Source organism: Engystomops pustulosus, chromosome 3, assembly GCF_040894005.1.
Source record: "Engystomops pustulosus chromosome 3, aEngPut4.maternal, whole genome shotgun sequence".
NCBI lineage: Eukaryota > Metazoa > Chordata > Amphibia > Anura > Leptodactylidae > Engystomops > Engystomops pustulosus.
Genome location: NC_092413.1, coordinates 174,884,290 through 174,956,378, shown reverse-complemented (window position 1 = coordinate 174,956,378; position 72,089 = coordinate 174,884,290). Strand labels below are relative to the sequence as shown.

At 42.2% G+C, this 72,089-nt stretch overlaps 1 protein-coding gene across 2 annotated transcripts; it reads right to left on the bottom strand.

Annotated features, from left to right (window-relative positions):
- Nucleotides 1-24,917: 24,917 nt before the first annotated feature.
- On the bottom strand, nucleotides 24,918-62,948 carry U2SURP (U2 snRNP associated SURP domain containing). 2 transcript variants are annotated; one of them, XM_072143074.1, is made up of 26 exons: nucleotides 62,792-62,948; nucleotides 51,861-51,962; nucleotides 51,471-51,585; nucleotides 51,121-51,251; nucleotides 50,296-50,363; nucleotides 49,489-49,583; nucleotides 48,748-48,783; nucleotides 48,583-48,665; nucleotides 47,617-47,782; nucleotides 46,909-47,120; nucleotides 44,753-44,796; nucleotides 37,820-37,924; nucleotides 37,628-37,694; nucleotides 36,398-36,561; nucleotides 35,772-35,934; nucleotides 34,970-35,049; nucleotides 34,033-34,120; nucleotides 33,275-33,394; nucleotides 33,028-33,184; nucleotides 32,844-32,936; nucleotides 32,378-32,444; nucleotides 31,117-31,276; nucleotides 29,926-30,036; nucleotides 29,094-29,200; nucleotides 27,119-27,286; nucleotides 24,918-27,032 (listed from the first exon to the last, which is right to left on the bottom strand). In XM_072143074.1, the coding sequence occupies exons 1-26, from the start codon at nucleotides 62,834-62,836 to the stop codon at nucleotides 26,894-26,896; spliced, it is 2,886 nt and encodes a 961-aa protein (XP_071999175.1). In that variant the 5' UTR covers nucleotides 62,837-62,948; the 3' UTR covers nucleotides 24,918-26,893. The 2 variants fall into 2 exon arrangements, with proteins under 2 accessions (XP_071999175.1, XP_071999176.1); XM_072143075.1 differs by lacking the exons at nucleotides 44,753-44,796; nucleotides 47,617-47,782; nucleotides 48,583-48,665; ... (5 more) ...; nucleotides 51,861-51,962; nucleotides 62,792-62,948 and having other exon boundaries at nucleotides 46,909-47,115.
- Between the last annotated feature and the right edge of the window lie 9,141 nt (nucleotides 62,949-72,089).

Below are 72,089 nucleotides of genomic sequence, written 5' to 3'. Positions count from 1 at the left end.
AGAGACAGGGGCTTGGATTGGCGAAAGCTCGCCTGGCAGCGGAGCGCCAGTTCCATCCCAAGATCCAACTAACATAGTTTTAACTGCAGCACCTTTAATCTACTACTAGTTCACTGCCTCCATACATGGTCCCCTTATCAAACGAGCTGTGTCAGGCAGAATTTTGGGTTGTTTTCATGGCTTCCACATCAAACTTGTTAACTTTGTCGCCACCCTGCTGTGTAATCCACAAAATATACTGGCAAACTTTTATCATTTACCAATATTATTTCAGCGCTTCTTGCGCATCTGTTTACATTCCCCTCACCCGCCATATCCTAAACTTATAAGAACGCTACTACACTTGATCTTATACAAAAGGTTCTCAGAAGTGCTGTTTGGGGAGTAGCCTAGAGACAGGGGCTTGGATTGGCGAAAGTTCGCCTGGCAGCGGAGCGCCAGCTCCATCCCAAGATCCAACTAACATAGTTTTAACTGCAGCACCTTTAATCTACTACCAGTTCACTGCCTCCATACATGGTCCCCTTATCAAACGAGCTGTGTCAGGCAGAATTTTGGGTTGTTTTCATGGCTTCCTCATCAAACTTGTTAACTTTGTCGCCACCCTGCTGTGTAATCCACAAAATATACTGGCAAACTTTTATCATTTACCGATATTATTTGAGCGCTTCTTGCTCACCTCCTTTGGTTCCTCTCTGCCACCCATTGGTTTTAAGCCTGAGTCCATTTGGGGTATGTTGCCAAGACACTCTCTAGCCTGCCGCTGCTGCCGCTGCCTCTGCATAGTCCCCTATAGTGTCAGGGTCAATTATTGGATGTTTTAGATGCTATCTAGCCTCATTCGGTCACTCTGTCATTGCCATGCTGTTGCCCATAGTTTTGGCATAATGGTGCGATTAAGCAGCCTCAGAGGCATTCATGCATGCTGCCCCTGCTGTTTCCTGTCCATTTCCGTGGTGTTTCCATCCTTTTCTGAGGTTCCCAGGTGTTTGGCCAAGCTTCCCTGTGCAGATCCTTGGTCCCCTTGAAAAATGCTCGAGTCTCCCATTGACTTCAATGGGGCTCGTTATTCGAGACGAGCACTCGAGCATCGGGAAAAGTTCGTCTCGAATAACGAGTACCCGAGCATTTTAGTGCTTGCTCATCTCTAATGCTTATATCTGCGGCAGTGCATTTCATCTGAAAGTTACTGCAGTTTTAACCTTATTAATATATTGTGATGGTAGAAATAGGGAACACTAGGCAACTGTTATATGGATCATTAGCTCATCTAACAGGATTATGGTATCACAGGTCCTCACCAGAACAATGTATCAATTGTCTAGAAACTTCTAATGAGCTTTTTTTACCTCCCTGAAGCATTACAATGATTAAATTCCTGTGCTCATCCCCCACTGACACATGGCACCGGCTCTGTGATATGAAATAATCTGAGCTTTTCTGTAATCCCTTGATTTCTATTAAATATCTTATGTAATATGAATGTGCAGAGGATAAGAATTCATGAGAATATGATCAGTGGAAAATATTCATACAATCATCATGCATATACAATATATGCACGGTGGCTCAGTGATTAGCATTACAGTCTTGCAGCGCTGGGGTCCTGGGTTCGTGTACCAGGGTCAACATCTGCAAAGAGTTTGTATGTTCTCTCAGTGTTTGTGTGGGTTTTCCTCCCACACTCCAAAACATACTGGTAGGTTGATTTGATTAATTAACCCCTTTCTGCACCTTGACGTGATACTACGTCATAGGATGCGGGTCATGCCCGCACCTTGACGTAGTATCACGTCATGGCGATCACCAGGGCTCAGAAGCTGAGCCCATGCGATCGCCGTGGGAACTGGGTTCCCACAGTAACATCCCGGCTGTTTAACCCTATAGACGCTGCGGTCATTGTGACCGCAGCGTCTATGGTGAATCTCCGCGACGATCGGCACCCTCCGTGCATGGCAACCCTGAGGCCCGATAAGGCCCAGAATGCATAGGCTGACAATGTGATATACTGCAATACATTAGTATGATCAAATGATCACTTGTTCATGTCCCACCCTGGAACAAAATAAAACAGTAAAAAAAAAGTGCAATTAAAAAAATATATTAAAAAAGAATATAAGTCCCATGCAATAATGCAATAAAACATAAAAAAGTTAAACTCCTAAAAAAAACACAGTATATAGGGCATCACAACGTCCGTTACAACCCGTACAATAAAATAAAATTGTCACTGAACCCGTACGGTGAACGGCGTTAAAAAAAAACACAAAAAAAAGTGCAAAAATTATGACATTTTCACATATGACCGCAGAAAAAGCACATAAAAAGTAATTAAAAAGTAACATTTACCCCGACATGGTACCAAGAAAAAGTACAGCTTGTCCCGCAAAGAATAAGCTCCGAACCAGCTCTGTAAACAAAAAATATAAATGTTCTGCCCATTGTTACATGGCGATACAAAAACAAGCAAATTTCTCACAAAATGAGTTCTATATTCTGAAAAACAAGTTAACCATAAAGAAGCCATATAAATTGGGTATCGCTGCAATCGTGGTGACCCACAGAATAAAGATAACACATTATTTTTATGGTATGGTGAACGTCCGGCGAAAAAAATGTTAATAAAATCTGATTATTAGCTATTGAGCCCCCCGTAAATGATGTACATGAAAAAATAATCTCCCATGTGTCCAAATTAACATTTTATAGCCTGTACAATGTGACATTGCAGATCTGCTCTGAATGGCGCTGCTTCCCTTCTATGCCCGGCTGTGCGCCCGTGCAGCAGTCACCACCACATACTCGGGAGAAATTGGGTATGAAACTTTGTGGAGTTTTTTGTCATTAAATACGGTTTAATTTTTGGCAAAAATTAATACATTGTCTAAAAAAAAATTACAGCTTGCTCCATTTTGTTTTAACCCCTGTGAAGCATCTAAAGGGTTAACACACTTTTTAAAGTTGATTTTTTTACACATTGAGGGGTGTAGTTTCTAAAATTACATGATTTATGGGGTTTTACTGCTATTTAGGCCTCTCAAAGTCAGTTAAAGCCGAGAAGGAGCCTCTAAATAAGGGTTTTGGCGATTTTCATAAAAATGAGAAAAATTGCTCCCAAAATTCTGAACATCGTAACTACCTAGAAAAGAGAGAGGATGCATAAAACACTATGCTGATATAAAGCAGAACATTTTGAACTTTGAAAATGAATAATTTTAAGACACAAAAGATATCATCAAAATGTTTCTATTACTTTGAAGTACAATGTGTGATGGTAAAACAGTCTCAAAATCCCCTGGATATATTAAAGCGTCACAAAGTTATAACCTCCGATAATGACACAGGGCAAATTTTAACCCCTTACTGACATGTGACATATTAGTACGTGACTTGCCGGGTCCCGGTGCATATTATTACGTCACTTGCCGGGTCCGGGTGCATGGAGAGGGCTCGCGGGACGAGCCCTCTCCATAGCCGGTAATTCTTTGCTGCATATTGCAGCAAAGGCTTATCGGTAACACCCGCGATCGGTGCCGGCAAAGGTGTCTCCCTGCTGATCGCCGCCGGCAAAGCTGCATGGGTGCCTCCATCTTTCTGAGGATCGTCGCTCCCCGTGACGTCATCGGGGAGCGGCAATCCATCGCCATGGTAGCTTCGGGTTAACCTGAAGACCCAAAGCTACTTCGGGTTAACCCATTCATTACAATGTGCTATCAGCACATTGTAATGTTTGAGTAGTAAAATACACATATACTGCCATACTGTATATGATAGGATCGTACAGACACCCTAGGGTTAAAGTACCCTAAGGAGTCTGAAAAATAGTAAAAAAAAAAAATTATAATAAAAAAACCTAAAAATTCAAATCACCCTCCTTTCCCTAGAACTGATATAAATATACACTCACCGGCTACACCATGCTAGTAACGGGTTGGACCCCCTTTTGCCTTCAGAACTGCCTCAATTCTTCGTGGCATAGATACAACAAGGTGCTGGAAGCATTCCTCAGAGATTTTGGTCCATATTGACATGATGGCATCACACAGTTGCCGCAGATTTGTCGGCTGCACATCCATGATGTGAATCTCCCGTTCCACCACATCCCAAAGATGCTCTATTGCAGTGATGGCGAACATTTCAGAGACCGAATGCCCAAACTACAACCAAAATCCACTTATTTACCGTGAAGTGCCAACACGGCATTTTAAGCAGTAACTTATTGCTACGTGTTCTTCCACATCTTTCAATTGTATCGGCCGCCTAATGCCACTAATACAGTTGAAAGAAAAAGGGCAAATAGCTTCTCTCCAGGGTCTCTCTGTACATGAAGAATGGTGGGTCTAGCAGGAGGACCTCCAAAGACAATGCAGTTCTGTCAACACCTTCTCATTTTTCCTGCAGTTCCAAACAGCCAATGAAGTGTCGCTTATAAAAAGCACTGAGAGCAGCATCTCTTAAGTTGCTTGAGACTGCAGAAAGATTTGGTGAACTCTGTCCTGCAGTGATGGCCTGAGTGCCCACAGAAAGGGCTCCGAGTGCCACCTCTGGCACCCGTGCCATAGGTTCTCCACCACTGCTCTATTGGATTGAGATCTGGTGACTGTGGAGGCCATTTGAGTACAGTGAACTCATTGTCATGTTCAAGAAACCAGTCTGAGATGATTCCAGCTTTATGACATGGCGCATTATCCTGCTGAAAGTAGCCATCAGATGTTGGGTACATTGTGGTCATAAAGGCATGGACATGGTCAGCAACAATACTCAGGTAGGCTGTGGCGTTGCAACAATGCTCAATTGGTACCAAGGGGCCCAAAGAGTGCCAAGAAAATATTCCCCACACCATGACACCACCACCACCAGCCTGAACCGTTGATACAAGGCAGGATGGATCCATGCTTTCATGTTGTTGACACCAAATTCTGACCCTACCATCCGAATGTCGCAGCAGAAATCGAGACTCATCAGACCAGGCAACATTTTTCCAATCTTCTACTGTCCAATTTCGATGAGCTTGTGCAAATTGTAGCCTCAGTTTCCTGTTCTTAGCTGAAAGGAGTGGCACCCGGTGTGGTCTTCTGCTGCTGTAGCCCATCTGCCTCAAAGTTCGACGTACTGTGCGTTCAGAGATGCTCTTCTGCCTACCTTGGTTGTAACGGGTGGCGATTTGAGTCATTGTTGCCTTTCTATCAGCTCGAACCAGTCTGCCCATTCTCCTCTGGCATCAACAAGGCATTTCCGCCCACAGAACTGCCGCTCACTGGATGTTTTTTCTTTTTCGGACCATTCTCTGTAAACCCTAGAGATGGTTGTGTGTGAAAATCCCAGTAGATCAGCAGTTTCTGAAATACTCAGACCAGCCCATCTGGCACCAACAACCATGCCACGTTCAAAGGCACTCAAATCACCTTTCTTCCCCATACTGATGCTCAGTTTGAACTGCAGGAGATTGTCTTGACCATGTCTACATGCCTAAATGCATGTAGATTGGCCATGTGCCATGTGATTGGCTGATTAGAAATTAAGTGTTAACGAGCAGTTGGACAGGTGTACCTAATAAAGTGGCCAGTGAGCGTATATACTCATGTAGTAAATTTCTTGTAACGAAAGTTTCAATGTGTAACACTTACTTTATCTAAAAAATAGGGAACCTGTCAGCAGAAATGAACCTAATAAACCACTACCAGTATGTTGTCAAGCAATCTTCCTACTCATGTTTTTTCCATGGCCTGGTGTGGTGGCATCCATCATCCAGACAATCTTTGAAGCAAGAAATAAAATGGTTGTATAAAGTCACAGAGGTGGAGAATTTGACATATACGTTGAGCTCTTCCCACCTCAGAATAACCCCTATGCTGTGATTGGCATTATGCACTAGACTTCAGGAGACCCTGCTACGTTCCTGAATGCAGAATAAACAGAACCTGGGAACGGAGTCTAAGTGCCACCCGGTTTTCACCAGAGTCCACCGTAAATACTGAGTGTATATGGTGTGTGTATATACTGTATGGTTGTGTATATTATGTTTGTCTTTATATGGTAGTGTATGTACTGTATGTGTGTATTTGGTGTATATGCGTGTATATATTGATGTGTATATACTGTGGGTGTGTATAAGAATTATATACACTGTATGTGTGTATACAATATGTATCTATTCTATGTATAAGTATCTATATCTGCATACATATTTCTGCATATATCTACAGGGAGAAGAAAATAGATTGGGCTCTGAAATTTTATGTACCTGGCATTTTTTACCGTTAAAGAAAATCTACCACTGGCCCCAGGTAGTTATCAAACTTATATCCCAATGGTATGATCCTGAAACAAGATCTTATCTTCAGTAACGCAAAAAAACACAAATTCATAGGAAATCAATTTACAAAATTAAGTAAATTGTGCTTGGGTGCTCCTGTGAGCATCATCCAAGCTGCTTGGCGCTCCAATGGCTTATAATTATTCATGCTTCTGCTGCTGCTTGTTCCTTCCTCCTCCCTGACGTCTCCGGGTCTTCGGCAGAAGTATGGAAGTAAGAGGAACTACTCAGCGCTCGTCTTATAATTATAGTCCTGGAGCAGGTGGGAACAAGCGCCATCATTAATAATTATAAGCTTTTGGAGCGCCAAGGAGCTTTGATGATGCTCACAGAAGCCCAATTTACATATTTTTATAAAACTATTTTCTCTAGATTTTCTGATTTTTAGCATTACTGAAGATAAGATCCTGTATCAGGATCAAACCATCGACAAGTAAACTAACCTTTTGCCAGTGGTAGATTTACTTTAACGTCTGGAAAAGGGTAAAGCTTAGGCTTCAGGCTATATATTTAGATTTAGGAGACAGTTCACGCTTGGCATGGACTTGTGGCAGACAGGTGTTAACCACACCAATTTTTTTCCCATTCAGAAATGTATGAAAGAAATTTGCTGCTTGTGAATACGCTCTTATCCTTCAGGTTGACGAGAGCTTACATGGGAAATTATCGTCACAAACAATATTGCATGTGCCGTCACCTGGAAATGGAAAATGCCAAGGGCGACAAAGTGTCCTGAAAGACAATTTCTTAATCCCTGCTGATGTAAGGATCATGTAGCAGATCTATGCTTTACTGACGTCTCAGAACAGAGGAGTAATTGGAATCTTTCCCATCCACTGACCCATAATGCCACCTGCTGATTCTCTCGTGCATTACTTCTCACACTGCTGCCTGTGAACAGCACACATGTCCACATGTCCTATACAAACACACATATAGTATACATACACATCAGGTGTAAATACAATACACTCATAAGGGGATGAATCATTGCATTTACATCAGTTTTCTGTTTACAAAAGTTCTCAAAATTGTTGCATCTGCCACTTTGCTGCAAATTTGTGACTTACTGTCAACACGCTCCACTTGAGAGAACTTATTCTAGATCTATGAAGTATTAACATCCATTCCAGTACTTCAATTGTAAAGGACATTCTATATAATATATATATATATTGGTCGCACTCCTCTGAGGGTGGTGGGTGCCTGGGATAGGGTTCCTACCCCCAATAGTATCAAAAAGTAAATCCTGGCACAAAGATATCTTGTGTGCTTTATTACATGTGGCTTACAAAGTGTAACATTTCGACCTATGTAGGTCTTTGTTAAACACCAATTGCCGCTGGTGGGAGTAACTTGAAAGAAAAGGCAGTGTTATAGAGCGTATTGGATCAGCACAGCCGGGCTCTTGAGTGACACTCTGTGAGTCAATTTAGAGATCTACAGTGAATTTTGGCAGCTAATGACGAGCATGAGGGGATATAGATGCTCTATGACTTCCCCAGATACAGCTTTAGAAACATGAGCATCTGTTGATAAGGAGGGAAGGATGAACTTCAATCAGGATTTCATCGGTTTAATATACAGTAGGAAGCTTCATCTACATCTGAGGTCAATTCATATAATGGTCCTGTACTCTGCTACTTTTATCGACACCTTAGACTGATTGAATAGTGACTACACTGAACTACAGTTGTGCCTTGACTGGAAATGGTGGGCTCAGGACCACCACTCAAGAGGTCCGTGGGCCCTAAAGTGGGGCTATATAGAAGTGATAAATCTCCAAAGTAGGACACCCTCTGGCCTGGCTCATATGGCCATTTGTTACCAGATCATCGCCCCCATAGACCTATGGCTTCTGTCATAGCGCGGGGACCACACAGTGTATCACTGCACCGTAACAGAGTCAGTTAGCCACGCCTAAAGTATAGGACTTGTCCTACCCCTGCTGGGTGTGCCTGGTGAAAACTAAACCCAATAGTTCGAATTTGCCTTGAATGTGCAACACCCCTGCCGATGCATAGGCAAAGGAGTAGTTGCCAATAAGCCGCTTTGTCTGTGTGTCCCCAGCAGGTGAACCTGTACAACTCACTTCAGGAGCATATAGCTAGATAGAGGCAATTAGCAGCGGTAGATACTGCCTGGATAGGCAAGGGTTAATTGTATTTGCTATTGTTATCCAATGATGTTCCAATCTGTAAACTGGAGTGTGAATGGAGAGTGAGACCACATGACCAGGGAGTAACAAACCACTGGACAGGAAATGACAATCTCTCTTAGTGCTGAGCTCTCTCCTCATGAGCAGCTCCTTCCAGCAAGCTCTCTTACCAGAGAGACCTCAGAGCACAAGCTCTTTCTACAGGCCTCCTAGGCCTCAGCTCACCTTATACAACACTGAGTGACCAGAGACAGTGTGAGATGCACCTTCAGTGTCTCACACAGAAGACCCAGGACTAAGCTGCAGCTTCCAGCATTGGACACAGCTACCTCCCAACCTGTATCTGCAACCAGGCTGGTGACCTAACTCCTGAGTTTCCTTCTCCAAGATCACTCCCAGTAATCCGCCATCTATACGGAATCGTTTGGCACGTTGCCTGCTGTTGGTTCTAATAAAGAACTGTTAGTTATTTTTGCTATGGCTGTCACCATCAAGGGCGCCCCCATCTATATTCCAGGGACTCATACTTCAGACTCTAAGGGGTTGCCCCAGGGAGAACCAGTACATCAGCCTCTCCCTCATCTACATTTTCTTGTACACACCACCTACTGGAGACCAACCAGCTGTGGGACAGCCCTCCGGTCCTTATACCAAGCACCGTGACATTAGCGTGCCTAGGCCGCAACCGCCAGCCACTCCGGTATTCTGGTGGGCTTTTATAACCCCCCTTCTTGGCCCAGTATACATTAAAAGGGCACCTGTCAGCAAAAACTGACCTGAACAGCTTCCAGATCATGATTCTTTCATGGCCCAGTATGGTGGAATTATTGAGAAAATATACTTTGAAGTGAGATTTAAATTAGTTGTATAAATTCAAGTAGGCAGAGATTTTAACACTGAAGTCAAGCTCTCTCTTTATCAGAAAGTTCCCTTCACTGTAATTGATGGTCCTGCATCCAGAGTTATCACTAACCAGATCTTTTGAAGTCTGATGCATAATGTCCATTACAGAGGAGGAGGCGCTTAGAGCTTCCAACCTTGACTTCACTGTTAAACTCCCCTCCTCCTTGACTTCATATAACCGATTTACAGCTTGCTTCAAAGATGATTTTTTGGATGATGCCACCATACAGGACCATGAAAGAAACAATAACTAGAAGGTGTTATGTTACCTGACAATATACTGGTAGTGGTTTATAAGGCCAATTTCTGATGACAGGTTCCCTTTAAGCATGTGTGATACAATTTGGGATCAGTATCTTGATTTCTTTGGGTTGAAATACCCTTCCCGAGGCCTACACCACACACTCATCAAGTTTTAAAATGTTTAATAAACAAATTTATAAAATATTTAGAAATATTATAAACTGTAAGTGTGCTGAGGAAAACACTTTTCTTAAAAAAAAGTATGAAGTATTAAATAAAATAATAATTAAAAACACTGGGAAGAGATTGGCTACTTGGAGGCTGCTTGTCTATTGGCTACTGGCTTCATGACTAGCTAGCTGTGGTTGAGTAACTATTGGCTAATGTGGGCTGTGTAACTATTGGCTACTGGGGGCTCTGTAACTATTGGCTAATGGAAGATGTATAGCTATTGGCTACTGGGGGCTGCGTGATAATTGGTTACTGGGGGCTAAATTATTGCTTAACTAACAGAACGGACAGTAATGGAAATGCACTTACACTCTGCCAGCTAGAGGTCGTACTAACATTTTTCCAGAAGAGCGGCCCTCACCCCCTTCTCCTCTCCCCGGCGCCAATGCTTTAGTGTGAATTTAGCCTTAGTCTGATTTTTTTTATAATTGCTTACTGTTTATTTAAGACAATTGTGCATTGCTGTTATCGCTTGCTGCCGCGCCATTGTTCTGGTTTACTCACTACATTTTAATTAGAAAAAAGGCAGATTTATTTTTTTGTTCCATTCCTGAAAATTCCCTTTAACACTAACACAGGTTTTTATCTGGAATATCACATATAAAGCTCTCTATATAGCAAAGCTTCCATTTCTCTGCCCTCTAAGTGCTAATAACTACATGTCCTCTAATCAAGAGCTTGCTACACTTTCCTTTTTAATGCTTCTATTTCATGGATAATTATATTACTATTAATAATAATGGTATTAAAGTAGCTCTAATGATAGTAGCGATAATTTACTGAATATAGCAGTAGACCACAAGGGAGGAGGGAAAGGAGACACATGATTTCCCAGCAGGCTTCATGTAGGACAATCCAGTTTCTATATGCAGGTATCCACACGCCTAATAGCCTCGGAAGGAGCACTAGAACATTCTTATATTTAGGACATACAGTGGGTGGGGAAAGTATTCAGACTCCTTAAAATTGTTCACTCTTTGTTTCATTGCAGCCAATTGGTAAGATGAAAACATATCTTTTTTTGTTCAGTAATGTGCGCTCCACACCGCCATCTTAACAGAAGAAAAACAGAAATGTAGATAGTTTTGCTAATTTATTAAACTGAAATATCACATGGTCATAAGTATTCAGACCCTTTGCTCAGTATTGAGTAGAAGCACTTTTTGAGCTAGTACAGTCATGAGTCTTCTTGGGAATGAGGAAACAAGTTTGTCACACCTGGATTTGGGGATCCTCTGCCTCTTCCTTGCAGATCCTCTCCAGTTCCCTCAGGTTGGATGGTGAAGGTTGGTGGAAGCAATTTTTTCTCCATAGATCCTCAATTGGGTTTAGGCCAGTCAGGAATGGTCACAGAATTCTGAAGCCCCCGTTTTGTCATTTTTGCTGTGTGCTTAGGGTCATTGTCTTGTTGGAAGGTGAACCTTTTGCCCAATCTGAGGTCCAGAGCACTATGGAAGAGGTTTTCATCCAGGATCTCTCTGTACTTGGCTGCATTCATCTTTCCTTCAATTGGCAGGTGATAAGTAGTAAGAACAAAATTCCACCTCACCTCCAGCCTTTTTAAGCATATACGGAACCGGCAAGGTTATATTTTATAATAATGTATAATATGTTACAATAAGAAAGTGTGTTTTTTGTACAATGGAAAACATTTTATTATTGTGTATCTTTCTGTCCAACCACAGTCTTGTGTGCGGACTTCCTGCACGTTGATCCACACCCATTTACACACAGGTGGATCAATTTACTAGTGCATAACGATGCAGGCACGACTTGGTTTGGACAGACCATGACTAAGGACAGTTATACTGTTTGAAACGCGTTGGTGGACAGGAATTACACTGTGGATATAAAGATTGAATTGAATAAACTTTGAACACGTTTTGGAATCTGGCTGGACCATCGGATCATTTTTCAGGTGATAAGTAGTGCCTGGTTTTCTCCACACATACTGCTTAGAAATAACACCAAAAAGTACAATCTTCGTCTCATCAGACCAGAGAATCTTATTTCTCATACTCTGGGAGTCCTTCATGTGTTTTTCACACACCATATGCAGCTTTCATATGTCTTGAACTGAGGAGAGGCTTCAGTTGACACACTGCGACTGGTGGAGGGCCCCTTAAGTCTCTTGGGCCCGGTTGCCACCACACCTTCTGCATCCCCTCAAGTTGTGCCTTTGTGGATACATCCCCTGAATGTCTATGGACTAACCCCCTCTAAAGCATCATACAATGAGCCTGTTGTGGAACATCTAATACTTCTAGATCCATTCTGAGGTGTCCTTTTTTTCTGCTTTAAATTTCCAATCAAAATGTAACCATCCAGATGAGGTTTTAATGTTTTTAAATGCCCACTCCTCTGTAGGGATGAGGAAGGGAGGGCATTATGTAATATCTTTTGTTGCACACTTTCCTGTTCTTGAGTAGTGTTATCAGTTTACATGTAGATAAATGTTCAGGTTTTTCCCCTTTGTCTGTCCTTACAACGTCAATGATCATGAAGAAACTAAATATAGAGCTTCGGCAGAGGTGGGTTGCATTTTATGTTGAGAATAACATAGCTGCAAGGGATTTAGAGTCCACAGGACGCATCATTAATTCTGTTCCTGTGAAACGTGACTCTGCTTTGTACAATGGGATCGTTCCTGTGCAGATCGTTCCCATGTGATGCTGGCAAAACATGATTTTGTTTGCTACAATTACTGGAGTTTGTGTAGTACTCGGCAGATTAGATTCAATTACTAGTCAGCTGGAATTCTTAAATGTACTTCTTCACTGTCAAATCTTCCTACATAACAATAAGCCGTCCATTTACCTAGCACTTCGTTTTACTATTTCAACTTATTTGTGTTTTCTGAATATGAAATTGTGCAGAGATGGGTATAAGAAGATCTAGTAAGAAAATCTCTTTGTTACGGGGTATTATGGTATTCTTAAAATTACCATACAAAAATCACAATTTATGGTGTATCAATGAGGAATTGTGACCCCCCTCCTCCCCTTACACCACCTCCTACTGGATGAGAGGGGCACAGAGAGGGCCAGGCTGGTGCAAGGGGAACATCAAGTGCCGGTGCATCATATGCCAACTCTTGTTATATTCCCTCCATGGTATTATAATTGGACTACGTGTTCATAACTGCGCTCTCATAATACCTTGTTTCATGCAGATTATCACTTTAGCTCGTAACTTGTCGATTATATCAGCACAAATTATGCGCATGTTGTATTTTCTCAGTGCACAGTATCTTTTATAAAATGATTCACCCATAACTGGACTATGTATTTATGAAGCCTCCTGATCACTCTTTGACACATACACAAAAATTAAAATACAATGCAAAACATTTCAAGATTGACCACTTGACCAGTGACCAGCCTGTTATGGGCCTTTAAGGGAACCTGTCATCACAGGGCTCCTTTTCAATGGTGACAGCTTACAATACAAAATACTTAGCAAACATGTTTTTAAATATTCCATACACTACTTGGTCATAGAAATATTGTATCTTACCTGGCTCCCTGCCAGCTTGTGCACCGAAGTCCCGCACTATTCAAAAGGGTAACGTCCACCTGCTAGTTTGAATCTACCCCCCTAATTATTATTCCCCTCAAACTCCCTCCCATATCCTCCCTCTATTCCCCCTCCCATTTGTGTAGTATGCTCACCGCATAAGTAAGCCATGGTTCGTTGCGCACTGCGCATGTGTCTCTTTGCTATGCTATCATACTAGGCAGTGCAGAGGCGCGCAAACTGCGTAATGAGTCTGTGAACCTCCAAAAGTGAAGGGAGGCATGCGCAGTGAGTGGTAAGTGGGATTATAAGACTTGCCGCGCAAGCACAAGGTTTTCATGTACATTGAACCTACATCACAAGTGGGAGGGGGAATAGAGCAATCATATGGAAGGGGGATTGGGGAATAATAATGAGTGGGTGGAGCGAGGATTCAAACTAGAAGGCGGATGCTACCCCTTTGAAAAGCTCAAATCCCAGGACTTCATTGCACGAGCTGGCAGAGAGCTAAGTAAAATATGATATTTCTATAACTAAGTAGTGCATGGAATATTTTAAAACATGTTTGCTAAGTATTGTAAGCTGTCACCATTGAAAAAGATTCCTCTGGTGACAGGCTCCCTTTAAAGGGGTTATGCACATTCCCTTGTTCCCCAGTTTGCACATGCACTCTCTGTACAGCTTCTTGGTGCAGGCTATGGCTCTTTGATGAATGTGCTGTATGCTTACTGGTGCCTGAAAGCCTGCATGTTCACACATTTGCTCCCCCATTCTGCCTCCACTATTCATTGTACTAAACAAGGATGCATTGTATTTGAACATGCACTGCCCGTCAGTGGCTCCACAGTGGGGGTCATTTACTAAGGGCCCGATTCGCGTTTTCCCGACGTGTTACCCGAATATTTCCGATTTGCACCGATTTCCCCTGAATTGCCCCGGGATTTTGGCGCACGTGATCGGATTGTGGCGCATCGGCGCTGGCATGCACGTAACGGAAATCGGGGGTCGTGGCCGAATGAAAACCCAATTGATTCAGAAAAACCGCCGCATTTAAAACAAAAAAATCTGTCGCGGAGCTTGCACTTAGCTTCACTCAGCCCGAGCCGGTGAAGTCCAGCGCGTTCCGATGCTTTTCATGGCGGACGGTGGAGGAACTACCTTAATAAATCCCGGCCGGACCCGAACGCGCAGAGAACGCGCCGCTGGATCGCGAATGGACCGGGTAAGTAAATCTGCCCCAGTATATTCTGTTCTGTATGCTGTGGATCACCATTAGACATAGACAGGTGCTGATACCTCAATCCATTTAGATCCTGTGGTCACTTTTGACAGTGAATGTCTATAGGTATAATGCACAGATGGGCCGTCTCATCACAGGCAGGAGGAAAGTGCAGGAGCTCCTGCAATGCTGTCGTTTGGGACATTTTGACTGCCGATTCAGGTCCCTAAGCCGAATTTGCTCAGCATTTACAATGGACAACCACCCGTTCAAGAACACTTGGTGATTTTGTTATTAAAATCGGAGGCACTTTTGATGCAGGGTGTAATTTTTGCTGCCCTCAGGACTAGAGCTGCTGTTCCATGGGGGGCTACCGGTTTAGTATCATTAGGAAATATCGCCAATTTAATGCTCTGGAATACAATATTGTCCTTGAAAGAGACTGTAGATCTTTCATACAATAGTTTATATTCACACCACAATGCAATGTTTCCTCTCAGTAATGCAGGATAGGCTCCCTATGGAGAAACATGCATTGAGTATAAACTGCTGCCTTCATTGTTTTATATTGTACACGCTGTGCAAATTTATAGATTTTTTTTCTGAACAGAAACTTAATTCATTTTAACCTTGGATAAGTCTCTGGGGATGATTATTTTGCTTAGAATTTAAAACAGTGATTTATATTTATCAGCATTGTGGCTTTAATAAAATGAGTTTGAGCCATTCAGATAAACAAGACTGGCAAATGTGGGTCAAGGTAATAATAATTCTTTATATAGCGCCTACAGATTACGCAGCGCTGCACAGAGCTTGCCAAACCAGTGCCTGTCCCCAATGGGGCTCACAATTTAATTAACCCACTGGTATGTTTTGGAGAGTGGGAGGAAACCGGAGGACCCAGACAGAGTGAACATACAAACTCTTTGAAGGTGTAATGAATAAAAAAGCAAAATCCCACACAGCAAGCTGGCAATTAAATATTACTAGTCCTACTCACAAAACCAAACACAATAAACTGGCCCACAAAAAATAGAACACAAAGGCACCCGGTGTCTCACTGCACCATGACACAACGGGGCAGCCACCGTGTAAAATATATGGAGGCTCAGCTTTCTATGGAGAGGGGAGGGGTGAGGAGGAGGCAGCAGTTTGACTTTCTATAGAGAGGAATTGGGGAAGGAGGAGGCAGCTCGGCCTACTCATCCCAGGTGAGCACAAGGTTGTGTGCATGAAACCTGAGGTTCGCCCCTGTACCAGATCCTGTAGCACGAGGCCGGGTGGAGATGGGGGTGGGGTGAGAGCGATCCTCAGCACTTCCCTTTCCGTTGAAAGCCAGGCAGCAGTGACTCACTGTGTGCTCACTGCACCGTGACCGGGTGCCACAGACCTCTACGGGGGCCGTGATATGGATGCAAATTGTGCTGCCATATCGTGGGCCCCCACTCGGTCGTGTGCATAAGTTATTTTAACAGACAATCCTTTTATTTATGGCGCATACACACACGTAAAGAGGTTACTAATAGCCAGATGCATATTTCTCTTGGAAACAGTGAGCTAAAATATTTTTACCATAAATGAATTATCAATGGGGATTTACTGAAGAGCTTCTAACTTATGTTTAAGTTGTTTGTATCAGTCAGGCCATGTATGGAGTGTGAACCCACATGTGGAGGGATGGGTTCCCACTTTCATAGTTCTGCTTGGTTTTGTCTTTTTTTTTTTGTCTTGAAATACATGTTATAGTTTTCAGTCATCTAAAATCTGTTAGTTTTTGTGATCTATTCCAAGTAGGCTTGGTATATTTATGAAGAAGGTTGATTCCCTATTAAGATAAGGGCTGTTTCAGACGACCGTGGTTGGATATTGTGAGGAAATATGATGCAAGGGAATCCCTTGTCCCCACAAAACTGTAATCATGATTGTTCCATGGGGCAGAAGGGACTCCTTGGATCATGCGCCACTATGAGGCTTGAAGACTCACATAAAGGTCACCAGTTTAGCCCTAAACATAATGGATTTTCAGTAACAAAGTTCTGTAACAGGTCTTCATGTGCGAATATACTCTTAAAGGAAACCTACCATGAGGAATCTACCATCAGAAGTAGATGTGCCTGCCTCTGTAATTTGATAATCCTGGAACATAACTAGTTAAAAACCTTATTTTAGTAATATGTAAATTAACTACACAGGCTACTGGGGCGTGTACTAGCCTGGCCGGGCACTGGGAGCTAAGGCTGGTACACCCCCAGTAGCCTCTGCAGTTACTTTACATATTACTAAAATAATTTTAACAAATTCGGTTCACGGATTATTACATTAGAGATTAGGGCTGAGGCAGGAGGAATCTCCCATCACATCTACCTCTGATAGTAGATTCCTCATGATAGGCTTCCTTTAAGAGTTCCAGCTGCTGGCAGCTCTCCAGAGATGTAACCTGACATCATGATGCCCCAAGCAGAAGGCATTCAGTGAGCACTGTGCTCCCATGGGTGAAGCTGCCTTGGCATAGAGAGAGGTCAGACAAGTTCACACTGACAGGAAGATGACAGTAATATAACATTTCTTAACACAGTCACTATGAAGTTGCTGGACTACAGTAATAGAAGGCCATACTAGCAATTGTAGACTAATACTAGGGTAAGGATTTCTGTTCTCATTATGGTCCCTTAGCACTTTATTCTGTTACATATCATCCCTTTCTAGATTATTTTGACCGTCTTGTTATAGGCAGAGAGAAGCTGTTACCCAATATAACAAAGCATCACCAGTCAGCAATTTGCTCATTAGTAGGGAAATAACAGCATCACTCCTATTCATCAGAACTATACACTCACAGGCCACTTTATTAGGTACACCATGCTAGTAACGGGTTGGACACCCTTTTGCCTTAAGAACTGCCTCAAATCTTCGTGGCATAGATTCAACAAGGTGCTGGAAGCATTCCTCAGAGATTTTGGTCCATATTGACATGATGGCATCACACAGTTGTCGCAGATTTGTCGGCTGCACATCCATGATGTGAATCTCCCGTTCCACCACATCCCAAAGATGCTCTATTGGATTGAGATCTGGTGACTGTGGAGGCCATTTGAGTACAGTGAACTCATTGTCATGTTCAAGAAACCATTCTGAGATGATTCCAGCTTTATGACATGGTGCATTATCCTGCTGAAAGTAGCCATCAGATGTACATTGTGGTCATAAAGGGATGGACATGGTCAGCAACAATACTCAGGTAGGCTGTGGCGTTGCAACGATGCTCAATTGGTACCAAGGGGCCCAAAGAGTGCCAAGAAAATATTCCCCACACCATGACACCACCACCACCAGCCTGAACCATTGATACAAGGCAGGATGGATCCATGCTTTCATGTTGTTGACGCCAAATTCTGACCCTACCATCCGAATGTCGCAGCAGAAATCGAGACTCATCAGACCAGGCAACGTTTTTCCAATCTTCTACTGTCCAATTTCGATGAGCTTGTGCAAATTGTAGCCTCAGTTTCCTGTTCTTAGCTAAAAGGAGTGGCACCCGGTGTGGTCTTCTGCTGCTGTAGCCTATCTGCCTCAAAGTTCGACATACTGTGTGTTCAGAGATGCTCTTCTGCCTACCTTGGTTGTAACGGGTGGCGATTTGAGTCACTGTTGCCTTTCTATCAGCTCAAACCAGTCTGCCCATTCTCCTCTGACCTCTGGCATCAACAAGGCATTTCCACCCACAGAACTGCTGCTCACTGGATGTTTTTTCTTTTTCAGACCATTCTCTGTAAACCCTAGAGATGGTTGTGCGTGAAAATCCCAGTAGATCAGCAGTTTCTGAAATACTCAGACCAGCCCTTCTGGCACCAACAACCATGCCACGTTCAAAGGCCTCAAATCACCTTTCTTCCCCATACTGATGCTCAGTTTGAACTGCAGGAGATTGTCTTGACCATGTCTACATGCCTAAATGCACTGAGTTGCCGCCATGTGATTGGCTGATTAGAAATTAAGTGTTAACGAGCAGTTGGACAGGTGTACCTAATAAAGTGACCGGTGAGTGTAGATGCTCTGCAATATAAACCTGCCTGTATGGAATATAATTGTAAACTTGTCACCTTTGTAAAAACTTCAAATAAATCTTTTATTAACAGAATATGATCTGCAGTAGATGCAAATTGTAATTTAACCATTAAACTAAGTTAATTTATTCATCTGTCCTTGTATTCTAGTCCCCCCATTACCCTAATAATCCTGGTTGCTCTCCTCTGCACCCGTTCCAGCTCTACTATATCCTTTTTATACACTGGTGCCCAAAACTGTTCACAATATTTCATGTGTGGTCTGACCAGTGATTTGTACAAGGACAAAATGATGTCCTTATCATGAGAATCTATTCCTCTCTTGATACATCTCATAATTGTATTTGCTTTAACAGCAGGCGCCTGGCTCTGGTCACTAAAACCGGTAATTACTCACCGGTAATTGTGTTTCCTTGAACCACGACATCACCCAACCAGAGAGAGGGATCCGACAGGAAATCCAGACCTTAAAATGTGCGGTACGCCCCATCTCCTTCAGTGGATTACAGAGACTGCATGGGACTTAATGTTTTGATTATTTCTGACCACCGTATCATTCAGCATATCTTTCAATGAGAGTATCTCACACCTCTGTGACACACACATAACACTAACACCCAAGTGTGAATCTGAAAAGAATTTTACAAGGGAGGGAATAACCAGGGTGCTGTCGTGGTTCAAGGAAACACAATTACCGGTGAGTAATTACCGTTTTCCCCCTCTCACCACGACAGCACCCAACCAGAGAGAATAACATAGACGAAAAAATTTAGGGAGGGATTACCGAAGAAAGAACTCTTCACCCAAAAGAAAGCTCCTGTGCACCTGCTACGTTCAGCCTGTAGTGCCTATAGAGTGTGAGGAGAGGACCAAGTGGCAGCCTGACAAATTTGATTAACCGATACCTCTCTGAATTCTGCCCATGAAGAAGAGACTGCTCTGGTAGAATGGGCTTTTAGACCCTCTGGTCCTGCTGCTAAATAAGCAGAGCTAATAGCTTGCCTGATCCATCTGGCTATAACTATAGCTGAGGCCTTTTGCCCCCTATTCTTGCCTCCAAAAAGAACAAAAAGACTATCATATTTTTTCCAATCTCTAGTCCTCTCGAAATAAACTTCAATGGCCCTTTTAACATCTAACTTGTTAAATTCTCTTTCCCTATCCGTAGAAGGGTTACTACAGAAGGATGGGAGCCTGATCTCCTGGGATCTATGGAACCTAGAGACTACCTTTGGTATAAAGGCCGGGTCTGTTGTCAGAACCACCCTGTCCTCTAGTAACTTAAGGAAAGGTGCTCTACAGGACAGAGACGAGATTTCTCCCACCCTACGGGCTGAAGTGATTGATACCAAAAACACTACTTTAATAGTCAACCACTTTAGTGGACAAGCCTCTAGGGGCTCAAAGGGGTCTTTTATCAGATAATTTAAGACCAGAGTGAGGTCCCAAGGGGGCACAGTACATCTCCTATGGGGTCATACGAGATGCTGCCTTTATGAACCGTGATATCCAGGGATGAGAGGCTAAGGGAGACTCAAACAGAGAGCTAAGGGCAGAAATCTGCACTTTAAGTGTGGCTGGTTTAAGGCCCTTATTTAATCCTGCTTGCAGAAAGTCTAGTATCTTAGCTATATTTGGATGAGCTAAGTCTATCTTCTCTGGACTACAGAAATCTGAGAATACTCTCCAGACCCTAAAATAAATTTTTGAGGTGACTAATTTCCTACTCTTTTGCCGGGTTGTAATTACCTTGTCCGAGAGGCCTTTCTCTCTCAAGATGTGCCTCTCAAATTCCAGGGCGTCAGATGGAGGTTCGCAATCTGCGGGTGGAATACTGGGCCCTGGGAGAGGAGATTGTGATTCTCTGGGAGGATCCAAGGGTCTGATATCGATAGTTCCCTCAGTATTGAGAACTATCTCAATCCCTCCTGGGCCAGAAGGGCGCTATAAGAATAAATCTGGCCTGATCTTGCCTTATCTTCTTTAGAACTCTCGGGAGGACAGACAGAGGTGGAAATGCATACGAGAGGCTGAAGTTCCATTTTATTGAGCATCCAGACTCAACGGTTGATCTCTCAGGTCTAGGGAGCAGAAAAGCTTGACCTGTCTGTTCCTTCTTGTTGCGAATAGATCTATCTTTGGTTGACCCCAGAGTCTGTTATCTTGGAGAACACTTTCCGATTCAGGGACCATTCCCCCTGTCGTAAGAGATGACGGCTCAGGAAGTCTGCCTCCAGATTGTCCCTGCCCCTTATGTGTATTGCCGATATTGATTTTAGATTGGCCTCTGCTAGCCCGAAGATCTGATTTGAGAGGCTCATTAAGGATCCGCTTCTGGTACCTCCCTGGCGATTCACAAATGCCACCGCCGTGACATTGTCTGAAGCAATCTTCAGGTCTGTCCCCCGAATCACTGGTAAAGCTTGTCTGATCGCCTGTAGGATGGCTTCTAATTCTCTGTGATTTGAGAACATCCTTCTGGACTCTTCATTCCATGACCCCTGGAATAGGAGGTCCTTTACCTGGGCTCCCCAACCCGAGGAACTCACATCCGTGATCATAGATAGGGGATTCTCCTCTCTCCAAGGTTTGCCTGTCTGGAGGTTCTCTTCTCTTAACCACCATCCCAGGGAATCCAGGATCTGCTGGGGAAGCGTAATCCTGTGGTCCAGAGAGGACTGGTCCCCCTTCCAGTTCCCCAACATGAAAAGTTGTAAGGGTCCTGCATGATACATCGCCCAAGGTACCGCTGGAATTGCTGCTGTGAAGAGACCCAGAGTCCTCATAATCTCCCTTATGGTAGGGGATGGCTGTCTGTACAACTTCTCCACTGAGGTTACTATCTTCACCACTTTGTCCTGTGGAAGGAAAGATCTCTGCTGAATGGAATCCAGTCTGATGCCTAAAAATATTTTTGATCTGGCAGGAGTGAGGGAGGATTTTTTCAGATTCACCATCCAACCTAGGCGATGTAGAATCTTCAGTACCACCTTTATCTGGATCTCTAACTTTTCTGCCGAACCTGCAATCAGCAGGAAGTCGTCGAGATATGGCACGAAAGTGCCCTGATGTTTCCGTATGTCGGCTCCTACTTCTGATATCAGTTTTGGTGAACACTCTCAGAGCTATAGCCACTCCAAAGGGTAGTGCTCTGAACTGGAGGTGCTCTATCTTGCCATTCACTACCACCGCCACTCTCAGGAACCTCTGACTGTCTGGGTGAATAGGGACGTGGTAATATGCATCCGCTAGGTCTATGGAAGCCATACAACAATCCTGAAAAAGTAGGTTTATGGTTGACTTTATGGACTCCATCTTGAACTTGTCCACCCGCAGGTAGCAATTCAGTGGTTTTATATTTATGATGGTACGGAGGGAGCCATCCGGCTTCTTTAGAAGAATCCTGAACAGAATCCTGTCCCCTGATCTTGAAGTGGTACTTGCCTGAGTACCTATTTTCCAGAGCCTGTTTTGCTGCTCTTCGGGGCACTGATGTTATCCTGAAACGCTGTGGGTGAGGGGATAGAAAAGGTAACTTTAGACCATCTTGTATGATCCCCATGATCCATTCGCTCCCTGTAATCTTCCTCCACTCCTCCTTGAACAGGGAGAGTGTTCCCCCCACTGGACCCCTGGCGTCATTGCTGACCGGGGCGTTTACTGGAATCCTGAGGTCGGGAGAACATGAAGCCCCTAGATTTTCTAGAGGATCGCCATCCCTCCTTTTTGTCTCCGGATCTCTGGGGACATCTAAACCGCCTTGAGGGGCGAAAAAATTTCCTTTCCTGAGGTCTTGTACTAGGAAAACCCCTTTTTCTGTCTGCTGCCTTCTCCAAGATGTTATCTAGAGCAGATCCAAATAAGAACTCCCCCTCACAAGGGATACTACATAAATGGCTCTTTGATGGAAGGTCACCTGCCCAATTTTTCAGCCACAAGGCCCTTCTGGCTGAATTGGATAAAGCCGCTGATCTTGCTGACAACCGTAGGGCATCCACCGAGGCATCTGCTAAGAATGCTGAGGCCTTCTGCGCAGTGGTAACCTCTGAAATAAGATGTGACCTAGAAGCATCGGTCTTAATTTTCTCCTCCAGCTGGGAAAGCCAAACAAATAAAGATCTAGAGACGCACGTGGCAGCGATATTAGGTTTAAATGCGCCCGCTGCAGCCTCCTAGGAGCGCCTTAGAAAGCTATCTGCCTTCTTATCCATGGGATCCTTAAGCACACCTGAATCCTCCACTGGAAGAGCGCTCTTCCTAGAGACTTTTAAAACGGCAACATCTACCTTTGGTGCCTTGTCTCAGATCTCCGTCTCATTTTCTGGAAAGGGATATTTCCTCTTCATTGCCCTAGGGACAAAAACTTTTTTGTCTGCCTTTTGCCATTCCGCCTGGATAAGGGAGGAAATATTCTCATGGATAGGAAAAACCGCTTTCTTCCTTTCTCCTAGACCCTGGAACATGACGTCCATTACTGAGCGTTCCTCCTTTTCTTCCTCCAATTCCATGGTCGCTCTTACTAACTTAATAAGATGATCAATATCTTCAATAGGGAACAGGGGTCTGCCTGACCTGTCCTCCTCCTCCTCCTCTGATGACTGTTCCGGACTAGGGCCAGAATCTTCAAAATGCCTGGAAGTGCCTGGGGAATTCTCTGACCCGAGGGATCTTCTCATTTCCTGCACAGAACTACGCACCTCCTGCTGGATTAGCATGCGCATGGACTCAAACAAGGCTTACTGATCCTGTGCTAACAGGCGCTGAACACATTGATCACACGATTTTTAGACTTTACAGTGGCTTTCCCCTTATGCGATTCTTCCCTCGTAGTGGTGTCCACCGATTCTCTACCACCTTCATTAGAACTCATCTTATCTGGTGGAGAGGGTACAACTGTTTTTTCAACAACTGGAGTGGCTCCTGTGGCTGGCTGTGAGTGTTAGAACAGGACTCCTGTGTGGGATCTCCTTTTCAAATCTCCCACTCATGACGTCACTCCCACGTGGGACGCTGATCGGCGCGCCACTTCTGGTCCCTGCCGGAAGTGGAGTCGGCGCCATTTTCTTGAAGACCGCTGCGGGGATGAGTCGAAACCTGCGCTCAGCCGCCTCCACTCCTGCGCACGCCCCCAACTCCAGGATCGGAGACGCGCCGGAGTCCGTCTGCCACTCACAGTCTGCGCTGCACTTTGCAGCCTTCACCATACACGCCCCGCCGAGTGTCCACCCTCCGGTAAGCCTCAGCGGGGGATTTTGTGCAGCCACCTGGGGGTACCTGGGACTCCCATTCCCCCCTTTCACCGCGATTCCTGAGCCTCACCGAGACTCACTGGATCCCCTGTCAGGGACAGGAAACCACTGAAGGAGATGGGGCGTACCGCACATTTTAAGGTCTGGATTTCCTGTCCCTGGAGGCAGATCCCTCTCTCTGGTTGGGTGCTGTCGTGGTGAGGGGGAAATAAAGTTAACCACCAAATCTTTTACAGCTGCAGGTTTACCCAAAATTGTACCTTTGTCTCCATGGCCCAAGTGCATAACTTAACATTTATCTACATTAAACCTCATCAACCATTTCTCTGCCCACTCCTCCAGCTTCAACAAATCCCTCTGTAATGCTATACTATTGGCCTCAGTATTTATTACTTTACAAATTAGTATCACCTGTAAATATTGAAACTTGAATGTGTAAACCCACTATAAGGTCATTAATAAAAATATTAAAAAGTGGCCCCAATACTGACCCCTGTGGCACTCCACTGGTAACAACCCCATCTGAGAATGTGCCATTAATGACAACCCTCTGTTTTCTATCACTAAGCCAATTACTTACCCAAATTTTCCCCTATAGCCAGCAATCTAATTTTTGTACCAACCTTTTATGTGGCACGGTGTCGGCCGTTCAGGCTCCAGCTGAAAGTTAAGCGATAAGGGATGTGCATCAGAAAGCGTTAGAATATGTGGTGTGTATTGTCAGCGCTACATGTTTTAACTGTGAAGTATTGAAAAAGTGAGAATATAATTGAGGGGTAAAGTGATTGACAATAGAGGGAGCAGTCAATACAGGCAAAACTAATGTAAAGTCAACATTTACCACAACGTATACCATTCACTGAAATTGTATGTAAAACTACATTACCGAGATATGTATATACACTGGAGATGAAATTAGAGAAAAATGTATGATCACTTGATTTTTTTCAGAAATAATGTCATCTACATTGATCAACATTTGATGGATTTTTTGTAAGGTATACCCCATGCTACAGTGTTTTACAAAATTACATATTCAACCTTTATTTTACAAAAAAAATGTGATGAAAATTAGAGAACAGCAATAACTGTAGCACAGAGAAAGATTGTAATGAGAGTTTCTGAAGGATACACCAGTCACCAATCAGTAGGAAGTGCACAGGCCTTTGCTGCGAGTCACTTCATCACATCTGTGGCAACGGGACATCACATTGTAGTGATTCGGATCCACTCTTCTTCAACAGTTCTGACACTGTTATGCATTCCTTTGCCACAACTTTGGATTTCCCATAGGTTTTCTATTGTGTTTAGATCAGGACTCATGGCTGACCATTTTACAGTTTCAATGTTTTCGGTTTCACCTGTTTTGCTGTATGACAGAGAGCATTGTCCTGCATGAAAATTGTTGGTGGCTAGAGAGATGAACATAAGGAAGAAACCACATGTTGAAGGAGGTTCTGATACACACTTTTATGAGAGGTCCAACTCCTGCTGCAGAAAACATTCCCCAAATCATGTCACTTCCTCCATCACCTTCACTTTACACACTTTAGGTAGTCTTTCCCCAGTTTATTAACAAATATAGGGCGGGGCATCACTTTAAACACGTATTACGCCCACTATTCCGATGCAGCAACTCATTTCTTATGGACATCAGCAAGGGATAGCGGTATAGGACATATCACTGTACCTTATACTTAGCATATTTGATATGTTCTGAAGTACCTTATATAGGGGAAAGATTGGGTTTTCAGCTTTTTGAAATCAGCAACATTATTTTCTTTTTTTTAAATACCCACTTGTATTTTCTTTATACTTTATTTAGCTGAAAATTGGATGACTGAATCCGTTTTCTGGGATCGGTTACGGTTTTAAAATATACATATAATTTCAAGTGCAGACAAGTAGCTGCATGCAGAAGAAAATTATTGGATAGGTTACACCGTCTGTTATGTCAATGGCACTGATACATTAAAAGTATTCCATTTAGTAGAGCCATGTGATTGATCAAAATCAGACACCATACAGCTCATTTTCACTGTCGCGTTCATCTGCCCTTAGGCAGCATTAAAGTGAATGTGATTTGGACGATGCTGCTTTTTTTTTTCTACACTAGAAACGTTACTTTTCTTGCGCGCGCTTGCATGCGTTTTTTTTACATTGATGGCTATGGGAGAGTCAAATGTATTTAATGAACATCAAATGTGCAGCTTTCATGCAGAGTTCCCTCAGCCTAAAGGGATGGGGGGAAAACGTGGACAATCTGCATAAAAAAAATGCAACACTAGGTAGACAAATCCACATGAAAAACGCACATCAAAATGCACACCGGATGCAGATTTTCATGTGGATTTTCCAAACGACAATTCCAGTGTCTGGTACCCAAGGATCGCTGTGTTGTTAATCTATACACGAGGCAGAGTGTTACTGTCAAGAGTTGGGCACCGTTGTCTGTGGGTGCGCCATTTATCACATTTATCAGAGCAAAAACAAAAATAAGTTCAGATTTTATTTATTTTAAACCTAACGCAAATTTGAAAGCTACAAAACAAGAGGGCAGGGGAGGGGGGGCAATGAATTATAGTTTGATCACAACATACTAAAACGGAGATTACGAGAAGATAAAAAAAAAATAAAATAAAAAAAGGAGAGAAATCTACTACTGCCAGCAGATCATGTACACGGGTGTGTGAATCCTAGCACAAGAGGAAATACATAGCCACAGTCAACAGGATTTTTTTTACAATATAAAACAGTGACAATTCTACAGATGCAATTGCTCATAAGTATACACATGCATTCACAAAAAAAATGTAGGAATGCTGCCTTACAGGACTTATTTTTATCGCCTTTTTCTTTTTCAATTTTTTTTTTTAATTTCCTTTTTTCTTAATAGGACTTCTCAGGCACAGAGAAAAAAATCAATTTCATTAAATGACATCTTCATAAAAAAAGAAGAAAAAAAACAAAACAAAAAGCAAGATTGATGTTCTGTCAGTGTTTGCTTTTCTTTGACTTTTTGTGCGATCTGTGAGGGGATCTGGACTGCGACCTGGACTTTTTCACAGACTTTTTTGGGGACCGGGACCTTGATCTTCTAGATCTTTTAGGTGTTCGAGAGCCTGAAGGTGACCTGAAATATAAAATGATAAGTGTTCACACACAACCAGGACCTGCACAGTGAAGCTCAGCCCCATTATAAAGTGATAAAATTATTACCTTTTGCCCTTCTTGGTGACGTCTCTGGGGGAGTCCTTATGAGAGGATCTGGATCGAGAACTATCCTTGTGCGACCTTTCAGACCGTTCAGATTTTGGTGAAGGAGATTTGCCTCGTTTACTGCTGCTGCTACGTGATGGACTGGGAGATCCACTGTGACGCCTTTTCCTAGGTGGTGGAAATGAAAGCAATTTCTTAGTAAGTGAACATGTTATATTATGGTTTTATTTACAATGCACAAAAAATTGGTAGTTGCCCATCATGTCTCAGTATTTGCCTCATTGCACTTTTAAGGTCCTTTACAGAAGACCATTCAGTAACTGTTAGGCTCCCTGCACACAACCTCAGCAGTGGACATGTACTATAAGCCCGGAGGACAGGGGGGAGAGTGAGCGCAGCTCTGTAAATCACAGCAGGTAAAGGACCTGCTCTATTTTTGTGGAGTGACCAGACAACTCGGAGACTGTGCGGTGAGACACAATGGGGCACATTAAGTTACCTGTCAGACGATAATGCAATGCGCCGCGATTCACTAAGATCACCCGCCTGATATCATGAATATGTCGCTTCCCCACTCAGGTCCGACAGAGTTCACCATCATTTAAGTGGTGCGTGTAAGTGCTAGGGCGTGCAGCAAATTTTAAAGTTAAATTCTGCGCTCAGTCCGATTCAGTCGGACCGTCTGACAGCACTCCCCCAATTTGTGTCGCATGGAAGCCAGCGCAGCAGTGCCAAATATGGATCAACCTGCACCAAAATCCCAGCGCAGACACCTGTTAAATAACTGTCCAAGCCATGAAATCCCTGAAAAAGGGGAACAGTCCGACAAAAGTCAGCAGTCTGACCCTTAGTAATTGAGCTCCATTGTGCTCAACACACGGTGACCGTGCACAATGCACAACTATGGTGGCTTGGAGCTGGCTGCCATCTCATTGCTAGCTTACAGCCCGCTCTCCCAGACGTGTGAATGAAGTCTAAAGCTATAGAGTTTATCATAAATTAACTTTATTAATAGAGGACCAATAGTAGTGATCTGTCACCAGAACATTATTTCCCATTGAGGATTTACTTTTCTGATTAAGGCAGTTCAACAAAGAAATAGAAGGAGTCATACATAGGGCAATGAAAGAAGCAGATGCTGCACTCCAGGGATTCTGGTAAGGGGAACCTGGAAGTCTTTTGATCGTGTACTGTGTGATCAATGGCGCCAGTGATCATAGAAATGACTTCCCAAGCCACAAACACAGGCAGGAACAGGACTTTCCCTAAAATTTGTGACCCAGGTAGCCAGCTCATACATGGGGCAGTGAAAACTGAGTGTGTGAGCCTATAGAAACACAGAATTAATAGATAGCACATGGAAAAATTCTATGTTCATGTGCAGAGAGTCCAAGGGTCTATGAATGCATGTCAGCTTGCCATGCATACAAATTAATGCCAACCCTGGTGGCTTTAGACGGGTCCCACCAGCCCATCACTAATGGGAGGGAAGACATGCCTAATTCAGTGATTGGCTAAGTAGCCTGCCTTTCGTTGTTGGGAAGGGGCCGGAAATAGAATGCAGTAGGTAATAATAAATCCACAAGTGGAGCGGCAGAGAAAAGGTAAGTCATCATTTTACTGCAACAGGATACAACACAATATAGAGCAACAATTCATAATAGGATTACTTTAAGCTTATTATGACATTTGCTCTATACTATGATCTTTATAAAATGGATGAAATATTGGAATGAGTTTATGTGAATATGCTGAAGCTTGCTGGTCAAATCTTTGTTACTGATCACACTTGCCTACTGAAATCGTAGTTCAGCTAAACTGTGCAGTACAAGGTGAGCTGGTGGATTCTTATTGTACTGCCACATTGTCTCATATTTCATAATCTTTTCTTTAAAAAAATGTTCACACACACATTGTTATTTTACTAGCCTTATTGTATACAGCTTCCATGTAAGCCAAGTATAACTTTACTCACCTCTCTTTTCTGGTTGGTGTATTCTCATCTTTCTTCTCTTTTGACCGGTAATCAAACTTCTCTTTGTCTTTCTTATCTCTCTCCCTTTCCATTTCCTTTTCTCGCTCCTGTGAAGAGATTGCAGCTGATTTCACTCTCCTAACAGTTACTGCCACCTTGTGGTATACTGAGGAAATGATCATTTTTGTCATATTTCATTGCTGCATCCACCACTGTAGAGAGCATCAGGGAAAATAGATAAAGCTGCGCTGGAACAGCAGCCAGGACTCCACCTATACAAGTTTATAATTGTATAGTCCTTCCTAATATTGTCTGCCAGGCGTTCTGCTCTAGTGAATAAAAGCTGAGAACTAATCATCTGTGCCCATTTACATGACAATAGTCTTATCTGGAGGAATCAATTTGTCAGAGCAGCTTCCAGTTTCACATAGGCAATCAGTGAGATGATCACTTTTGTAAGCTGAATGACATGAGACCCCAAAGCCCGGTGAATACTTGATAAGCCAGAGACTACAGGTATTATTACAGACACCCTACACCAGCGCTGTGTCTTCCCCATTACATTAATAGTCAATATGATGCTCTAATGAACTCGGGGAGAATGTCCAAGTGAATTTGAGTAGAACGGAAGAGTCCCAAAGGAACCAAATACGTGGCAGGATACAAAACTAGGGGTCACAAGGCTCCTGGAAACAATAGGACACTTCCAGCCACGTGAATACACACAGTATATCCCTCAACCTCCTCCATACTATGCTGTGAAAAAGCAATACCTGGAGGGGAATTGATGCAAGTTATATGGACACAAAAGCAGAATAAAATACATGCATACCCTCTGGAGAAGCTTGTCTCTGTAATGTTCAACTTGTTCCTGGATATTTTGTCCTGACTTCTTTGGTCTCTTACCAGACTCAATTTCATCCTGGAACTTCATTACCTTCAGCTAAAAAAAACAAAAAGTTAATTTAAAAAAAAGTTATTAAATAGGATTAAACCTTAACTTTAAATGGATTACTATGTTCCATTAAAGGGGTTGCACACATTCAGCAAACATATTTGAATATAAATGTTGTACAATTCCTCATATTTTTCTATATCTCTGATTGCTGTCATTCTATAGGAAGATTTATTATTTACTTACATTGGATGGAAACCTGTCCCTGTTCATGTGATGTCACACAGGTGCAAGAGCAGTTAGTATAACAGGGTAATCAGAGCTGTGTGTTATAACGGGGCATGTACCTGTGTGACATCACATGACCTAGAACCGGTATTTATCCACAGGAAGAAAAAAAAAAGTAAGCTTCCTATAGCAGGGCAGCAAGCAGAGGTCTAGATATCCATGGGGAAGTGACACAGAAAGTATATTGGATAATTGTATAACTTCACATTTTACAATCAAATTTATTTGCTGAAAGTGGACAACTCCCAGCTTTACTGAATCGCAGCAGTTGAAAATAGTCTGATCTTTCATTTAATATATCTTTCTATCCGTCAAAAGATTAAAAATTAGATATATAAACCTGGTCCACAGAGCCAGCAGCAGGCTACTTCCCATTGCAGCTCTGCTCCCATACAAGTGTATAGGCCATTAGTATGAAAATAGACTTGGTGGTGGGAGTGGAAACACTTTTTACTTTATATTAAAGGGATTGACATTAGACATGGTGCCTTTCAGAAAATATGGCCAGCTCTATAGTGAACCATCAAAGTTTCTATGTGTCAATCTTTATGTTATGGCTTACTGGCGTAGCGAGCATTAAATCAGGTTGACTACAGATACAAAACATTATTGGCTTCTAGAAAACTATGGATTTGCAGAAACCTATAACCCATGATCCCACCAAACGTAGCTCTACGTTTCAAAAATGACTAATGTGCTCCAGGGACACAGTCATTTCTTTTTATAAAGGTTGATTGAAACAACACAGTAAGTCGGCTGTATTGTTTCAACTGGAACACCCGTCAAGAAGTCAATAAATAACAGCCCCCATTGCAGTGTGCAGAGCTTTTTCTCACGGACCTCAATTTCTCGCAGTTTGGCACGCTTCTCTTCACTCATTTCAGAGTATTTCATGGATCTGGAATCTGACATGTCGTCTCGAATAGGGTTGTGATAGTAGTGTTGGTCCTCTGACTTAGAACTTTGGGTGTCATCTTCATCGTCCGTTTCCTCCTCTTGACTGCAAAAAAAATGTAAAATAAAATGAAGCATGTTCAAAGCAGTGAAGAACTGCATACAATATGTTTTGACATATAGATTATAACAAAATATTCTGTCATGGGCGAATGCAAATAATATATATACACAGGTGGTCCCTGATTTACAGACCAACCCCTCTGGTGAAAGGTCTCTGGAAACTTTACTTTAGTCCAGGGCTGCAATGATCAGCTGCAAGGTGTCTGTAATGAAGTATGATGATCCTTGTTCCCGTGACAGCATAAAACATAGTCATAGGGACAAAGATATTTTGTCTGAAGCTACAATTATAAAGTATAACGATTTTGACTTGCATACAAATTCAACTTTCAGATCCTATATTGTATGTAATATCGGGTATCAGCGTGACTCTAGAGCGCCACCTATTCATGTCCCAAGTCAGTCACTCCAGGATTGCCATCCTCCACTACAAGGCTCCCTTACCTGCTGCAGTGTGCAGGGAGCCGGGTAAAAACACGGAGCAGAGTCTACTTAGGAAAGGAGTTCTCTAGAAGTGCACTCAGCTCTGCCAGCACCCTGCAGAGCTATCAGAGTGCCTTCTGCAGCAGAGGACAGCAGGAGGTCTAATGAAGGACCCCAGACCTATCCACATCATTTGCCCATCAGTAATACTGATTCTATACACTGTACCTACAAGTAACCACAAGTACAGTGTATCACATGTGGGACAGGACCCTTTAAATGAAAGGCCCGATATCTATTGGGCGACACACAAGCGAAAAATTAATATTCATCTCATTACTAAATCCTAATATCTTAATCTAAAGGATAAGGCAGATTTAATAATTTCTTATTTCAAAAGGGTTCCCAACATCTGTAAAGATCAGCAGAATATTTACAAAAAAGCTAAATGCGTATATTGTAATAAGATACTTTACTCAAGAGATAACACAAGATTAAACATAACACAAGATTAAACAAATTTAACAATAAATTTTAATTGAATGACATATTTTTCCAATCTACATATTTGCTTTATTTGTAAATATTGTGCAACTCCTAATTGCTCATTACAACAAGATGTGCAGTAGGTAAAGTGCCCACATTTTGTGTATAGCCTTACTTTTGATTTTCTTCTTCATCAGATGCCTCATGCTGATCAAAAGCCTCCCATTTCGATGTTGTTACAGCTAAAACAAATCACAGCAAATTAGTTCATTCAACAGCCTGATTTTTCAGATATAATCTTAAAAATGTAGTTAAATATCACACTGGTATGTTGAGACATTAATAATCACTTAGTAAATTGAACACCCTACTATAAATCACAGGAGGTCCAACATTTTTTTCCCCTTGGCAATGGAGTTTTGGCATTGCATAAGAACTTCAGAATATTTGCATAAATATTAGGTTGCAGTTTTCTGCACAGTATCTTCCATCTTCATTCTTTGAAAGATCCCAGACTTTGAAGTTCAATTGATCAGCAAAATAAGGCAGAAGTATGTAATAACTCGCTATATCGTAGTGGGTAAAGTTCTCTAAACACAATTGCTATTTCTACCAATATATTGCCACAACCATTCACTCACCTTGAGACTCCAGCTCTGCTTCATCCACAGCTTCCCATTTAGATGGTGCAACTTTGAAAATTGGCTCATTTTTCTTTTCATCATTTATATCCACTTTATTGTAAAAGACAACACAATCTAATGTCAGCAAGTACCATGTGAGCAAAGTGATATTACTGTACAATCAAGTTAATAAATCCCTTACGTGGGACACCATCCAAGTCATCATCAAGAGCCTTTAATGGTACACCGTCCAAATCATCAAGGACAGCACCATCAATGGGAATTCCATCAACATCCTCCAAAGGAGCTCCATCCAGTTCTTCTTCTATAGGGGCACCGTCTAAGTCATCAACTACTTCCTATCACCACAAAATATACAAGAGAATGCTGTGAGCATCTTGGGGAAAAAGAAATGTTAAGGTTTCCTCTGTGAATAAGACTGCACTTACCTCGGGTTCCTTTTCTTCAATATTCACAAGACCAAGGAAAATGTTTTGGAGTTTGATCAAATAGGGCTCAGGATAAATGGCCCAGTCTTCCCAGGCACGGAAACACGCCATAACTCGTTGCTGCGTGAAGAAAAAATAAATAGGATTTTTAAAGCATATTTATTGTCCTGTATTTGAAACTGGAAATACAGGAATCAATGTGAAGTATGAAACTGCAACACATCCCCCCCCCCCTTTTTTGGCCTGAACAAACAACCAGCACTTGACAAGAGCTATTCCCAGCATGAGCGTTAATGCCATGCTCTACCATAAGCAACTTCAGAGTTGGCAGGAATAAGGTGCATTTAGTACGGTGCAGCAGATGTTTATTTCCCGTCAAGACACTGCCACTCCCAACCCCATCCTGCTTGAATTAGAGAGTGTAGGCTACAAATCCTAAAGCTTCACCAAGTCTGTTTTTATAATAACAATCTAGCCATTGAGGAGGGTCTGAGTGGTCAGTCCTCTGCTAATAGGAAGACATTTGGGAAAACTCATTATATTGGCTGGACTACCAAAAATGTACTGTGTGCACCAGGTGATAAAATTTTGGCACAGAAATATTCATAACTTTCCTCAAAAACCTAAACTTGTTCTGATTGTTTTCAGACATTTCTATAAATATAGAACTCTCTATAGACTGATATTATAGACATTAGGTATAGCGATACCTTGAAATGGAAATTACACATCCTCTGTACATATAAATGTTGACTTACCTTAAAGTTCTCTGACTGTAGGTGACCTTGAATGGCCCTGTAAGCAGCGTTCAAATCAGCAAAAATTTGGCACAATTTAGCTTCAAAACTGAAAAGAATAATTGAAATACTTTTTGCTCCATTCCATATGTAACAGTTTTCATAATTGCATTTATATCATTACATAATTTACCAACTTAAATATATTAAAGCAGTTTCACAATTTTCTCTTACCCCGGCCTTAGCAGGCCATTATAGTGATCTCAGAGGCTCCCGGCTGTCATAGGAGCTGAGGGCACTGTAAATATCTATAGACGCTGGTGATTGTTCATTCAGCATTTTTTAAAATTATTTTATCCCTTTTAAAGAAGGGCTGGCGAATTTTACAAGCACTGCCACGCCCTTATTACCCTTCCATCCTCAAAGGAATGAGGGTTTGGGTCACAAGCTATTATTATTTCATATGACAAGGTTATTGCTCTGTAACAGCTTATTTTTATTTGCATATGTTCCCCATAATCCGTAAAGCGCTGTGGAACATGATGGTACTTAATACATAAAGATTTTCATTATTATTGGCACACCATGATAACAATACAACCCAAAAGCCACTAGCATTTGAGCGACTCACAAAAAACCTTAAGGACTATCCACATATATGATGTATTCCACACGCCCCTGCACCACGACCATCAGTGGTGATAGGATCTTATAGATGCAGAGTAGCTCATATGCAGTTTCATATGGACATTCACCAAACCCTCCTTTAGTGATAAATCAAATTGTGTGTGTCTTGACCTCTGTGGCGGAGGCCCCACCGTACACCTGAGACCGACTCGCCAAACTCGATAGAACGCCGGTTAAGAACCACTGTTCTTAGCAATACATTTATTTTTATAGACTCAAGTATATATTACTATATATGTATGCAGCTAACATGCACAAAACAAATACTTACTATTTTCTATAGTATGATGCATTAGCTACTTTAGCTGAAGAGTTATACAAGACATCCGACACAAGGTAGAGCCTGGCAATCTGTAAAGAAATACACAGCAGCATGATAGTTTTACAATTTCTTGTTGTATAGAATGATTGCGAAGTAGTTAATAATGTTAGACTAAAACTAAGTTTACACATCAGGATTAACTCTGACACCTCATCCTCCCAATGGGAACAAATCTGCTTCTAGACTATGATCCAAGTAATCTAAATGTTGACCATTTGTAGATCTTGACATCTGATACAGAAAAAAATAATCAAGATTCGGGGTCTCGTAGATGTCGCAATCAAGTCAGATTTTTGCTGAAGAAGTGGAATGGGGTAAACAAATCTCATACATTTGCACGGGTCATAGAACAGTAAAATTATAGATTTTCTTTAAACACACACACACACACTTGCCCGTCCTCCTTTTCATCCTGATCCCAGTGCTGGTTGTCTTTAATCTTGACATGCCAAAAAGCAGTCCGATGTCCAGCACTCCGGGCTGCTAATTATGCACGCCCTCGGCACTCTCCCATGTTGGAGCGAGGGGGTGATGTCACACGGGGGCGTGAATAATTAGCAGCCTGCAGCGATTAACATGCCCCCACGCTCCAGGATTCTTTCTAGAAGTCTTTTTTTTTTTTTTTTTTTTTAAATGATCCCATCCTATCAAGAATAAAGCGCCAGGATAGGGATGAAGAGGAGGACAGGTTTGTTTACCTTAATGGAAGGATAACAAATAACGTTTACAGAGTATAAGAGACAACCTATACCTTTTTTGGGAGCGGTGTTTTGAGTATTGACAGCGATTCTGCAACGCAATCTACAATTTCTTCAGCCGCTTCTGCATGGTTAAGACAGAAAACCATTGCATCACCAATGTCGTTCTTCCGAGGCGTCAACCCACGTAACACTTCTTCTAACTTATCCCTTTGTCTAAGGAAAAAAAAAAAGCTGTTTAGGAAAAGGTAAAATAGAAACAAAAACTAATGTGGTGAACCAGCACAGTGAGGCGAGCAATACAGGCGAGAAAGAAAAGGCATTTAACCCTGTAATGGCTCAACTACTTAGAGAGAGGAAAATAAATTCTGTAAAAAAAACACCAGGCAACTGATCTGACTGACGGCGTCACCCGGCACTATTGAGGCAACATATTCCCGGTCCCCACACATACACCGAGTTGCCTGATATACTGAATCCCTAGTGGCTGAAGAGTGGCCCTTTTTTAATTGATTGAAATAAAAATTCAATATTTTAAGTGTTCTTTCTCTCAGGCAGGGAAACTGACACTTGAACACAAATCTCTCTTATCTATATTTTGTTTTGAATTATTTAAATCTTTAGACAACCCCTTTAAGAGTAGCCATCTCCTACTTAGCCTCTCCATATGCATACATACTCTTCCTTGAGGGATCCTTTTTTGATGGTCTCTTCAACAAACGTTTCCGTCTCCTGTTCCTCGGTCATGCCATGCAAGTATGGATTTAACGGTGGAGGCCTCCAGAAAGAGCCATTCTTAAACATTCGGAAGTCTTCAGTCTTCCATTTTGTAGGAGAGTCTCCCTACGTTAAGAGAAGCATGACAGATACTTACAAAAAGTAGTGGTTTTAGAAAAAAGGGGGTAACATTTTCACAAACATTTACCCCTACCAAACAACTCACACTTATAAAGGGCTCTGTGTAAACATCCCATACATAACTTTCTTGTCCATTAACCAAGTTGGCTCATTTTTGGTTAAATAAAAAAAAAAACAATTATTTTCTTTGTGATATGCAAATTACAATAAGTGCACTGTGGGAGTCTGTGGCTGGCCATTACACTGTGGCTTCACTGCAGTAATTCTGCTACACATTCCCCTTCTAGGAGTCCCCTGGGTCACATGAACTCAACACATGCAAACTAGTGATTTTGTCCGGCATGTAATTAAAAAGATTTTCCCACAAAACACGGGAGCGTGGGTCTGATGGGGTCTGAGGCGACTCACTCGGCAATCTTCATTAGCTCCATAGAGATGAGCGGACAGACAGACAAGCATGTCCATGCTGCTCCGCTCATCTCTGGGAGTGACTAGGGGTCCGACAGAGGTACCTTGGACCCCATCTGTCCTTCCGTTCTTGTAATTTGTGGGGGTCTCATCACCGCGACCCCAAATAATCGGCAAGTAAGGCCCTATGTTGTGGATAGGACCTAATCTGTTTCGTGGGAAAATCCCTCTAAGGCCTCAAATTCACACCAAGGTATTTTTGGGCTGTGTGTTAGACACCATTTCACTGGTTAGCACACGGCCCAATGCACTACATTGAGTTTGAAATCCTTTTCAGTCATCAGCATGTGAGTGGACGCACACAAATGACACTCTGGCTTAAAAGATCAGACCAGGGGTCCATTGTGACCTGGTATTGCACATGTGCGCAGGTAGCATAATGCAAAGGGAGAAGGGACAGACTAAAGCCGAGATAGACAGAGAGGCTTTGGGCAAGAAGGGAAACCAGAGCCTTGTGCACCCCAGAAATGCCCATAGTGCACATATGTTATTTGCATATTACTAAAGAGCCTGCCTCAGGGAGAATCGTATTACTAAATATTGAAAATGATCTTCCTGTCACGATTTGGTGTGGGATACTTGCCTGCAATATTGAGTAAAGCTTCCATCTGTAATACACATGCGCCGGTGTCTGGTTTTCAAAAAGGAACCTGTACAAGACATGTTTCGATAGTAAAGATCATAAATAGTAAGTAAAGCTGAAGACACTTTTTCTTCCAGTATTATTATTATTATTATTGGATTGTACCAATACAGCTGGATAATCCAACAATACCTGAACATTGGATTGTTGATTTCTCTGTTCATAATCATGGCTTCAAACATTGGACCCTCACGCACCACAAACTCGATCATGCGATGGATCAGAGCGAGTAAATTCCTACAACGACAGCAGAGTTAAAGAAAAATGTATTCACACCCCACTTACTAGGTTTGCTCCACCTAAGGCCTATACTGGCAACTAGTGTCTCTGCAATGTGTTATCATACTGCATGGAAATGACAACTGAGTGAGTGTGTCCACTGTTAAAGGGGCTGTGAAGATAAGCTAGGCTTGGCAGGTCCCGCAGAAGCATGGGAAAACAAGCTAACCAGTTAGACCTTATTCACACGACCGACATTTGTTACGTGCTCTACAGCATCCATGAAAAAATAGAACATGCTCTATTTTTGCAAGGTTTGGGCACTTGAGTCTGTCTTTAAAACCCAATTTTCGGAGGGACGATAAGGGATTGAAGTCTGAGAAACGTCATGACCGTCGTGTGAATATGGTCTTAGACTACATGGCTGTCTAACAAGGATATCACTACAGCAACCACATGCATGCTGAAAAGGATTTCCACCTAAAACTAATTAATATGGTATGTCAATGTTCGATTTGGGTAGAAATCCATTTTTTAAATAATTTCCTTCTTATTAAGAAAAAAAGGCTACTTCAGTGAAAAGTCGGAGGAAGGTGGATACTAAGTGGAAATTGCAATACTAGCAGAAAATACCTGCATGGTTTTATTGGGAACTACGATTGTATATCCAGGTGATTTCTGTGCTGTCAGAGCATCTTATTACAAAGTCCTGTGCATGTCTCCTTTAAGGTTATAACTGCAAACGTGGTGGAATTTATGCAATGATAGAGGGCAGAGGGCAAAGCTCACCCTGGATTCTGCACCCAGGAAATAGTTTTTTATGCAGTATGTAGATCGATAAGGCCTCATGCACAAAAACAAGATGCTACAACTTGGGTGCAGGAGAGAGGCGAGGTGAGCGCTCCTCTGCATAGAAAGACCGGTGTGCGGCACCGTAATACGGCAGAATATAAGACGTGTCTTATATTTTTACATGCACAGTCACGGTGCGGTGAGACAGTGTGCGCACACCGGACGGCGACCGGGTGCCATAGAAGTCTATGGGGACTGATCACCCTTGTAAAGAATGGCTGGACCATTATACGACCGTTTGTGTCACCCCCTCATCCTCATAGTCTGTAAGCTCTTGTGAGCAGGGCTCTCACTCCTATTGTTCCATATGACTGTTTGTTCTTTGTAATGTAATATAGTTGTATATGTCCCCCTATGATTTGTAAAGCGCTACGGAATTTGATGGCGCTATATAAAGATTATTATTATTTATCAGGCCGAAAATTGTGCAGCCCCTGATGACAGTATGCAATAGGCCTATAAATTCTCCAGAATGTCCCAATGACATTGCTGCCGGGCATCCAATGTGTCAGGTAAGATCGTCCAGGGTTAGTAAAAGCTGATCCAACAGCACAGAAAACTTTTTCATAGTAAATCACTCTATTTTAAAAACAAATTGTCTGAAGTGAACTTGTTGCCCTATTTCTGTGCATTATATAAGAAGCGGAGGTCTGCGATTTATAGGTTTTTATGATTTATAAACCTTGGAGAGTACGGATCGCCCAGTCCACACACAATGACGGCCACCCTGTACAAGTCACAGAAGTCTAGCAGTCGTCATGAGTGGCCAGGGAATTCTGGACTATCACGGTATCTAATAGGAGTGCTAATAATAAAAACCCATAAAATCGGAATATAAAAGGGGTTGTACCAACTATTTAAGTTATCTCCTACAGGATAGAGGGTAACAAGTTAAATCGGTGAGGGACTCAGCAGCTTCATCAAGATGTTAAACCCCCCAGCATTACAGAGGACAGGGTCCCATGGTCACTAATGGATGAAGCAGCAGGACATGCTCCAGTCATTGGTATGGCAGTGTACACTGCTAGAGGGACAGGGAATGTTAGAGGTCATGCTCGTCCTGCCACTCCACCTATTAGTGAGAATAGGACCCCTGTTCTTCAGATTGCTGGTGGTCCCCATCAGTCAGACCCACACTGATCAACTTGTCCACAGTTCTGTGTATAGAGCATAACATATAGTTGGTACAACGGCTTTATCTTCTCTCTCCTGACAAGGATAAAACACTCATAAAAAGGAGACCCTTAACTTTTATATAAATTAAAGCCAAAATGAAGGGAAAAAAAATAAATAAACTGAACCACAAATCCTCTGTCACAAGCAATATACTTTGATATGTGCTTATAAACACAATTTTCATAGTCATATTTCAGGTCCACATTTAATTGCAATTACTACATTTCCTTTTTTACCCCTATGATCTGAGTTGGAAAACAGAGGAGAAAAAGAAATCCTAATTCTTTCAACAGGGAGTCTCCCCCATTTTTGGCACAATATCATTCTAAAAAAAGAAAACGACCCCTCCCCCGTAAAATATGGACATGAAATATGAATATACTGTTGTGTATTAAAAATGTACAGTGATTTTCTCATTAAGGTCACCCCTATCCACAGGACACATCCACTGATCACCGAGAGTCCAACTCCTGGGTCCCAATAATCTTAAGAACAGAGGTCCAAAAAGTACCCAATGTAACTGAAGCAGCGGTGTGTATGTGCAGCCAATGCTCCATTCATTTCTATCAAACTGAATGGGGCAGCTGACCCAAGTTTCCAACAGAAGTAAATGGAGATGTGCTCCCACATGGGCACCATTGTTGCATTTACATAGGCACTTGCAGACCCCTGTTCTCAGTGGGGGTCCCAGTAATTAGACCTTGGGTGATCACACACTTATTCCCCATCTTGTGAATAGGGAGTTGGTGTCATTTGCAGCCGAAATAAAATCACCATCACTTTCCCAATAACATTTGGATGCTGATTTTACATATTGTTCTTTATAACAAAAAAGTCAAATCGGAAAGAAGGGTATCACAAGGAAGCTATAAAAAATGTATAAAGTAAAAAAGTGGGAAGGCCATCAAAAAAACACTAGCTATGTGGCACATTGGTGCACTATAATCTGCAACATTTCCAGAAAAGCACCAATACATTAAAAAAAAAAAAAAAAAAAAAACTTTATAGGTTAAAACTAGGGGCTTATATTCCTTTATCGATAACAAAAGGCCTCTCGCTTTTAGAGTGGGGAACATACAATTCATATGGTCCTTAAAATGTTAAAAGAGACACTACATTTTGGCCAATAGTAAGGAGCTTCAATTATGACAACAACCACATTTATTGGAGTCGATCGTACCAATGTCTGGTCAAAATACTTTCCCAATCCTTCCCTTGATGTTTTCCTGGTCCCCCGCTGCCGCAGACCGTTCAGCTGTGGTGTTGCTCACCAAGGCCAATGTCAAAGTCTTTGGGAATTTGAGTCTGATTCATTCACTTTAAGTGTGGTTGCTTTTAGGTCTTGAAGAAAAGACTGTACTTCACTGAGCAACAGAATACTGACCGACCTACACAAGTACTGGGACACAATCACTTAAGTCTCTTAGGGAGGGGGGTGGGGAGTCTTCTGAAAGACGAAGGCCACCAAGCAGAAAATATGGAGGAAATTCAAATTTTTCCCCGGAATGGTGGATGAAGAGACAGTCTTCTGGAAAGGCTCCACTGTATCAGGCATACTCTTTGTATGTAGCTTATCAGAAGGGTAAAGGAAATTCACTACATTCATTTATAGGAATTAAAAAATCAAGCTTAAACATTTTCTACTGTGAAAAGTATTTTTAGACACTGTTCAGAACAAACCTCAGAAAGGAGCCTAGTGACTTCCATGAATAAGCAGTAGACACGAGGTAAGGAGGGCAGTGATCCTTGTTACCCAACCTCTATCCTGTGATTTTCTAGGAGGGTCAGTGGCCACTGTGAATATGGCAAGGTTTCAGAGAATTCACAAAGCCACAAAAAGTTATTTAAGGCACCACTAACACACTGACAAATAAGGGGGAAATCATTAAGACTTGAGTTTAAAATACCAGTCTTAAAATTCCCACCACTGGTGCTCAAGTGCCTCCACTAAGAGGTTCAAGCCTCTAAATAAATACGGACTGAGATTAGTAAACCCGGTGACCTGGGCATTCAATTCTCTGCCTGCCCACCCTCCCCGCCCAAACTGACAAGCTGGGAGGGGGATATTTATGTGCCTTCTCCGCCAGAAAACAGGGGGAGAATAATTAATGAATCTCCCCCTAAGTGTCCTGTCCGTACTCACTAAGTTGCTTGCGTGCGGCAGCTCCATTCAATAGTATGGGAGCATCAGGTATTGTCAATAATAGCGCTCAAATATCTCAGGAAGTCTCAGATGGTAAATGGGAATGCTGAAAGTAGCTGTGCTCTGCAATTCCAAAAACTCACAAACTATTGCATAGAGCAGCCTCTGCAGCTTCACCAATTTACAAAAATGGGAACCCTGTTCTATGGGTTCAGTCCCAGCATCAAGTGCTCCACTGATTAGAGTGTTATCCCCTATCCTGAGAAGAACTTGAAAACTAGGTAACACTGAAGCAGGAGACCACACATCTGAGCTGTTCTTGGTAAGAGGGCCTGCTAGAGAGGTTGGGGGCTTGGCTTGAATGACATCTATCACCAGGTCAAGAATTGTAAATAAGACAGACAGACATTCTGGTGTGTGCCCTCTCTGGAAGGATCTGCGGTTCTTTTAGCTTAAAGCTTTAAAAGTTATGCAAATGAGCCTGATGGGCTCCATTAACTGCTATGGAGCCTGGAGCCCCTCAGACTCATTTGCATAATTTTAAAAGCTTTTTTCTCCCTTAAAAAAAGGGGCATAAGAAGCTAAAAGAAGAGCAGTACCTGCCAGAGGGGGCCCACACCTGTATGTCGGCGTGCTTGTTATACACTTGATCTGGTGATAGATGTCCTTTAATTAAAACTCCAAGTTTCCTTATTGCAGTCTCCTTCTGCATTTGGACTACATAATCAGCAAATTACATACATATTCTCTGCGAATGTTTGATATGGATCATGCAGACAATGCTTGCACACTGACAGCAGGGGAAAACATACCATGTTACATTAAACATTCATTTTTAGATTAGGGTGTTCCTCCAACATACATTAAAGGGTTCTCTGATAATAAAGGAAAACAACCACTGGAAAAAAGGGTACAAATACAAAGTTATAACTGGCAGCATGAAGTGCGGGGACAAGATGTCCCGCGCTGCAAATTATGCATGCCCCCAGCACCTCCCTCTCCCATGCTCCCAGCGAAGTGAATTAAGGCCCCAGTGCCAGACATCTTGTCCCTGTGCTCCCAATTAGATGTTTGTTTTCAAGGGGATCCTGGCGGGTCAAGACTACCGGAGGATATCGCCTGGATCCAGATTAAGAGGAGCGGAGGTGAGTATTTGTAGCTTTTTTTTTTATTATTTTAATTGGTTGATTTCTTAAAAGAAATGTCCATTAATTGCATAAAAATAGAAGGGAAAAAAAAAAAAAACAACAACACTCAACGCTTCAATAGAACTCCTAGTTTCCAGCAGCATAGGCAGCAGTCTGTGGTGTGGCAGAGATGGCATCATGAACACTGCATAGGCAGCTAAGCCACACATTGGCCTTGTGTACACGATGTCATCACTTCAGACCAATGTTTTTAAAAACATTTGTTTATTTTTTTTTATGCAAATGCTACGCCTATTAAATCTGAATTATTTATAACACAATTCTTTAAAACACAGTGACAGCAATTTCATATGGAAGGAACATAACATACAGCCGCTGACAAATAATAAAGGGAATATCAGAATTCTGATAAGTATGCTTTAACAGAGAAACGTTTCATTAAAATGTAACTAAACTTAATACATTTATAAATGAATAGTAGAGGTATAATAGTAAACTTTGTAAGGGATTTTAGCAACAAAAAAAAAAAAAAAATACATCCATGCGTCCTAATTTATTTATCTGCCTTTCTTCCTTATTGAAGCAGTTTGTGTAAGGCCCCTTTCACAATGCCATTGCGGGGACGTATATCCAGTTGGTTATACATTCCCAAAGACTACTATGGCCTCTGGCTGCAGTACGGTACTGTGCATGGGGAAAAAGATGTAACATGCTCCCTCTTTTCCCAAAAGTAATGCCAGGCACCATTCCTCGATATGGAGGGGAGGGGTGAGCAGCTCTCATCCCTCTTCCTGCACACAGCTATATGCTCACCCGGGCTACAGGCGGCCAAGCATACAGCAGTGTTAAGGAGGTCTGAATAAGCTTTTCCTCCTGCATCCACTGTCAGCTGAGAGATAAAGGAGCCTGATAAAGTGTCTAATGACTTAACGATTCATCTTTCTGTGGAGATGAGATTGAGGAAAATATTCTCTATCTATAGAAATCTTTAGGCTCCTTCCCTTATCCATCTGCTGTCTATGGAATAGTAGATGCACTGCACACTGCAGGAGAAAAGGGGAGCAGAAAAAAAAAAAAATCAAAGAAGATGCTAGAAGTACAAATAAAAAATTAAATGATTAAATTATTCTAGTTTAGAATTTTATACCTGCTTAAAGCACAAGTCAACTTTAATTTCACAAGGCTGTGTTTACACTAAGATACTGGCTTCCATTACCTCCGAAGTCAACAAGGGGCTGTGTGACTGATCTTTTAGTGGCTTTGGTTTATAAGAGGTCAGTCACATGACAGATCTTGATGAGTCCATCTGGCTTCTGGTGTTTTTGACAACAGGAATAGTGCTGCTTACCGTGCAATACTTGTTGCCAAAAATAACATTTGTGAAGAGACATACATAGTGCACATAAATAACTTGTAACTTCTATTGCTCAGTGAAGTCCAGTCCCCCCCATCAAGACAGACAACCATTTCTTGTTCTGGGGGATATTTTCTAAGTCATATGAGTAATAATAAAGAAAAAAAATGTACCTTTCTGTTGGGATAACCACTTTGACTATGGCTTGCGACAGAGTCTGTATATGAAGTCACATCAGATAATAAACATAGAATATGTGAGTATTGTTAACAAATAACAAGCAAAAATATACATATTCATTTAAAACACTAAATAACTAGTACAATTTTTTGCAGGCACCAAGCACCTTAGATACAGCGCCAGTGCCTATGAAGTGGAAGATGGCAGGAATGCCCTGACATAACATTAAAGCAGTACTACACTGGAAATCACAAGGGAAAGTGGGTGATACATACTGAGCAATAGCCTATAAACTATGACAGGGTTACTAAATACATCATATTCCTCGTCTATCTCTAGACCCTAAACAATAAATAAAAGGAAAAAGCTACATACAGAGCTTGGTTAAATTATACTAATTTGGTTAACAAAACAGAAAATTCACCAAATCAATAAATGGGTCAGGTAAAATACATTAAGAGCTCATTCCCACAACAGGGTGGGGGAGTCAGTGCGACCAATTAGTGGTGGCACACGAGTGCAGTAAATGCAATACTTAACGGCTCAGAGTCCACAGCCTGCAATGAACTGTGTGACTGATCAATTAAAAAGCATAGAAATTTCTAGAAAGGGCCGTTTCTCATGGATCAGCAATAGTTAAAAGGACATCAACAACCAAGATGAAGGACTGTAAACCAAGCACACTTACATGCTACTGTGGGCCCCTCTGGCAGGATTCACCCCTCTTTAAAGAGGTTTTGCCACAAGTTCAAATTAGGGCCCAACTTACTGATCGGTGGGGGTCTCAGTGAAGAGACCCCCACAGATCACGAAAACGTGATGAATGATGGATGAATGATGGAGCGGTACGGTCATGCGCAGTAGTCTGCTCCATTACTCTCATGGAGTGACGAGGGGTCTGACTGAGGTATGTTGGACCTCATCGGACCCCTCGTTTTCATTTTTCATGATCTCTGGGGTCTCGTCACTGAGACCACCACCAATCAGCAAGTAGCCTAAGGGGCTCCTGGCTACATAGATGTCAACGGAGCCTGCAGCCCCTCAGGTTCACTTCTATAAATTGAAGAACTTTTTTTTTTGTAAAAACCATGGCATAACAAGCTAAAAGAAGAGTTGATTCTGCCAGAGGAGTCACACAGCAGCATGTTAGTGTACTAGGTTTACAATCCTCCACCCTGGTGTTAGATGTTCTTTACAGAGAACCCAAAAACATAGATACCAGTCCAATTAAAAAAAAAAAAAATTAAAAATTGGCTCAAAAATTGGCCTCTATGCTAAAAGTTTTCATGAACTCTATACATCTAAAATTACATTTTAAAAAATAGCTTAAAAAAAAAATTAAGTCTTCTGTCTATCAGAAGTGTCCACATCTCCTATGCAGACTGCAGACCTATGTCTCTCCATGGTAACAGACAACAAAGAAACCCTTTCTAGTCGCATCCTGCAGTAATTCACTTCCTTCCATAGGTCCAAACCTATGGCATAAATTTGGCAGAAGGAAGTGTTGTTGCAGGACCAGACTACACAGGACCAATTGTGGTCTCTAACCAGAGAAATGCATAATTCTGCATAGTGGCTGCAATCACAAAATTGAATATATTTAACAAAGACTATTTGCAAATGATTGTGGAACAAACTGATGAAAGTTTCTCTTATTTTAGAGTTACTACTCTCCCCCTAATAGTAAAAGGATGCAGTAATTCCAAGCAGCTGAACCCCTAGAAATGGCCCAGAAAAAGGTTTACATAAAATTATACGAGAACCCGTAAAGAACAGAATTATTTTAACCAAGCCCTGTATGTGTCTGAATACTAAACAAAGACTCCAGAAACAAACTATTACATCCCAGGATTCAAAATACTTTCTAGGGCGAATTAAGCTATTTCCCAAACAAGCTATGAAACAACATTCTCCAGCCTACAAATACTCAATATATGTATTCTCACATTATAAGAGGAGCTACATATGTAAAAGCAAGGGGGAACGACTACTGTAGAAGAAGTACTAACCTGTATGAACTATAGGTCGACACACGTGTGTGTATATAGTTGGTACAGCTGAGCAGAAGGACTATATGATATTATTCTAAGTGTGTAATCTATGGAAATTACTCCTGTGATTGTGAGGCAAACTCTCTTAAGCCAATTACCTTCTCAAAATCCTCCTTATTTTTCGGTGGTGGTAACAAAGGTGCATTAGGATTCTTGAGACGTTCTCTGGGCTGGGCATTAAACGGCAGACCAGATGGAGGGGGTGGAAGGGTGTGCTCCATCATAGACGGTGGGATGTATATCGGGTGGGGAGGGATAGGCACTGCTTTTCCCCACCCGAGCTTCATTTCAAAGGACATGACCATTTTACCTGATGTGAACAGAAGAGGAAAAAAAAAAAAAAAAAAAAGACGAGTTATTTAACATTTGGTTTATGGCAGTAGACAAAAAATTTCAGGGTATTTATAGGACCGGTTAGAGCTGAGATACAAGGTAAAGAGGATAAACCAAACATTATGAAAAGGTGGTACCAACCAGGCTACCTAAGCCTGGTTATACGATTTAAATACAAAGCAGTACCATACTATGTTAGAAAGCAGAAAATATTTATTTTTCTCACAATGTATGCAATTCTTCAGACATATAATAAATATATTATATAAACACTGCAAATAAAACTATTTCAGGGCCGTCCCCATGCACCCTTTAAGGCACTTTCTACAGAGAAGAGGTTTCCATTAGCCAGTGGACCTTCACCTAGAACAGATAAGCCACAGCATGTAGCCTGTGGCAGCCCAATTACCAAAAATCTAAAAGCTCTCTTTTTTTAAAAATTCACATAAATTAGGTTTAAATATTTTTATTACCGTTCAGATTTTTCAGTGCTCTTTCTGCATCACGTCTGTTCATGAAGGCGACAAACCCACAATTCCTTTCTCGTGCCCGCTCCTCGTCTGTTCGAGGCCACATAATTTTAACACTAGCCAATGGGCCAAACCTCCCAAATTCCTGGCAGAGCATTTCTTCATTCATCTGTACAAATCAATACATTTCATATAAATATAGAGGCACCCAGAACATAAACAGACACAAAACAATGGATCTGCAGTACATTGTGTTCAGCTGTGATGACAGCAATAAAAATATGCTACAAACACAGCCAGGAATGGGACCTGCTGCGTTTTCATCAATAGAGCAAAATGAAAGTATATTCAGGCACACATTTATCATTGTTAAGAGTAAAAATAATAACTTTTCAACAAATTCCACATAAAACCACTAGCAGAGTGTGTGTGTATGTAGAATAACATTTCAGTCCTATTCTATATGTTCTTTGCAGGTGTGTGTAATTTTTGGTTGTTTTTAAGCTGCTGTCACTTGGATACTGCTCACTGCACCACCTCCTCAAAATCAGGAACAAAGGAAGAGCAGAACACAAGTATTTGGTGAGAGAAGATATTTTAAAACTTTTCTTACAGGTAACTTGTGCTACTGACTACTGAAAAGTTACTCGAAACTCAAGCGGCAATTCAAATGACAAAGATCTTACATTAGTCTTGAGACCCATAACCCAAGTAAAATAAGTAGGAGGACATAGCTTGTCCATGAAATCACGTCAGTCTTGGCTAGCACAGTACTGGTTCCCACAAAGGATAGCCCTCTATTTGTTGACGCCTTTAGTAATGAGTGCTGTTTTTGCAGAAGCAAGACCTCCTTACTGCTTTGCATGTCAGGACGCACATGGCTGTCAAATTGCCGAAAAGGGGTCTAAACACATACCTTTAAGTATTAAGTGTTAATACCAAAATACAATAAAATATAATCGGCACTACCTGAGGGTTGATGTTTCCTAGATATAAATTAGTTGTGCTAGGATCTCCAACATCATGCGATCCAGGGGCATAGTCATCAAGAGCTGGGCAAGACAGAAAAAGAGTGTTAATATACAGAAGTATGTAGGACGTGGCAACTTGTAGGTAATATACTAAAATGGGTACCACCAGAGGCTCTACTTCTTCTTGATTGAGGATCCACTGTGGGAGGGGGAGAAGCACACAAAAATTACACAAAATTCAGAATCATGAATATTTAAGAGAAGCATTCCAGAATAGTTGGCACAAACACTGTCCATCAAATTTAAGACAGACACTCTTATGACAGAAAGGGGATGACAGGGAAGTGGATATTCATAGTTGCCCTGACCACATTTTCTGCTTTAGAATAATTCAACAAATAGGAGGTGAAAAGATAAACTAGACAGTCTTACACTTTGCCAGATTTTCTTTCTAGCTTTAGACATTTTGATAAATATGCTGCAGTATACGATGGTCCAGCCAAACTTTGTACGCTTGTACTTTTGGACCACTTTAGTTCCTCTGTTCAATATTTGGTCAATTAAGAAAGACGACATGCATTTTCCTGTCATTGCCCTGTATACACATATCATAATGTTACAGAGAAAGGGGAAGAAAATGTGTGTGTGTCTCTGTTCAATAATCTAGACAAAAGTATATTCAATGTTTGATGTATTAGTAACCATTGGTCAACCCTTTTAACACCACACTAAAATGAATAGGTGGAAATTAAGACAGAGGTCTTTTCCACATTATTGAGAGAAACATTTATTGAGCAATGGAAAGCATTTATCTTGCCACTGCATTGTTGCATAAAATATATCTTCTCTAGTCAATTTGGTCCAATTAGCACTTAGAAAAAGGAAGAAAACAAATATTTCTTACGTGGTCGCCTCGGTCCTTCACCATCTGTTTGTGGAGGTTCAAATCGGCTTGTTCTACCTTTTGTTTTATGTCGTTCATCCCGCTCTTCCTGAATTCTAAAAAAAAGTAAGCAAGTGGAAAAATAAGAAACCATTAACCTTATTCGGACCCTACAGGGATTTTCCAATAGAGATTTTTTTTGTTTAATACAGTCTTTATAGTTTTTTAAATCTCATGATCAGTGTAACAACTGTAAAAGGTGTGGGCGCTGCTTTTCAGCTGACAGAAAGGTAGTCATTGCAACATATGATATCACAAAAAAGGCCAGGACTCCGTGTCCACTAGGCTGCTCAGTCGGATCTCACCAGCACCCAGGTCCATTTCCACTGACCTATATTAAAATGTTACTCCCATCTGGGAATTCACCTGTAATTTAATCTGCATACATACATTTCTTCAATTAGTTATTTGAAAATATTTATCTGTGTGAAGATAATTTCCAACATTTCCATTGCACCAATTCACAAATAGTTTTTGCATGTGAAATGGTCGGGATTTCCTGCATGTCCTGCGGTAATGGGCAATGATTCCCGGTGGCAAGACAGGGCTCAAAAGCTTGTGGCCACTGCTGCCAGATAATTGAATTAAATATAAATGCCCGGTTGAGTACAGCCCTTTAACTTGTATAACAGTTATGGAAACAGCACTTTAACCAATGAGAGCTCAGATGGGAGTAACTAATAATATGAATGGGTTTTATTCTTTATTGCTTTGGTCAAGGAATTGATCATAAATAGTAAGCTACACCTAACAACATTATTTACTTACTGCTTAAGTTCTTCTTTGAATAGTTCCAAATTACTTTTCTTTTTCTCTTTCTCTCCTTTCTTTAAAGGCTATGAAAAAGAAAATTATTAAACCGTTACATCCCAAGCCCATGACATTTCGAGTACATTCAGGAATGTTGAAGCACGTCAGATTTCTTAGCAAAACTAATGAGAGGAAATATAGAGCCATTACCCTGTTACAGCATTCAAAGTATATGACATTTGTTTTCATATTTCAATAGATCAGAGTTTTCAGACTTCATAATGAACAAAATGTAGAGGGTCTGAACACTCAAAGTAATACTTTTGTATTGCGATTTATTATACTTCCTATTACAACCTACCTCTGGAAGCAATAGGGCATCACCCTTTCCATTAGACAATCTTATTTAAGAGGTGGCACAGGGCTGCTCTAAATGCAATGCTTTTTAATGAAACGATGTACACGGTTGGTCAAATTAGAATTTTAAAGAATCATTAATATATAATGTACAGGTCGTCCCCGACTTAACACCGGAGTTAGACTTCTCTGCCCACTGTGACCTCTGGTGAAGCTCTGTGAATGCTGATAATTTACTGTACTTTAGTCCCAAGCAATGGTCAACTCTAAGGTGTGTGCAATAAAGCTCTATTGTCAGTATTTGTTCTTGTGACACATCAATATTTTAAAAATCTAAAAGGGAAAAAAAAAATTGCCTGGACTTTCCTACAAATTCAACTTGTGGACAAAATTAACTGAACCTATGTGGCACATATTTTGTATTTGTTATATTTCAATGGACCCATTTTCTCATTCACGTTAATAAACTTAAAACTTGTCACTTACTGGTTTCTTAGGTTCCAGGAGTAAAATTGGAGGGGGTGGTCGTTCAATTGGTGCTTGCTGTGGTTTGGGCTCAGAAAATCTTGAGGATGGCTTATATAATTTGCCTTTCTTCTCATCCGATTCATGTTCATCTGCAATAAAATATAAAAAATACATTTAAGAAGTAACTGTTTACCACTGTAAACAAAGACAATACATGCAGATTGATAGATTTAGAAAGTGTTATCGCTTGATAACATTCAGTATCCAGAATTGTTTAATGGAAAAAACTTGCTTTTCTACATCTTAAGAACAATAGTGCTGATATTATTAGACGGGACACAAATGTTGGTCTCAGGAGAAGCACATACCTCTTGTGGGATTGACAATACCCCCTCTGACAAATGTTTTCACTTTGCTGGCATCGCCACCTTCAAACGCAGCAAGGAATTCCTCATAGATCTCTGCAGCAGCTTTTTCATCTTCCTGTGTAATAGAATGTGACAGGTCTGTACCTAATATTCACACTTAATATTCTGCCAATATAACGTATGTGCTGTGCCAGAAAACAGCTCAACATTTACTATTTTTAGACTTGAATATGGTCCGTTTACATTTTTTAACCAAAAATCCATCCAATCAGTTTCTGCTTTTCTGATAAAACATTTTATGTGGACAAGTAGTTAATAATCCATAGTATAAAGCTGCAACCTGTCAACAAACTTTCAGGACTATCTAGTAAATCCGGGCCGGTGTCTCACCTTCTTCTTGAGTTCCTCTTGCTCCTTTTTACTTAGTGTTCTCTTAGCAGCGCTCATCTTCCCGATGCTGAACGCTTTAAGCTTACTATCCAAGAGAGGTTGCTGCAAGTGAAAAACAGAACAACTTTATTAACCAACACACTGGAAGCAAATATTCGGAATGAAACAAATGGTTCTATATTAAACTACGAGTAAATAACAACCGCGCAGACAATCTGCTGTCAAAGACTATTGAGATAGTCAAAGGCCTTAACCATCTCATGGCTTCAGGTAACATTCACTTTTTAAAAATCACACAGTTTCTATGATAGGAGACAAGTTTCAACCATTTTCTACAATTTGTACTAAAAGACACACAATAGGCTTATTATTTTCCGTAACTCAGCTGAAAGATTCTCTATACAGAAAGAGACGACAAACCTCTATGTGTAATGGGGTTTCTTGAGATAAAGCTGCAGGACCATGAAAATGGCTCCTCTATGTATTCCCTTTGAGGACATATGGATGTCAAAGAGTAGATCGGGACATATGGATGTCAAAGAGTAGATCGGGACATATGGATGTCAAAGAGTAGATCGGGACATATGGATGTCAAGAAGGACGGGGGTCCCACGCTCAGGTGCACAAGAAGGACGGGGGTCCCACGCTCAGGTTTGCACTAGAAGCTAGAACTTTTAGCCTCTCTTTAGGTACGTCTCCTGTATTGGCCACTCAGAAGAAACTTTACTGTAACCAGGTTCCTGTTTCTCACTGCTTTATTGCCTTGGTCGGTTTTACCAAAGAGACTTTCTATCTTCTTAAGTGCAAGAATAAGCCAACTGGATTATTGGTGACATATAAATGAGCATTAGTGGATAAGATTGCACCTCAAACCAATATCTACAACTTGGTTTCTGATATCTGTCTAGTTCTGAAGCAAAACGTACCTAGTTTCTTACAGAAATGTGAAATGACTGAAGAGACACCCCCGTAGGTCACCTATCCCCAAGAATGCAATTCCTGTAATGGAGGATTTGTATTGCGAATAAGAATAAAATCACAAGTCTTGGGTTCACTTCCCACTCAAGTACTAAACATGCAGCATAATGTGCACGTAGTGAAGAAAGATCTGCAGGAGATCAGTATGCAGGGTACTCGAGCGGCACGTCTACCCTCTCTGAATGTCTTTGTACTTAGCGGCTAAGTGGTAAAAATGTAAAAACAGAAACCCCCTGAGCAGAATTATGTTTCTTTTCTCAAGCGAGCCTGAGAAATTAACCATTTCTGAAAGTGACATCTAAAGAACATGAATTGGAGAAAATCCAGAATTCCACTGAAATTCCAGACAAACAATCCCATAGAGGCCAAGACTAAGAACTTGTAATGGTCAAAACACATAACCCTCCTACAAGGCATTATAAACTGTGCTGCCTAAAGAGTGTGATGTACCATAGATTCCCTTATTTATACATTTGTATAGATATTTTTCAGACTATTATGCACAATTTATTTGAGACAAAAAACAATTCTTGCAAACCTTCCTACAGTAAATATTAACATTATCCATGCCTTGATCACAGGCTAATACTAAGGCACTTTCGGGATGATTATTACCATTAGGCAAAGTGTCAGGGGTTTCCATCACACTCTTTATCTTGGGAGATTGTGAATGAAGCAAAAATACGAAAGTAATATGAAATATGACCACAATTTCTTTTGTTCCCCATAGACGTCAATGGACCTTCTGTTAGACTTTCATTGTCCATAGCCGACATGGATGGACCCAGCTCACCCACTGAACAGGTCAGATCACCTCACTCCAGAAGGCTGAAAGCCAATGAAGAAAAAAGTGCACTATCCAACTGTTATTGTTCACAAACGTGCAAAAACGTGAACCCCCTTAGGGAGCGTTCACAAGTCACGTTTCACGGATGCATTTAAAAACGCATTGCAACAGCTGAAGAGAGTTTTATCTAAACAGCTGTTAACACTTGCGTTTACAAAACACTAATGTTAACGAATGCGTTAAGACATGTGTTAACAACCGCATGGGTTAACACTGTGTTCCACTAGGCAATCGCCAAATAGTGGGATATATTGAATGGTTCCACCCCCACCTCAAAAAGCAGGAGGAGTAGTATTAAGTAAACATTAGGCGTAGTTAGTGATTGGCTGTTACCGATGTTTAAGGCGTTTAACTGGGGACCACTGAGTGTACGCACAGGGGAGGAAAGCAGTGCTTTCCATCTGACCCCCATTGCCTCCAGTGGCCCCCAGTCAAGCAGCTGAACGGAAAAATGTGGCTTAAGAAAAAGGAAGTGTCTGTCTGCCAGAATATGTCTATGCTTAAGCTCAATGTATCCGCCTGGAGCATTCCTGGTGTATAACCTGAACACATACATAAGGAGGCAGAACATTAGTAGAATATTAACTCTTTTCGGACAGCCTGCTCACATTAGACATCAACGAGCGCAGATCCAGAGTCTGCAGTGGCGTCTTAAGACAATTTTCTTCAAATCCTGTGCTAGTCGTGGGAGCAAGACTAGGTCTCCAAGTGTCAGTCCGGAGACCCTAGGGCAGTGATGGCGAACCTTTTAGAGGTCGAGTGCCCAAACTGCAACCCAAAACCTGCATGTTTTTTGCAAAGTGCCAAAACAGCAATTCAAGCAGCAACTCTGTTGTACCACAGCTTTCAATGGGCCTGAGGACACCAATATCTTAGTCAGAAGGAGAGGAAATTTGGGTTGTCACTGGAGCTTCCCTTGACAGCCCCCTAAACAAGAAGATTTAGGGGGTGACACAGAAGGGGCTCTATTGATAACCGGGCCCTGTCCAACCACCTCTCTTCCTGCAGTCTCAGGTAGACCGGGATGCTCCATATTAAAATAATGCTAAACATGGCAAGTTCTGAGACTGCAGGAGTATCGCTGTCTGGCAAACTCTGCCATGGTGCAACAGCCCGAGTGCCCACTGAGAGGGCTCTGAGTGCCACCTTTGACACCTGTGCCATAGGTTCGCCTCCACTGCCCTAGGGAAAACCAGGAATGGTTTATTACCGCTTCTGTTTTCTCCGTTCCTCACTGCATAGCACTGAAGCAGCAAGATGCAGAAAGGAGCAGAGCCAACGTGACTGGTCTAAAAGGGGTTAATCAGTACAGCTCTGTTCAACAGCAGTTCGTTTCCCCCTGTAACTAGGGTTCTTAAGAAGAAAAAAAAAAAAAAATGAAAATGCTCCCCCAGGGTCTTTTATGACCTCCCGGGGAACATATAAAGTAAGAACACACAACAAATATTAATAAATATTCATAAAAACACATTCAAATGTCCCAAAATAATAATAAAAATTCTCCCGCTACACTGCAAAAAACATCACCATAGTCGCCCCGTTTGTCGAAGACTATTAATATTACATATCAAAATGATCAAAACAAACCAGGGAATTCATTAATAATGTTCATTTTGAATTAATTTGAAAATGAAAAAAAATATATATACTATACATTACCAAAAAAAAAAAATTATTCCCTACTTTTAACTCCAAATAAAACTAAACATGAAAAAAAAATTAAAACTTTTATTAAAGTTAAAACGGGTTAAAACATCTTTATTTTGTATCATAGTATGTGTAACATGTACAGCCACGGCTCTACTGATAAGGGCAATATAAAATATATTGAATCATTTTTATATTGAATAATTCATAATTGTGTGTGATATTTTGTCATAAACCTAATCTGTCCTGCAAAAAAAACAAGCCCCTTTACAAAGGCAGAAGAATCTGCAAGTTAGTTAACCGTTTGAGCTTCAATGCAAGTTTAAAAAAAAAAAAAAAAAAAAAAACTGTAGCTTCTAGGTCATCTAGAAAAGTCTGATGGCAGATGCACTCAAGAGGGACGGGACGGGACTGGGGGGGGGGGGGATTTATTGGACACCCCTTTACTCAAAATTCATCTTTCTGTAACCAATACAGTATGCAATGTAAGTCGATAGAAGAGTCACTTTCAGATACCTGCTAAACATAGAACAACCATCAGGCAGAGTGTTATATAATAGTCAGATCTGCAGCCCAACAACAACAAGAAAACTCCCAGAGATATGATAGGACTGTAAGAAGAAACATCTCCAAAGCAGACAGAAATAGCTCTGCATGTAGAGCAGGAGTCTCAAACTCGCGGCCCGCGGGACAACATTTTGCGGCCCCCACCTAGAAAAGCACCGCCCGCCGTGTATTCACGGCGGCGGTCGGGTCGCGCTGCATGGAGAGGGCTCACGGGCTGAGCCCTCTCTATAGCCGGTAAGTCTTTGCTGCATATTGCAGCAAAGGCTTACCGGTAACACCCGCGATCGGTGCCAGCACCGATCGCGGGTGCTTTCACAGCGATGGCTGCCGGCAATGCTGCCGGCAGCCTCAAAAAGATAGCGGCCGCCATCTTACCTGGGATCGCCGCTCCCCTTGACGTCATCGGGGGGGCGGCGATCTGTCTCCATGGTAGCCTCGGGTCTTCCGAAGACCCGAGGCTATTTCGTTTTAACCCCTTCATTACAATGTGCTGATAGCACATTGTAATGAATGAGGAGGAAAATCCCCATATACTGCCATACTGTAGTATGGCAGTATATGATAGGATCGATCAGACAACCTAGGGTTAAAGTACCCTAGGGAGTCTGAAAAATAGTATAAATAAAAATAAAAAAAAGTTAAAAAAAAATTATAATAAAAAAACATTAAATTTCAAATCACCCCCCTTTCCCTAGAACTGACATAAATATAAATAAACAGTAAAAATCATAAACACATCAGGTATCGACACGTCCGAAAATGCCCGATCTATCAAAATATGATAACGTTTTTTACAATGCGTTTAACCCCGTTACGGAAAATAGCGACCAAAGTCGAAAATGGCACTTTTTTGCCATTTTGAAAAATATAAGAAAATCTATAAAAAGTGATCAAAAGGTCGTACAGTCCTAAAAATGATATCATTGAACATATTATTAAATTTCGCAAAAAATGACACCACCCACAGCTCCGTACACCAAAGTATAAAAAAGTTATTAGCGCCAGAAGTTGGCAAAATCAAAAAAAATAATTTTTGTACAGGAGGTTTTAATTTTTGTAAATGTATGAAAACATTATAAATCCTATACAAATTTGGTATCCCCTTAATCGTACCGACCCAAAGAATAAAGTAGACATGTCATTTGGGGCGCTCAGTGAAAGACGTAATATCCAAGCCCACAAGAAAATGGCACGAATGCATTTTCATTGCATTTGGAATTTTTTTCCCGCTTCCGAGTACATGGCATGTAATATTTAATACCATCATTATGAAGTGCAATTTGTTACGCAGAAAACAAGCCCTCACACAGCTCTTTACGTGTAAAAATAAAAAAGTTATAGATTTTTGAAGGTGGGGAGTGAAAAATGGACATGAAAAAACAGGAAAGGGCCCGTAACCGGTTGATCCCCTTCCCTCCGGTACTTGAAGAAGATGAAGTCGCCGCTCTGAACGCACTTGGTGCAGGTCAGAGCGGCGACTTCATCTTCTTCGATGGGAGGGACACCGGGAGGCAAGTACCGGGGGGGATGGAGTGTCCCTGACTGGGCTCAGTGCGGTAGGAGCTTGGGACCCCTCGGTGCACAGGACACGTTCATAGAGAAAACACGTCTCCCCGCTCGGGGCTTTCCTTGCGCTGGGAGACGCCATGACATTTGAATCTGAATAATGATATTTTGTAAGCGCATTTTGTGTGGAAAACTTGATGCGGCCCAGCCTTACCCAGAATCTACCTCCAGCGGCCTCCAGGTAAATTGAGTTTGAGACCCCTGATGTAGAGGAAGGTGATCACCGAGTCCTGTCAATGTTACCTGTGTGTTATATGGCAACAATGTATCACACACATGTTACTTGTGTGTTCTATGGTAACAATGTATCCAACATATCACATAAAATATTATATAGTATCTACAAGCTTAATGCATAAGCAGAACTCCTTGGATAAGATCAGGTGACTGCCTCTGGCTTGAGCCACGTCTCATACTGATATGCATGTACATACAGCTCACTGGAGGCTTACATATACATAGAAGTAAAAAATGAATGCGGTCCGGTATATCCCAAAGTCTTCCCTACAACACCTTACTTTACCAGGGAGCCTTGCCTGTATGCTGCTGCTGTGGTTGGAGGGTATTGGGAAGTATTAAAGATGGTGTACAGTAGGGATGCGCGATGCATCAAAACTTTCAATACCAGGATTTCTTACCCCTTTCCCCCCCCCCCCACCACAATTTGCACCCCCTCACTCCTTTAGGCCCAAACAAGTAACCAGGGCCAGTTCTAGAGAAAGTGGGGCCCTGGGCAAAACTAAAAGTGGGGCCCCAAATAAAACTATTTTATGACCAGTCAGAGTCAGTAAAAGGCTCCCTTTAGTATGGTAAAACAAACTGTAATATGGGAGAATTTTATAGGAGATAGATAGATAGGGAGATTTATGGGCAGCATGGTGGCTCCGTGATTAGCACTACAGCCTTGCAGCACTGGTCAACATCTGCAAAGATTTTGTATGTTCTCTCTGTGTCTGCGTGGGTTTCCTCCGGGTCCTCCGGTTTCCTCCCACACTCCAAAAAATTACTGGTAGGTTGATTAGACTGTGAGGCCCATTGGGGAGGGGGACCAATATTTTCTGAAAGCAGACACTTGCCCCATTTTCAAAATTGCATCAAAGAGTTTATAGACATAGGCGCAATTTTGATTCAAATTGAAACATTTTATTAAAAATACTTAAAATTTGACTTTGATGGCAAAAAATTTGATCCAAACAGAAAATGTTTACCTTCACATCTCCTAAATGTAATACATGGACATTTGTAGAGTTCACAAATGTGCCCTATTGATATGTTCACATGAATAAATCCACATAATATCACAAAAACTGTAATAACTAGATATCTGCTTTTCAGCTAGACATTTTTAGACAGTCACAACCTGCAAAATATAGCAATAAAACAGAATAAAAAGTAAAGGCGCCATAAAACCTATAGAATTTTGAAAGCAGACAACCAGGCGATGCATTTGGCAATTAACATTCAATATTTCCTCTAAAATATGTACAAATCCAGATACTTATATAAAGAAAATCTACTTTCCTAAAACAGTAAGTTGTGAGGAGATCATACAGACCCCACATGTGTATATTCACCAAAATATGCAGCAAAGGGAACTGCAGAAAATTCACACAGATGTATCATTGTCTGTTCCTTACACAATGGTAACCCAAATAAATAACTATATATCCATAAACCTCTCTAATGAGATAATAAAAGTCACGTTTAGATGTGCACCATTGTATTATCACAATAACAGAACCCTCCGCGCTTCATAAGAATGAGAGTGAGAACGTCCTAACATAGGTGTAAATAATGGAGGATGATGGGAAATAAAAACTTTATTCCAGGACATGTGTGTGTTTTTGGCGTTACATATAACTTTATGGACATGTTCTGGTCGCGGTGTAGTCACATTAGGCGAAGAGGATTGAATGTTCATCGTATCAGTCAATTTTCCCAACAAAAAAAAACTATCACAAAATAAAAGGGAATAAGAGAGAAAGGGCCACATTTATCACTTTTGTGCGCCTAAGTGTAGTAGTTGCGCCTAAATTCTGGCGCACTGTTTTGCCAGAATTATCACAAGCTACAACCATCTGTGATAAGTATATTTTCTGCCTCTTATTAATCACTTTACTTTAACACAGTTTAGGCGCAATTTTGGCGCAGTTTCGGCGCAATGTTAGATTCGGGCTCTTACATGTGATCCTGCTACAAGCTCCTCTCTGCTTCTCCCACAGCCCAGCATGAAGATAACACTCACAGCAGCACCCAGGTGTGTGACACCCAGCACCCAGTGACCTCCTCAGCAGCACCCAGGTGTGTGACACCCAGCACCCAGTGACCTCCTCAGCAGGGGCTTCTCCTGGAGGGGATCCCCCAGTGCTGGTCTCCTGCTGCACCCCTGTAATTCTGCACAGTATCCCCCTCAGATACACTGGTGATACTGTGCACAATTACACAGGGGACACTTGTCAGTACTATGTGCAACATTCTGTAAAGTTCTCTTCTCTCTTGCTGTGAGCTCAGGATTCTGCAGAATGTTTTGTAAATAGAAGGTGATGAAGTGTAAATAGAGTCTGCAGCTCCTGTCTGCAGAGTATCTCATGTCTGTATGATCTGTTCTAGTGTCTGCAGTGTCTGGCTGAGCTTTGCTGCTAGAAATGAGCTGTTCTGCATAGGGGCTCAGTGCTTTCTTCTCAGTTAACGGCAGCTCCGGGCTGGAGTGTTTTTGCGCCTAAATGAAAAGTCGCAAGTGATGAATATCATTAGGCGCATCAAAACATCTGGATTGCTAGGATAAATGAGGGAAAGCTGGTTATTTTTTGCTGCGCAGCTAGCATTTAGTCGCACAAAAAACGGTGCGCCTGAATGAAAAGGCGCAAAAACAACAGAGAAAAACGATTGATACATGTGGCCCAAAGTGTGTTCTTAGATTTGCATAGAGAAGGGTTAAAAACATGAATATTAGCTGATATTATCCCTTCTCAAAATGTAGTAACATATAAAGTGACTATTGCCATTATCTGTGAGGTGCAGCAGCTCCTGTGTGCAGCAAATGCTCCCTGCAGCCTGATGGCTAAGAATCTGGAGATGGGGAGACACTTCAGGGGGCTGTATCTCTGGGTCTGTAACACATAGAGGCTCACTTATTTTTTCCTATGAAAGAAGAGAGTCTCCTCTTTTATATGAATCTAAATTTGTGTTTCTAAAATGCAGAAAAACTGAGATATTAACTGTTAAACTGCCGTCGGAAGTGATATTTATATATAAAAATGGCACCTGATATTCTCACTTTAAACCTGAATATCTCTGGATCCATAGCACCTAGAAACACAATTCAAGATTCATTTGAAAGAAGAGATTCTCCCCTTTCTCCCTGGGGGCCCTGGGCAATTGCCACCTTTGCCTACCCATAGCGCCGGCCCTGCAAGTAACAAGAGTCTGCAATGTGGGACGCTGCTGCTTTTTTGTTTTCATCCAAAGAATTGTATCAGAATCGAGTATCGTGATACTTTTCCAGATATTGTATAGCACACATAATTCTGGTACTGGTGCAACCCTAGTGTACACCAAGCAGCATCCATTCACGCATCACGAGTCTCCACATACTTCTGAAAATGGGCAAATGGAGGAATGGACCAAGTAGGGACATTGGGATAATATATTACAGCGGCAGCTTAAATCTTGGTACAGGGCCCCTTTAATGGTAAACTTTCACACCAGATATTTCATATACTACAAATCTACAGAAACTTAGATAAATTTTGAAATGCCTTACGTAACGTCGTTAGCAAAAGTGAGGGATGGGATGCAGTGATGTGAAGGGGAGAAATAGATGAGTTTGTGTTACATGGAGGAGTCAATCCAAGAAGTGCAGATCACCTCTAAGGCTACATTCACACTGCCTTTGCCCGCCATACCGTAGCAGGCAACAGCAGCGCAGGGGGAGAGGAGGAGGCGAGTGCAGTTCATCCCCGGCCCTTTCCATAGGAACTTATGACGCACGTGTACTGCACTGTACCGCTCCCGTTGAGCACCGTGCGGCCATTGCCGTCTATGGGGGACGTATATCGGCCGTTTATACGTCCCCCATACGGCAGTGTGAATGTAGCCTAAGGGTGATGGCATACGTTGTGTTTTGAACGCATTTTTGGCCCGTTTTTAAGCAGTCCGTAAAAAAATGCATGTGTTTTTTTGAAAACGCAAGCGTTTTTGACCAGTTTGGATTAAGATAATTGGTCAAACCTGTCAAAAACGCATGTGTTTTTAAACGGACTGCTTAAAAACGGGCCAAATACGCATTCAAAACGCCACGTGTGCCATCAGCCTAAGTGTGTGAAGTCACTCCCAGTTCAGGGGACAAGCCACCGGCCAGCGCTATTCCACACATGTTTGTTGTTGAAGCAATAATCCATACAGGGACTGGTTTTAACCCTTTTGTTGATTTATCTGCTTCACAATTTGGATTGACTCGTCCACGTTACACTTACTTGAGGATGAACTCATCCATCACTTTCGTGAGTATCTCTGCATCCTAGTTGTGCGGTCGCACCTCAAAAATGATTGGGTGTTTTACAGGATTAGGGTTCCAATCCCGAATATAAAGAGTAATCCATGCATCATACTGAAAGGAGTGCTCGGATTACTTTTCACTTGGATATCCCTGCATCCTATTTCAGCTCCTGCTAACATTACATTCAAGTATTTCAATATTTATGTAAATGTCATGTTTAAGCCACATGTAAGATCAATATACAGCACAGGCAACCAAGTTGGTCGGGACTTTTAATGTTTCTTCAATTTTGGGGGCACTTGTGGCTTAGCCCTTGTTGGATCCCAGTGAATTTTCATAGTCGCCCCCTATACATGGTCTCTAATGTTGATATTGATTGATACATCTGTGTTAAATATATGCTGCAGATTCATGCATTGCATAATGATCTAAAGCTTAGAGGAACATTGTGCAGATACTGAGGACTGTCACAGGTCAATGTACCCCACATGTACACCAGGAGTAGGGAAGGGCAGATGTACTGCACACAACATACAGCACAGGTGGGTCTGTAGCGCCCTCCACAGGCAGGCACAATGTATGGAAATACCACCACCACTGTCCCCCAGGCACAGCCACTTCCCGCCATCACCGTCTCCGCCAGTGTGTGAGGAGAGGCAGGAGGCCGCAGAGCCCATATAATGAGTGCAGGCCGCGGCTCCTGCGCATCACACACCGCGGTCACATGGCGCTCACACTGCGCCCTAGTAACCACCCGCCACACTGCCCGGTCCCCGGGAACACCGAGCACCGGACCGGTCTCTTCTCCCCGCCAGCACACGTTCTCACCTTTGAGCCCGCTCTCTGCGAACCGCCAGACATCTTCTCCGCCATCTTGCGTCTCTACAGCCCGTACAGGCCACGCAATCGAGAACAGAAGGAGGTGTGTGTGTGCAAGACTGGCGAGTCAGCCTTAGTGCCGATCCCTGAGCTATCGATTCTGTATAGAGGGAGCAGCCGCGCGGTAATGACGTCACTTCTGCCCTTGCTGCGTGTCCGTATTCACATTGTGGCCGGGTTATTATAAAGAGAAATTCTGCAGCATACTACACTTCCAGCAATGTGAATGCGATTTCACCACGTTATACACAAATTGCCTTTAAAATTTGCAAAAAAAAAAATAGATCATCTTTTTGTCTGAATGATAAATGTATAACAGATTGAAGGGAACCTGTCACCAGAATTTACCCCCTTAAAATCCATAATGATAAACCAGGGACACGTACACATAGATCCAGGCACTGTGACTGTGGTAATCTTCTTTTATTTGTTATCCATGTCCTGCTTCCTTCTAAAATCAACTTTTATAATTATGCTAATGAGACTAAAGGGTCTATAAGTACGTTAAGTGTCCATGGTTTATCTTGCTGTATTTTGATGATTTGTAAAGTGCTAGGGAATTTGATGGCGCTATATAAATAAAGATTATTATTATTAACATTATGGGAGATTTTCTACAAGTTACCATCACCCTCTGGTAGGGTATGTAATTGGTTTATAGGTAGGTCCCTCTTTTATGTGAAATATTTCCTGATTTCTTATACAAATTCTCTTTCTAAAACCATGTGAATTTTCAGTACTATAGCACCTAGAAACATTCTGGTGTCATATTACAGATAAACTAATTTTTCAGATTACATGAAGTTTATTGTTCTGTAAGCTGTGCAAATATTACATATTTTGCTATATTTGTAAACAATTAAAGTAGATTGTTAATACAAATAGAATATTATTTAAAGCTGATTTGCATGCAACAAATACAAGGGACATGTGACTAAAACATTCCTGGAAGCTACCTGGTCATGATATCACTATCATGGGAAGTATGAATGGAGGAGCACAGAGTGGGCCACATAGTAAAGGGGATGTATATAAAAACAAGGCATGTATTGTGGGGATTAAATAAAAGGGATCAATATGAGTGGGGGAACATGAGTTAAGGGGGCATCATATGTGAGAGACCCACAGAAAGTGATGAATCACAGAAATGCAGGTATTGATGGTGGGGAACAGAAAGTGAGTAGTATAAGTGGGAAATTAAATGAAAGGGGGACATGTGGGGTGTGGCTGCTACAGCGGGTTATGGTTCACATCAGGAGATGCTCTATATAGCGTTAGATAGTTTATGGGGGGGTTGGCCACAAAAAGGAGTTATTATACACACGGCTGGATTATGGGGAGGCCTCCACGGGGCCCAGACCACTTTGCTCTTAAAGGGGCATCCACCAAGTGTGGGTGATTGGCATGGCCTCCTGAATCACCCACTATTTGTCTTGCTACCCCAGCTTTTCTGAAACAGCTGCTGTTTTAACAGAGAATCATGTGGTAGCTGCTACACTTGAGCGAGGGAACAGTATGTTGCCTGCTCAGCCATAGACTGCACACAGGACATCATCAGTAATACAGACAACTACATCAGTAATACAGACATCATTAATGCACAGTAAGAAATTTTTTAAGTATATCAATGTGTAAAAAAAGGGTCAGAGCAGATTGGATACCTTTATTCTGAAAATGGGGCATTGGTGACTGGAGACCAAGAGAAGGTGGAGACATTCCATGTGTGGTCTGACCAGCGATTTGTATAAGGGCAAAACTATGTCTTTATCATGAGAATCTATTCCTCTCTTGATACATCCCATTATTTTATTTGCTTTGGCAGCAGCCGCCTGGCTCTGGTCACTAAAATTAAGTTTACCATCCACCAATACCCCCAAGTCCTTTTCAGCTTCAGTTTTACAAATTAATTGACTGTTTAGAACATAATTATACTTTTTGTTTCCATAGCTTAGCTTTACATTTATCTACATTAAACCTCATTAACCATTTCTCTGCCCACTCCTCAAGCTTCCACAAATCCCTCTGTAATGCTAAACTATCGGCCTTAGTATTTATTAATTTACACAGCTTATTATCATCTGCAAATATTGAAACTTGACTGTGTAAACCCACTACAAGGTCATTAATAAAAATATTAAAAAGAAGTGGGCCCAATAATGACCCCTGTGGGACTCCACTGGTAACGTCAACCCAATCTGAGAATGTGCCATTAATGACGACCTTCTGTTTTCTATCACTAAGCCAATTACTTACCCAAATACACAGATTTTCCCTGAGGGTGAAGACACACATGGCGTTTTTGGGCCGTTTTTGGGCCGTTTTTACTAAGTGCGTTTTCAGATCGTTAAAAACGCATGCGTTAAAAAAACGCATCCGTTTTTAAAAAACGCATGCGTTTTTTGAAAACGCATGCGTTTTTGTCCGTTTTTCATTGCGCAATTTCTGAAAAACTGACAAAAACGCATGCGTTTTCAAAAAACGCATGCGTTTTTTAAAAACTGATGCGTTTTTTAACGATCTGAAAACGCACTTAGTAAAAACGGCCCAAAAACGCCATGTGTGTCTTCACCCTGAGTCCCAGCAGTCTCATTTTTATACCACAAGAACCAGAGCGGAAAAAACCCTAATGTATAAAAAGTAATATTCTTTATTTAGAAGTAAATACATCAATTCAACATATATAACCCTCAAATGGGAAAAGAATTTAAATGCAATGTAAATGCAATATAAATGCAATGCAATATAAATGCAATGCAAAGAATATAAATGCAAGCCAAAGGATACACCCCGACGCGCGTTTCGCCCTGACGAAGCATTTGTGCGAAACGCGCGTCGGGGTGTATCCTTTGGCTTTCCCCTGATCTGCCCAGCGTCTGTCCATCATGTTTTCGGGTAAGTGTGCAATGGTAATTTGACACTTTTTCATCACTGGACGGTACCTCCAGTGTTGTGCATGGTTTATCCTCACTGCACCATTGCCACTTTTTTCCCCTATTCATTTGAGTCAAATATTTTTTGACCACGCTACTGTCATTATCAATTACATTATTTGGACTCTGGGCTAAGTAGGGGTAGCCATTGGTCTCCTGTGTTGCCCCTTTTTTCCATCTTGGGCTACTTGTGTCTCCCATACATTGCATTTATATTCTTTTCCCATTTGAGGGTTATATATGTTGAATTGATGTATTTACTTCTAAATAAAGAATATTACTTTTTATACATTAGTGTTTTTTGCCGCTCTGGTTCTTTTGGTATTCTGAATGCATAGTTGGAGAGGCGTTTCATGACTTGTTGAGGAGTGTAGGGGTTGGTTTGGTTTTGTCATTTTTATACCAACCTTTTATGTGGCACGGTGTCAAATGCCTTTGAAAAGTCCAGATATACAACATCCACAGCATCCCCCAGGTCCAGTCTTGAACTTACCTCCTCGTATAAACCAATCAGATTAGTCTGACAGGACTGATCTTTCATAAACCCATGCTGACGCTGGGTTATAAGGTTATGCACAGTGAGATAATCCAGAATAGCATCTCTAACAAACCCCTCAAATATTTCCCCCACCACAGAAGTTAGACTCACAGGTCTGTAGTTTCCAGGATCGCTTTTTGATCCTTTTTTATATATTGGTACCACATTTTGCGCCAGTCCTGTGGAACATAACCAGTCCTCAGTGAATCTTCAAATATTAAAAATAACGGTCTGTCTATCACGGTCCATAGTTCATGCAGAACCGGCAGGGCCGGATTAAGGTTGGTGGGGGCCCCTGGGCGCAAAATCTGGTGGAGGCCCCCACTAAGTGTAGCGTGCATACACGTCCTCCTGCTCACTTTCCACTATCCCAGCTGTAACACAGCTACATACAGCCGCCTCGCCCCCAGTAACACAGCTACATACAGCCGCCTCGCCCCCAGTAACACAGCTACATACAGCCGCCTCGCCCCCAGTAACACAGCTACATACAGCCGCCTCGCCCCCAGTAACACAGCTACATACAGCCGCCTCGCCCCCAGTAACACAGCTACATACAGCCGCCTCGCCCCCAGTAACACAGCTACATACAGCCGCCTCGCCCCCAGTAACACAGCTACATACAGCCGCCTCGCCCCCAGTAACACAGCTACATACAGCCGCCTCGCCCCCAGTAACACAGCTACATACAGCCGCCTCGCCCCCAGTAACACATCTTTATATCTACCTTCACCCCTACCAGATATGCAGTCCCATGTAACATACACCTCAGCCCGCACAGCCACACACATTCACTGTATAGAGCATATACATACATACCATATACACAGCATATACAAAAACACACATCATATATATACATATATTTTAAGGTGTATATGCTGATATAAATTTATGCGCGTATAAATACAGCATATACATATATACACAGTAGATTCATATATACACATATCCACAGCATATACATATATACACAGTAGATTCATATATACACATATCCACAGCATATACATATATACTGTAGGAGATTAGCTCCGGGGATCGTCGTCTCCTAAGCAGACGACCAGCACACACAGGAAATTCACACAATGTGAGTAAGGTTAAAACTGGCCTCAGCCAGCTTTATTTGGCAGTACACAATCTCAAAACATAAAAATAATACCTAAGCCTCTCCGGCACTTACTACACATCGAGGTTCCCTACCTCACCAGGTGCTGGCCTACTGCCAGCCACCCCAAAAACACAGTAACAGTTCACTGCCACCGCTCCACAGGCCTTTGCCGTAGCCTGTCTCTTCCCCAGGGTGGAGCCCAGTGTGAAGTCTGCCCCATGTATTAGTGCAGCCCCTCCAGCTGAAAACTAATCAACTTAATTAGACAGACCCAACTTTTCCAGGTCTGTCTTCTACTCAGCTTTTCATAAGGCAAAATGCACATTTTATGCCCAAAAGCTTCTCTAGTGGCAGCCACCCTGCCACATATCCTCCCCCTGTGATCAAGGCCGTAGGCCTGATCAATAAGCTTAATTCTCCCTCCGGGGTCAAAGCTCCTATATTGGGGTCTAATCCCTACGGTTCCTAGAAGCACTGTAGAGACCCTACTATCTACTACATCTTCTATACCTGGAAAATGACAGCTTTTTTCCTTAACTGCAGGAGACAGAGACAGCTCAAAATTAGTCCCAGCATCTCTTCCTTCACACAACTGATCATCTTCAATCATGTCTCTATTAACAATGATAGATTTTCTTCTCCTCTTTCTCTTGCATTTTACTGGAGACTCCACATACCCCTCAGGGCTTGGCATGGTTAGGCCCCATCTCTTCATCACCTTGTGGATGCCGTCACACCGGTTACCATCCACTGAGGCATATGCACTGTGCTTTTTCCCCTTAGCATTGCACACGACACGCACGGGTTTGCCCGTTTTCCAGTCTTCAGCTTCGGCACCTTCTTTGTCATTGAAGGGGGCATTACCGTTCAGAACCAGGGCACAATTCACATTGGTGAGCTTCTGGTCACATGTCTGCAAAGCTGTGCGCTTGCTACCTCTGAGGTCACAACCTCCGCTCTCGGTGTAGGTGAAACTCATCTCAACATCAGCATCATCATCACCTCCAGCTAACACTTCGGACTTCGGACCCAAGTCCTGGCATGGACTTTCCACAATGGCAGCCTTAAAGGGGTATTCCCATCTGGGCATTTACATTTAATTAAATTCATTTGCCATATATAAACATTTCTTCAATTGGATGTTATTAAAAAAAATGTTCCTGTGTGAAGATAATTTCTCATAAATGTAGTTATTCTGTCCCTTAGAAACGAGATGGCTTCCTCGGATACGACCACGTCACACTCTGGCTGCAGTGGCCAGACTTGCGCTATAGAGTTCTGCCGGACCACCAGGATTCAGCGATCATTACCACAGGACGGCTGTGCGACATGTAGTAACTCCCGGACATTTTATATACAATAACCTTTTGTTTCTTTGTGCACTTAATCTATCAGACGTGGCCGTATCCGAGGAAGCTATCTCGTTTCTAAGGGACAACATGGTTACATTTATGAGAAATTATCTTCACACAGGAACATTTTTTTTAATAACATCCAATTGAAGAAATGTTTATATATGGCAGATTAATGAAACTGAATGTAAGTGCCCAGATTAGAATACCCCTTTAAGCTCTTCATGGCTTGCACTAGGTTCCTGGCTGACCTCTTCCTCGGTCAGTCCTTCATACGCCTTGCTGGCCAACACCTCAGTCTTCACCGAGTCTTTCCTGTGTAGGAATTTCGAGGGTTCTGTTGACATTATATCAGACACCGTCTCCTCACATCCACTGCAGTCATCACCCGGTATATCTTCAAGGCACTTCTCACCATCCAGACCATCTTCACTTTCGCTCTTCAGATGATCAGGCAGATCTACCGTTGGGTGCAGCTGTGCTGGAGTCTCTGTAGGGCCCATCTGGGTATTCCTCCACTTGCCCAGAGAATGCTGGCATGCACTATGACAGAGACGAGACGACAGAGCTTCCACACGTAGACAGCCACTCGGCTGGTCCCTTTGTTGTAGACTTGGCGCCACTTCAACCTTCTCCACAGGTTCAGCAGGCTGAGACAGCTCTTCACCTGTCTTCGGGGGGTAACCATTAACCCATTCTTCGGATTTTCCCAAGACTGTATTCAGACTACTGGTTATAAGCGATCCCACTTGGGTGGCCATCAGGGTTGAGACTACAGACTTAGTCACACCCACACCGCCTTGTACTGCACCAGCTTCCCAGCCCAATATATCGGACGTCGCACCTGTAACAGTGTCTCGGGCACCAGTCACTGTATTTGTCTTCAATACGGCTTTTCCAGTTGGCTGCTGAAGAAAAGCCAGGTTGGACTCCTGTTTCCCCAAACCTTTGCGAGCAAAGTCATTACTTGTGGCAACCGGTGGCTCCAGAATGCCTATGAGAGGCCTTGATCCAGTCACTGTAACGTCAGTCAAGGGCTTCTCCTCCTTCTCAGCAACATCACGATCACTGCGGATGCATGGGCGACCTTCCCTCACAGAGTTGTAGACTGCACTCACCACACTGAAGGCAGAACTACCAAAGGGCTGGTGCATCACATGTTCCACCACCTTCTGGGGATCTGGGGTCCCCTCATCCGTAGGTGTATGATTAAGAGTGGCGCTTCCACCCTGTTCACACACAATTTCAGTCAGTACATCAACCTCCTCAGAAGCCTCAGGTGTATCAGATGTCTGGTCTCCCCCTGACATTTCCTGAACACTGATGTGAGACTCCTCCACAGGTGACTGACACAGGCTATCCCCACCTCCTGCAGGTTCTGAGCGAGTAGCTGCTTCTCTAGGGCTCTGTTCACACTCACTGTTTGTGTAACTCTGGGCTGAAGGGAAACCACTAACAATCAGGATCTCATTATCTTCACCTGCCCTTGCTATGGCGGTATCCCTATCTGAACTGCCATTAGCTACATTACACATCTCAGGCTCGCTACCTGTGTCATTACAACTCACAACCTCTCGGGGCACCTCTGAGCTAACTCTCTCAGTATCTAGGGCTGCACCTAGTTCACACTCTGCATAATTCTGAACAGACATTGTAACGCTATCAGATGTTATCGGCATTGCAGAATTGTCACATGTTACAGGTAGTGTCATATAATCACAGTTAACACTATAATCACAGGTTAGAGGCAGATTATGCACAACATTACACTTTTCTGGTTTAACTTCAGAAATTAAGGCATCACAAATATTATCATCATCACATAGTCCATCAGACTTTATCAGTCTCAGTGGCAGAGTCTCCTTCTGTGGGATCAAGACCCCTTGGTCACAGTTCAGACTGCAACCTGTTGAGACTCCACCCACCATCACCTCAGGTCGCTGAGACTTCTCCAGATCGTTCTTTGGGGAGATTGGGACTGTACCCGATGTCAGAGGGGTCTCCCAGGAAAAGCAGCTATTCCCACTACTTGGAATACTTTCCCACAAGTCCCAGAAAAAAGGGAGGTTTTTCCCCAGGATGAACTCCACCTCCAGATCTGCACAAATCTCCAGCTTATGTGTCACAATCGCAATATCACTTTCAAAGTCAATCCAGACAGTCTTACCCTTCCCTGGCTGGTACTTCAGGAACAATAAGATGTCCGGTTTAACTCTGGAGACATCCTGAGAACAGTCCAGTTCCACCATCAGCGGGATTCCACCCACTATCATCTCACAGGTCTTGACTGGCAACTTCTCTGGTCTCCTGACCAGAGGACAATGAGGTGCACTGACCTCACATGGCACAGCCGCATGCTGTCGCCGTTGGTTGCCCCTAGCAACCACATCTTTGCGCTGCTGCATACACGCTGCAACACGTGGCCACTTGGCCGCAGGACATTCCGCCACACACCGGTTCATCCGTAGACATCTGCAAAGCTGCTCCCGTCGGTTGCCCCCGGCAACGGCACATAGCGACCTCTCCTCAGGAACTGCAGACCGATCACAGACATCTTGAACCATCGGCTGGGATCCGCTCGCCTTGGCAGTTGGGGTCTCCATAACCCAAATGGCTTCTGGCATTCCAAGTTCCTCCCACATCATCTGCCGCCAGCGTCTCTGGAACTCATCCATCGGACCCATGGTGATTACTCCCACAGCAAACAAGCAGTCTCTGTATATCTCTCACACCAAGACAAATTTTCCCGTGACCACAGCGCCTCCAGCAGCAGGAACAACAGTCTCTCACATGAGGGTTACTGGCCCTTTAAATCTCGCTGTGTGTGCTGATTTCCATGCCACAGCATACCGCCACCATATGTAGGAGATTAGCTCCGGGGATCGTCGTCTCCTAAGCAGACGACCAGCACACACAGGGAATTCACACAATGTGAGTAAGGTTAAAACTGGCCTCAGCCAGCTTTATTTGGCAGTACACAAACTCAAAACATAAAAATAATACCTAAGCCTCTCCGGCACTTACTACACATCGAGGTTCCCTACCTCACCAGGTGCTGGCCTACTGCCAGCCACCCCAAAAACACAGTAACAGTTCACTGCCACCGCTCCACAGGCCTTTGCCGTAGCCTGTCTCTTCCCCAGGGTGGAGCCCAGTGTGAAGTCTGCCCCATGTATTAGTGCAGCCCCTCCAGCTGAAAACTAATCAACTTAATTAGACAGACCCAACTTTTCCAGGTCTGTCTTCTACTCAGCTTTTCATAAGGCAAAATGCACATTTTATGCCCAAAAGCTTCTCTAGTGGCAGCCACCCTGCC

Bases quoted from the DNA above. Each gene is read 5' to 3' on its own strand.
- U2SURP (XM_072143074.1), bottom strand. From the start codon at position 62,836: ATGGCGGAGAAGATGTCTGGCGGTTCGCAGAGAGCGGGCTCAAAG. The intron at 51,252-51,470 runs GTATGTGCTTCT...ATTTTATTGCAG, and splicing joins TATTGTCAATCCCACAAGAG to ATGAACATGAATCGGATGAG. The intron at 37,695-37,819 runs GTATTGTTGGAT...TGTCTTGTACAG, and splicing joins ATCAACAATCCAATGTTCAG to GTTCCTTTTTGAAAACCAGA.